The 72,089-nt window shown below is 41.0% G+C and overlaps 3 protein-coding genes across 3 annotated transcripts; 1 reads left to right on the forward strand and 2 right to left on the reverse strand.

The window, feature by feature from the left end:
- Positions 1-5,998: 5,998 nt before the first annotated feature.
- Positions 5,999-37,843, reverse strand: LOC130291630 (serine/threonine-protein kinase SBK1-like). Its single transcript, XM_056540645.1, has 5 exons — positions 37,777-37,843; positions 7,893-8,016; positions 7,400-7,568; positions 6,886-7,088; positions 5,999-6,781 (listed from the first exon to the last, which is right to left on the reverse strand). Exons 3-5 carry the CDS (start codon positions 7,560-7,562, stop codon positions 5,999-6,001), a joined length of 1,149 nt encoding a protein of 382 aa, XP_056396620.1. The 5' UTR covers positions 7,563-7,568; positions 7,893-8,016; positions 37,777-37,843.
- A 9,692-nt stretch (positions 37,844-47,535) lies between these two features.
- LOC130291669 (serine/threonine-protein kinase SBK1-like) lies at positions 47,536-57,425 on the reverse strand. Its single transcript, XM_056540790.1, has 4 exons — positions 57,354-57,425; positions 48,938-49,106; positions 48,425-48,627; positions 47,536-48,318 (listed from the first exon to the last, which is right to left on the reverse strand). The coding sequence occupies exons 1-4, from the start codon at positions 57,423-57,425 to the stop codon at positions 47,536-47,538; spliced, it is 1,227 nt and encodes a 408-aa protein (XP_056396765.1).
- A 507-nt stretch (positions 57,426-57,932) lies between these two features.
- Positions 57,933-65,405, forward strand: LOC130291721 (serine/threonine-protein kinase SBK1-like). The gene is made up of 4 exons (XM_056540913.1): positions 57,933-58,055; positions 63,811-63,979; positions 64,332-64,534; positions 64,623-65,405. The coding sequence occupies exons 1-4, from the start codon at positions 57,933-57,935 to the stop codon at positions 65,403-65,405; spliced, it is 1,278 nt and encodes a 425-aa protein (XP_056396888.1).
- The last annotated feature ends 6,684 nt before the right edge of the window (positions 65,406-72,089 follow it).

Consider the following 72,089-nt stretch of genomic DNA (forward strand, 5'->3'; position numbering starts at 1 on the left):
GCATTAAACATGTATTTAGCTACTGCTAAACTTAAAAAAATTATAGGCCCAAGGCCTGAGGCACCAGGGAGGCAAGTAGTTTGTGAAAGACACAGAATGAGTCTGGAGCAGTCATTCGCAGTACCCAAGAGGGTTTCATAACCCCTTACATTTAAAGACCAATGTTGACATTTGCATTAAGCATGTATTTAGCTACTGCTAAACTTCAAAAAATTATAGGTCCAAGGCCAGACGCTTCAGTTTTCCCCAAATTAGGACCATAGTTGTCCCCCAGATTAGGCAGCATAGATGTTCCCCAGAGGAGGCAGCATAGATGTCCCCCAGATTAGGAGCATACTTGTCCCCCAGATTAGGCAGCATAGATGTCACCCAGATTAAGAGCATAGTTGTCCCCCAGATTAGGAGCATAGTTGTCCCCCAGAGTAGGCAGCATAGATGTCAACCAGATTAGGCAGCATAGATGTCCCCCAGATTAGGAGCATACTTGTCCCCCAGATTAGGCAGCATAGTTGTCCCCCAATCAGCGCGGGCCGGTCAGAGCCAATCAAAAGGCCGTATGTGTCAAACGGGCCATACAATCCCCAGGTCTGCCCCAGAGGGTTTCATAACCAACCACAATAGAGAAAATTTTGTTGTAGGAGCATGGTCAATCTACTCAGACCCATCTGTCATTGATGGCTGGAAATCCTGGCTGATCCATACCTGATTCATCTTGACAAACGTCAGTCTCTCCACATTTTTAGTGGACAGACGAGTTCACCTTGGGGTGACTATGGCCCCGGCCGCACTAAACACCCGCTCTGATGGCACACTACTGGCCGGGCAGGACAGCTTTTCCAGGGCAAACTCCGCTAGTTGCGGCCATAAACAGAGTTTGGCTGCCCAGAAGTTCAGCGGATCTTCAACGGTTGTTGGCAGGGTCATGTCGAGGTAAGCGATCCCCTGCTGGTTCAGGTCCTGCTCCATGTCCACCTGCTGCTGATGAGTAGCTTCACTATGCGGCTGAAGGAAGCTACTCATCAGCGACTGTAGACTCAGGCTGCTGCTGATTGAGCCGGTACTGCTCCTGCCACTCCTCCCCTCCCCAGCAGCCATGGCAGTGGAAGGTGAGCGCAGAGGGCCCCCCGAGTCAGACCTGCGAGTGGATGGACCATGTGGCCGATAGGCATCGGCCAACCGACTACGTAGAAGCTCCCTGAAGTAGGTCAGTTTGTCCTCCCTTTCAGTGGTTGTAAAAAAGGCCCCCATTCTGGGCCGGTAGCGAGGGTCTAATAAGGTGGAGATCCAGAAGTCATCGTGCTGACGAATTTTGACAATTCGGGGGTCACTACGCAAGCAACTCAGCATGCATCGTGCCATTTGTGACAGTGACTCGCTGGGACTACCTGCCTCCATCTCCACTGCATACTGCCACGGTGTGTCTGGGTCCTCTGTCTCGCCTCCCTCGTAATAACCTTCCAGCTCCTCTGGCTGCTCCTGCTCCTCCTGTCCTGTCCAATGACCAGAAACACCGGCCATCTCATCCACCGTAAACTGTGCTCCGCTCTGCCCCTCATCATCCTCCTCCAGTTCATCCCCCACAGGACTCGTGTAGCCTTCTGATGTAGGCGCAACATCTCCATTGCTGTGACCAGCCATGTTTTTAATCATTTTTTGGAGTAAATGTAGGAGTGGAATTACTTCATTCATGGCGTAATTCGAGCGACTAACAAAAAAATGTGGCTTCCTCAAAGGGCCTCAGCAAACGGCAGGTGTCACGTATGAGCTGCCCCTCGTTCACATTGAAGTTACACAGGGGAGTACTCCTATCTGCTTGTATCATCAAAAAATCCGTGATGGCTTTTCTTTGTTCGTATAGTCTGTCCAACATATGGAGGGTGGAATTCCAATGTGTGGCAACGTCACAAATGAGACTATGTTGTGGGATACCGTTCTGACGCTGCAGCTCAAGCAAAGTGTGCTTGGCGGTGTACGAGTGGCTGAAGTGCATGCACAGTTTCCTTGCCATTGTCGGGACGTCTTGCAAATGGGGTGAAGACTTGTTGAACTTCTTGACAACCAGATTCAACACGTGTGCCATGCAGGGCAAATGGTTCACACTTCCTTGTCGCAGCGCGGCCACAATGTTCTTCCCATTGTCGGTCACCATGGTTCCCATTTCCAGATTTCATGGAGTAAGCCATACTCTGATTTCTTCCCTAATGAACTTCAGCAGTTCCTCCCCTGTGTCACTCCGTTCGCCAAAGCAAACCACGTGAAGGACGGCTTGACACCACTGTGCCCTACACACGTGGTACGATGAAGGGCCACCGAGATTTGGATGTGCAGTGGAGGCCGAGGACACGGGGGAGGAGGAGGAGGCGCACACTGTAAAAGGACCAACTGCCTGGGAGCGAGAGCGTGGAGGAGGAAGCAATGTGACCTGTCCAAGTTGATGTTGTGGCTGTGCAGGAACAACATTTACCCAGTGGGCCGTAAAAGACGTATTGTCCCTGCCCGTAGTTACAGCTCCACATGTCGGCGCTGCCGTGCACTTTTGAACACACCGACAGGCTCAAGGACTGGCCCACCTTCTCTTGTACAAACTTATGCAGGGCTGGTACTGCCTTCTTCGCAAAGAAATGACTGCTTGGGACTCTCCATCTTGGCTCGACACAAGCCATTAATTCCCTGAAAGCTGCAGAGTCCACCAGTTGGAAAGGGAGGGACTGCAACACCAGCAACTTGGACAGGAGCATATTCAACTTCTGCGCCGTTGGATGAGTGGGCGCATACTGTTGTCTCTTGGACATGGCTTCGCCGATCGATTGTTGGCGGAGTGGCTGACTACGAGCGGAGGAAGCAGGAGCGCAATGCTCCCTTCGGCTGAGGTGGTGGAGCCTTGGCTGGATGACGGAGGGAGTGGATGGCCACTGGGTGATGCGGCAGGCTGGACCACTACCTCGGAGCCACGGTTATCCCAGGCCGCTTTATGGTGGCTAATCATGTGTTGACGCAGGGCCGTGGTGCCGAGATTGGGACCCTGGCCACGCTTCACTTTCTGCCCACAGATTTTGCATGTGACTACGCTAAGGTCCTCCGGATTCTTTATGAAGAACAACCACACCGCAGAGTAGCTGATTTTCCCACCCGCAGTTTGCACTATTTCACTGCTATTGGCACCGTCTCCAGGAACCCCTGTTCCACTACCTTCCAGAATGGTAGCTTGCCGCGAAGCAGGTGGTCACCCCCTGGCACGTTTGGCTCCTGAATTTCCACTACTGCCACCACCACTCTGATTGCCAACCGTGCTACCGCCTTGCTGCCTCATAGACAAAGAGCAAATCTCTTCACCTGATGATGATGAAGCCCCGGCTTCTGCACCCGGCTCCCAATTGCGATCGGCTTCATCATAATCAAAAGATGTGTGCACGTCACTGATGTCCTCCTCCTGTTCCACAACAGTGTCTGCCTCAGGACCCTGAACAATTGAAACACCTTGTCCCACGTCACTCTCCGCATCACTACTTGGCCGCCTTGCGGAGCAAGCGACGCATGTCTCCTCACATTCTTGGCTGCCCATTAGATGCTGACTGTCCTCTATTACATCGTCCTTGCTAAATAGTGGAGCTGAACCCAAAGCATGAGATACTTCTTTGGGAGAGGGAACAGCATAGGACAAAGGCAATGGGATTACAGGGACTGCTCCCGGGCCATGCCAACTGAGGGTTGTGTCTGAGGAACCCACCGACTCTTGACTGGGGTTGTCAGATGTCGCTTGTGATGATGGGTCAAACCAATTGACGAGGAGAGATGGGTCGACGACACGACCGCTGGGTGTTAACGGGAGCTCAGGCCTATTGCTGCGACTCCTGCTGCCACCCGCCCCAAGTCTGCTGCCAACTATGGCTGACGTATGTAGGCCTCTGCCCCTTCTCTGTGCACGTCCTGGCACTTCCCTGCCTGACATACTTAGTGCGTTTATGAGGGTATAGAACAGCAGCAGGCGATAACTTACGGCTGTCCTTTCAAAGTATATAGGCCCTAGACAGAATAACAGTTACTAAATAGTACACTTCTTTGTTGTATGTATGCCCTTTGCAATGATGAGCGCACTGTTAAGCGTATTTATACGCAGAAAAAAAACACTTTTTTTGTTGTGTACACCAGCCAGTGTATACTAATGTGTGGAATAGCACTGAATTTAGCACCGAGACAGAAATACAGGTACTAAATAGTACACTACTTGGTTGTATGCATGCCCTTTGCAATGATGAGCGCACTGTTAAGCGTATTTTTACGCAGGAAAACCTTTTTTTTTCTTTAATACACCGGCAGGTGTATAACGTGTGGTATAACACTGAATTAAGCACAGAGACAGGAAAAAAGGTGGTATTTGGTACACTATTTGCTTCAATTTTGGCCTTTTGCAATGATAAGGGCACTGTTAAGCGTATTTTTACGCAGGAAAACCTTTTTTTTCTTTAATACACAGGCAGGTGTATAACGTGTGGTATAACACTTAAGCACAGAGACAGAAAAAAAGGTAGTATATGGTACGCTATTTGCTTGTATGTAGGCCCTTTGCAATGATAATGCCACTGAAAAGGCGTATTTGTACTCAAAGACATTTTTTTTTTCCTAATACACCGGCAGGTGTATAACGTGTGGTAGAACACTGAATTTAGCACAGAGACAGAGTAACAGGTGAAAAATGGTAAAAAGGCACTAAAGTCCACACTAATATGACTGAACAGCAGCAGGACCCAACAGTGCAGCACAACCCAAAAAAATTATCCAGGGATTAAACCCTAAATTGCACTCTGTCACACAATTCTGAGCAGCAAAAAAAAAACTCAATAGAGCTGAAAAATGAGGAGATAAGATGCTTCAGAAAGTTCAGGCAGCTTGGAGATCTGTATGAGGCAGCTGACAGCTATCTGCCCCTCTCTGCTGCAATGCTCAATAACGTGAATAGGAGGTTTAGCAATCAATGATCCTTCTCAGTGTAACAGCAAAGCACTCTGCACTCCTGCCTTTCTCTAATGCTGATGTGACTAGCAGTTGCAGTGTAACGCTGTGGTATGAGCTATTCACACACACACAGTCCCGTCCTCTCCATCTGAGTGCATAGATGAAATGAAGAGAGGCAAGATGGCCACCGATTATATAGGGGCTGTGACATCACAGGGGTCAGTGAACACTGATAGGCTGCATCTCACATGTGGTTCAGGGTCAGCCCGCCTACCTTCATTCCCGCCCTCCCATAATCCCCTGCCCCATGTACTCACATGTGGATCCGCCATCTTAGCTCTACAATAGCCTGGAACGCTGTAAAATGGAGTTTAATGAAGCGATTCGTGCGATAGAATCGCGGTGATATTCGTATTCGTTGCGAATCGAATTTTTCATGAAATTCGTAACGAATTTGGGTTCGTCAAGTTCGATTCGCTCATCTCTAATTACAACAACCAATTCAAACTCTAAGACTCCTTTTTACACCAATACATGACTTCCTGATACGAGTGCTATCATTATCCACTATGTACAAGTTGACCGGCGCTCATTATTGGGAGTGTTGGGACATATGAACAATGGCTTTGGGTGACCCTTTACTCCAATTATTACTAGAAACACATTGCCTGTTTACACCTGGAGATTTGATGCTGACAAATGATAACTTACATGGCTGCATGTTCTATGGGATCAGCCAGAACACAACTGTTCACTTATTTGTCAACTGATTTTTTTCTTTTTTACATGAGGCAATAATGGTTCCAATTGTCCGACAAGCACACCGTGTAAGCCTTAAATCTCCATTACACTCCATTGCTTAATGATCTTCTCCCCAAACTGATCCACAGCCTGCTCTTATCTTGGACAGTCTGTACATCAAAGAGGAAGAGGATTAACCCCTTTTTTCTTTAACTCTTATGCCAATGAAATAACCTTCTTACCCGATTCATGGAATTGGAGCCAGTTCCTGCTTCCATGAAGAACATGGCTAAATGGTTTCTTTTCATCCAATTTCCACCTCTGCTCCGACATAGACTGAGATCTCATCATCCATAAACACTGCTGGATACTGGATGTTGTCTTTCCAATGATCTGGATGCTCCTCGCCATGAGACCTGTCAGAGATCAAATAGTAAGACCTACTACTTAATATTGATGTAGTGGAAACACTACTGTGGGACACATTTGTTGTTCCAGACTCCTCAGATGAATTTACTTCCGTAGCATCTACTGGATCAGATGTCCCAGAAAATTCTTCTTTCCAGCATTCATACAGGAACATAAATACTTCAGTACATTTACTCCGTCTATTACAGTCTATGGCTAAAAGACCGCTGAACAATGTCAGTGCCTCAGGTGAAAGTCTACCCCATGGAGACGGAGGCTCCATATTCCCAAAATTATTCTGCCACTCAACAAAATTACAAAATTCTTGGTCTGATGGATCTGCTGATTGCCATGGAGATTCCCCTGTCAGCATGCAGTAAAGTACAACACCAAAGGACCAAACATCCAGAGAGGAGTCTATAACCAAAGTGTCCTGGTCGATAAGTTGCCTCATCTCCGGCGCCATAAATAATCTAGTGCCAGACTTTGAGTTGGTTATTGTTCCCTTCATCTGTGAAAGACCAAAGTCTGTAATTTTGATGAGGTGGCAGTCCTTATGGAACACCAGGATGTTCTCAGGCTTGATGTCCATATGAACCAGCCCCTTACTCTCTATGAATTCCAGGGCACTGGAGATCTGCGCCGCACATCTCTTCACCATGTATTCTGGGAGTCCATCCTGAAATAGAGAAATAAATTAAGTCAACACAATGGAAATATTAAACCAGGAAGGGAGGATATTGGGAATGTAGGGCTCAAGGTAATTTAGGGATTTCTACTTACATGAGGTGGAATCAGGGAGAAGAGATCTCCATATGTCGCCAGCTCCTGGGTGTAGGCAAAATAGTCATTGGTCTTAAAGGCGGTTCCATATATACCAATAATATTGGGATGGGATGACAAGAAGAATGATGTACTGAACTCCATAAGGAAAGAATATTTAGTTGTCTTCTTCCTATGAAGGAGCTTTACTGCCATTGTTTGATCTGTTAATGAAAAATAACAATGAATTTTACATATATCACATATAGGGCTTTACAATATTGTCTCAGTGGACATAAGGGAATTGTAAAACTATTCTCTAGCTCCTTCTGTCTTCAATAATTCTATTATACCATAAGAAAAGTAACTTATGTCATATGAACTATTCTTAAAAATGTGACCTAATTTCTACCACTTTAACAGGATTTAGGATTCTGAACATTTCATTCACTATTTCTGAATCTTTCTATTGTATCTAAATCATGGAGACTGTGTTCTGACATATCTATAATGATGGATCATTGACCACACTGACCTGTTTTCTTCTCCTTCACCATGAGCACAGAACCGTATCCACCATGTCCAAGCTCCTGGATGACTTGGTAGTTCTCCTCTAGATCTATGTTCTGTAGACCAAGGGAAGCGATGGAGACAAGTCCCTCCAGGATGAGCTGCACGTCCTGTTTGTTGGAGGCCATTGTGCACTGTACAAAGTAGGGACAAAATAAAAAAAAATGTATATATATATATATATATATATATATATATATATATATATATATATATATATATATATGTGTGTGTGTATAAAAATAGTAAAAATTACATCTGTATATAAATATGAGAATGTACAAGTTTAAAAAACAATTATTTTATATAATTAGAACACATTAAGCATAATATATATATATATATATATATATATATATATATATATATATATATATATATACATATAATGTATATGGCAGCTGTAGGGAAGGAAGAAAAGAATAAAAATTAAGACAAAACAGCATTTTAGAAATTACCTTGTAGAAATGAATCTTGAGTTAGAAACGGCTGAAAAATCCTTCACCAAAACCAACGTTTCAGGGAGGTAGAAGTCGTCTCCGGAAGCAGAGGAAGTGACTGACCAGAGGAGGTGGGGGACGGCTTTATATGGGAGAGGGAAAGAAAGAACAAGGGTCAATGAGCTCCCTGATTGGCTTAGAGTTGATGGACAAGTTTTATGTGTATTGAGTGAATTTACATTTCAATGGCATTCTACAGACTAAAGACCAAGGGGGTGTAAAGTGTGGGGACTGAGTCCTAGACATATCCTACTCTCTGTATACTTAAAAAATAGGGGGCTTTATATGGGCCCTATCCCCCCATAAAAGCTAATCCTGTTTTTATAAAGGGGCCCTCAGTTGTCTGTGTCCTTCTCTGTACAGGATGTTATGATCTCCAGTAAAGGGCCAAGAGACCCTGAGGGCCCCTGATAATACACTGGACACCAAGGTCTTATAAAATTCCATCTCTGCATTTCTTGGATAACTGCCACTGCAGTTTCTGTTCCAAAGCCAGAAGTGTATTCAAAAGCAATAAGGTATATAAAGGAAGGACTTCTCCTTCCCCATGGATCCACTTCTGGCTTTGGTTCTAAAACTGCAGTTTCAGTTTTGCAAAAAGCGCTAGCAAAAAACCTGTTGTGGAAACCTAGCCTAATGGAAACACCAGCAAGACTTACACTCTATATTCCCTTCTCCTTTCTCTCCATACAAAAAGCCTATCCTATGGCTGCCCCCTTGTTCTGTATATAATTGATGTAGTGACCTGATCTATATGTGGATATATTGATTGTATTTTGCCATCAGTCAGTATATGGGGAGGGAAGGATACAGCACAGTGAATGGATGTATAAGGAATATATTATTAGGTTAGGTTCATGTTCAGCTGCACAGATTGAGTCACTGTCTCTTCTTAATACAGGGAAATGTTCTCAAAATTGTAGAAATATTTTCTATTTTATTTGTCACGTAAAAAAAATTGAACCCTTTTTGTGACTGGATAGTGAGACATTGATAGAATTATTTATAATAGAAACTTCTTAATTGTGTCTTTAGGTGAGATTCAGACCCTTGTGAGGAATGATCCTTTCCTGGTCTGGTCTTTCTCCAGTATCGGTCTATAGTCAGTGGAACCTCTTGTCATGTTATTAGATGATGGGTGCAGACAACAGGGGGATTTACATTGGGTGTTATGCTGGGGATACAAGATATGAAGATGGTAGCATGCAGTTATTGGCTATGTGGGTATCTCTAGAATAATATGGCCGATTAATTTCTATTTTACTACAGATTTCACATTTTTCTTATTAGACTTATTGGGATACAAAAAAAAAATATGTTTTGTGTCCTAGAAATATCACTTATTTCAGTACAAGAACTAATATTTTGCTCAATCTCCTGGGATGGCCATGGGGGTGACATTTACCCCAAGTTATTACCCAGCCTAATGTTTTTTGGTATTTTTATGTATATCCATCAATGTTGTTGAATATACAGAAAATATACTGTGTTTTTCATATGTTATAGTATTATTATAAAGAATTATTTGTGGTAGAAGGAAATTTAAAGTGAATAGCAATGGGAATACATGGAAAAGTGTTTAAATGTTAAAGGGGTTATCCAGGAAAAAAAAAATTTTTATCAACTGGCTCCAGAAAGTTAAACAGATTTGTAAATTACTTCTATTAAAAATCTGTTCTACTCTGTGCAGTTCCCGAGACAAGCAGAGATGTCAGCAGAGAGCATTGTTGCCAGACAGAAAAGAACAACTCAACTTCAGCAGCTGATAATTATTGGAAGGATTAAGATTTTTTTTAATAGAAGTAATTTACAAATCTCTTTAACTTTCTGGAGCCAGGTGATATAAAAAAAAGTTTTTTCCTGGAATACCCCTTTAAATGTCTCATAAAGCTACTATAATTCCAACCTTGTGTGTACTAAGAGATACTTTTATATAGACTTTTATTGCGCAAATGTTATGGATATGAATATGACATACATTTTATTTGCTATATTTGTGTTTTCATGCCCATAAGCTTCACAGAGTTAAATGCCACCTTTTAAACACAGGAAGAGTTCATTTCAATGTAACATCCTGTCTTTTGTTATAGACCTGCCTGACTGCTTCTAGGAGGTGTTTTTTGGATAGGGAATAACCTGGAGGGTGTAGAATCTGGGAGGGGCTTCTTTTAGATAAAAGACTTTTCTGATCATTGTTAGGGGTCTTTTTCCTTTTCAACCTATGGCAGTGGCTGGAACATTTTCCAAGATGTAGGCCTCAAGCTTACAGGGCCTCATGGGTCAACAAAGGCCAATCCATCAGCCAGAACAGCTGAAACTTCCATCTACATTTTTCATCTAAGATCCTGGGATGCTAAGTATAAAACTGTATAATTTCTGTGAATATTATATTTGTCTAGATGAAATCACTTGGATAGCCTTGATCTGCCTTTATGGCCATCATGTGATATGTACTTAGTACTGCATCGATAATTGTCTAGTTAGTAGTACTGCATAGATAATTGTCTAGTTAGTATTACAGGTGTTTATCTAGAATATGTTTATTATATTATTAAACATTAACATCTTTTGCTGCATTCTGAGTGATTGTCAATATTGTTTGTTAACTGTTAGGATATGACTGACAGAATTCCTCATATTAATAGGTCGGCTTTGGGTTCTTATGAATACATTCTGCTTAAAGTGTCTAATTTACCTGGGCTTTGTAAGATTGTATTCACTGACCACATGGTTTGGTGGGACATTTTGGGTCTACACTCACCAGGCGGTTGGCAGACATTTTGTTAATCCCTGAGGCACATGGCTTACCCCAAGCCACGAACCACAACAACATATTATTAGAAAAATTTATGGAAGTGATTCCTATTTTTTGTATATATTTTGCTATTTATCTTACACTATATGAACAAATTTGGAGTTAGTTTTATGATGCCACAAGGTGAAAAAACTAATTTATCCTGTAGTAAGAAAGGAAAACATTTCAGCATTTCCTTCTACTGACATCCTCCCATTAGTGGCACAATGGTGGATCCTCTGGGGTTGGACAGGATGGGGATCACAGGAGATAAGGGCAGAAATTTCTCTCCTTAGTTTCATCTCATTAACATGATAACTCCCCGTTTGATTTGGGCCCAAATCACCATGATCCTTAGTTGTGTCGATAGGCCAAAAAAAGTAAAGAAAGTGGAAAAGTGAGTGATGGGATGACACATATTCTAGAAAGCTTAAGATACACTGAAGAAGGTGACTGTAATTTCAATTTATATATAAAATAGAATTCTTCTTTTTTTCCTTACATCGGGTTCACACTTTTGTTTTAGAAGTTGTTGAGAAATTCAGAAATTCAGAATTTCCTGTACTGTTTGTGGGCGTGCCAAAAATTACCACCTGAATAAATGACATAGTTTTCATTGTGAGGCTAATGTCAGGGTGTGATCTGTGTTGTTTTGTAGACAATCACATTGATTTGTAAATTAGATAAAATATAAACCCGGTGCAGTCACATTTACAAACCCTAGCTTTTAAATCCTTATATGTTTAAAACTGTTTTTTATTTATTAAAAAAAATGATTTCATAGAGAAATTAGAAATGAGAAAATAGAATTTTATTAAGGAAAAAATACATCTCATGTACACTCACAAAATAATTGGAATATACTTTGCCATGTTTATTTATTGGAATTGTAGCATTTTTTTTAAGTTTCTAATTCTTAATTATTAGCCATTTATATGTTGTTTAATGTCTATATTAATACATACAATTATACACAGTTGTCTGGTTGTCTATAATGGTCACTATAATGTCTTATCCTTTAAGTCAATACATGGTTATGAAACTTTATACTCTTATTTATGGTCTGTGCACAGTTTGTTTTCTAAGATGGTTCTGTGGAGCAGCTTCTGACTTAGCTTGTAGGAGCCGGTCATTCAGGTTTTGCACAGTGACTGTCAAAAGCAAATTATTATTTTAAGTTATTTTAATTTGAAAAGGTAGTAAAACATAGTTTTGGAAATTCGTCATATTATTCAATTATCAAATAAGAAACTGTTTATTTACTTTTAGGTTCTTCTACTATAAATAGGACAAAAATATTATTGTAACAAATGTAAAGAAAAAATACTATGTTTTTGCCTATATTATAAGTATTGTTGTTTTTATAACAACATTTATAAACATACAAAAAAAAAAACTAGTAATATAAGGTTGTGTCCTAACATAGGGTAAATGTCAGCCCCATAGCCATCCCATAAGATTTTACAAAATATAGATTCTTATACTAATAAGTGATTTTTATGATATGAAATACAAAGCAAAATAAAATTATATTTTAACTTAATTTACTAAAACGTCTTAACTTTGCTAAATTTAAGACTTCTACTTTTTATAGACTTTGGAGGTTCATAAAATATTATAGATACATCTTACTTTCTTAGAAATAATCTTCTTCATCTAAAGTTCTCCATAACTACAAATGCCATAGAAAACGTTTTATGTTTCCTCACCTTATGTTTCTGATAAGTATCTGCCTATCTACGCATGTCTGAAAACAACATTCATTCAGTGTAGCAGTTTTTTCATACTTGTCAATATTTGTGCAAATGTTTTCAGAAAATGAAAGTTTTACCTACAAAAAAAAACACATAGATCTAAACAAGAGAGTGAAATGTGTAGTAAATTAGAAATGAATCGGAGTGTTTATTCTGGAGAAATCTGCAGAGCAAAGAGGCCATCTTGTCAGTATTATCAACGAGAGATCATAACCCAATTATCAATCATAACTAGGGTGAGCGAATCGAATCTGCCGAATCTGAATTCGTTACAAATTTCAGGAAAAATTTGATTTGCAACGAATGCAAATATCACCGCGAATCGCTTCATTAAACTCAATTTAGTGCGGTCCAGGCTCCAGGGCATCTAAAATGGCGGATCCACATGTGAGGACATGGGGCAAGGGATCCTGTGAAGGCTGGAAAAAGGGTAGGTGGGTTGACCCTGAATCACATGCAGCATGCAGCCTATCAGCAGCCAGTCACCCTTGTGATGTCACAGCCCTATATAATCGGCAGCCATCTTGCAGCCAGTTACTTCAGCATTTAGTTGCTGAGAGATAGAGAGGGATAGACCGTGCTGTGTGTTGCACAGAAAAGCATTTTTATAGCAGCAATTCACCTCCCAGTCACTACAGCGTTCTATAACAAAGAGGGACAGAGAGCAGTGTGTTGCACAGAACAGCAGCGATTCACCTCAAGCCCAAATCCTGCCTAGAAGCACTGATAGGAAAGGGAGTGAGATTGAGTGCAATTTTGGGTGTAGTACACAGCGACTGCGTGCGGCAGCACTGGTGTGTACTGCTGGTGTTGTACACAAATACTGTTTTAAGCGTACTGGAGCGCATTGTCCTCCTCTCATAAGTGCATACCACATACGTACATCTAAGTGGTGTACTATTTTGTTCCTGTTAAAGTCTTAAGGGCCTATATACTGTGAAAGGCCAGCCAAAAGTACACACCTGCTTGTGTTGCAGACAAATACTGTTTTAAGCATACTGGGGCGCATTGTCCTCAGAGTTCCCCTCACTTAGGTTTATGGAATGCACTGTTGCAGACATTTCTACAACTCTTCCCTTGATGACCTTGTCACATATAATACTACCTCTTTTTTTTATAGCACTTATATCACAGATTTTAGTGTTTTATGAAGTTTGTGTTTTTTGCACTTGTATTTTCTGTAATCAGGGCTGCAGCACACATTACACTGAGGCATTGATACCCAACCAGGGTGCCAGGACACTCTGGTGGAAAATATGGTGCTAACATTTTTTGATTTTTCTGCCCAGGCCTGCACACCTGTGAGTCACAGGCATGCAGGCCAGGCAGGAGGGAAGTCCGTGTGCAGTGTCGGGATGGGCGATGCTGCAGCTCCCATCCTCGTGTATCCTCCCTCTCCTGTGTGGCAGCTCTGGACTCTGGATTCTCCCTGGTCCCTCAGCAGAATGATGTGGATGGAGCGAAGGAGCAGGGGCTGCACTGACAGAGGCCCACTCAGCTTCAGGTAATGCACCCCCACCCTTCTTCACTCCTCTACACCTCTGTCACACCTCAAACCTCTCTGTTATCCCTGGACACCCCTCTGTTATCCCGTGCACCCTTCTGTCACCCCTCTACACCGATCTATCCCCCTGTATGGCCCTCTGTTACCAATGTACACCCCTGTCTCCCATGTACACCACTCTGCCACTGTGTGGGGTAATGCAGGAGGCATTGTGTGTGCTTGTGTGGGAGGGGGGGGGTGCTGGAGGCATTCGAGTGAGGCTGGAAACATTGGGGGAGATTTATCAAAACCTGTGCAAAGGAAAAGTTGCCCAGTTGCCCATAGCAACCAATCAGATTTCTTATTTCATTTTGCAAAGGCCTTGTTAAAAATGAAAGAAGCAAGCAGATTGGTTGCTCTGGGCAACTTTTCCTCTGCACAGGTTTTGATGAATCTCCCCCCTTGTGCTTAGTGGGAAGGCTGGTGGCATTGTGTTTGGAGGAGGCTGGAGTCATTTGTAGGGAAAAGGGGAGGATAATGCTGGAAAAGTGCAGAGCCTAATATTAATATGTTTGTGTTGCAGGTTCCATGATGTCCTGTGCCAGATGGGGAAGAAAAAAAGAGAATGACTGATTATTCGGTAAGGGTGTCCTGCTAATGTTTTTTTTCCCAGCAGAGAGCACTGTGCTTGTGATTCAGCAGAAAGCTCTGTGTTCCAAAAAGAAAATAATTTCCTCTGTACTATTCAGCAGCTAATAAATACTGGAAGGATAAAGATTTTTTTAATAGAAGTAATTTACAAATCTGTTAAACTTTCTGGCACCAGTTGATAAAACCGGTTTTCAACCGGAGTACCCCTTTAATTAATATTTAACAACAAAACTGTGTAACACACATATCCTGGTAGGGCTTAGAATTTAAGGACAAAATTCAGCTTTTAACATTTAGTATTTTTTTCCTGCCTTACAGATGCAAGATCGGTCTAACACATTTAACACAAGACAATGATACAACGCACAGCATAACTATACTCAGTGTGTGATATCAAATAATATAAATCTGGGATGTTACTAACAATATTTAATTATGTACATGGCAATAACAGACTTATTTCAGAAAATCATAAGTAATAAGGACATGATTATTTCAGAATAACAAATAACTTTTAGTATCTTCTTCCCCTGTCTTATGCTTAGACATCTTGTAGTAAGTACAATTCATTTTCATGGAGACATAAATATTACTAATTTGTATATAAAGAGATATACTTAAAGGGGTATTCCAGGAAAAGCTTTTTTTATATATATCAACTGGCTCCAGAAAGTTAAACAGATTTGTAAATTACTTCTATTAAAAAAATCTTAATCCTTTCAATAATTATCAGCTGCTGAAGTTGAGTTGTTCTTTTCTGTCTGACAACAGTGCTCTCTGCTGACATCTCTGCTTGTCTCGGGAACTGCACAGAGTAGAAGAGGTTTTCTTTGGGGATTTGCTTCTAAACTGGGTGGTTCCCGAGACACGTGTCATCAGAGAGCACTTATACAGAAAAGAACAACTCAACTTCAGCAGCTCATAAGTACTGAAAGGATTAAAAAAAAATAATAGAAGTAATTTACAAATCTGTTTAACTTTCTGGAGCCAGTTGATATATATATATATATATATAAAAAAAAAAAGTTTTTTCCTGGATAACCCCTTTAAATGGGCACGGTCAATTCCAGAAAAATTTTATGTTGTTACTGATGAAAATTAACCCCTTAACGATGTAGGGCATAAATGTACGTCCTGGTGTGGTGGTACTTATCGCACCAGGACGTACATTTACGTCCTGTACATGACTGCGAGCAATAGAGAGATGCTCGGGTCATGCTGATAGCAGCCAGGGACCCCCAGGTAATGTCCGACATCTGCATTCGCACAGATGTCTGCCATTAACCCCTCAGATGCCATGATCAATACAGATCATGGCATCTACGGGAGTGCGGTCAGAAAAATGCATGATCAGATCGCCCACGGCGATCTGATCGTCTGTAAAGACGGACGGAGGTCACCTCACCTGCCTCCGTTGATCTCCGGGCGTCTTCTTCTCTGGTCTGAGATCGAGCAGATAGCCGATAACACTGATCAGTGCTATGCCCTATGCAGTATTAGCAATCAAATGATTGCTATAATTAGTCGCCTATGAGGATTATTAAAGTGTAAAAATAAAAGTAAGAAAAGTAAAAAAAAATTCTAAAATCCCCTTCCCCAATAAAATGTAAATTGTCCCTTTTTACCCATTTTACCCCCAAAAATAAAATAAAAATGTTTTAATAAACATATTTGGTAACACCACGTGGGTAAATATCCAAACTATCAAAATATAATGTTAATATGTTAATTATCCAGTACGATGAATGGCGTGAATGTAAAAAAAAAAAAAAAATTGCTGCTTTTATATAACATTTTATTTAAATTTTTTTTATAAAAAATGTATTAAAAGTTTTATAAATACAAATGTGGTATAAAAAAGTGCAGATCACGGTGCAAATAATTAGACCTCATACCTTCGCTTATACGAAACAATGAAAAAGTTATAGGTCATCAAAACAGAGGAATTTTAAACGCACTAATTTGTTTAAAAAGTTTGCGATTTTTTTTTAAAGCGGTACAATAATAGAAAAGTATGTAAAAATGGGTATCATTTTAATTGTATTGACCCACAGAATAAATAAAATGTTTATTTTACCGTCAATTGTACAGTGTTAAAACAAAACCTTCAAAAATTTGCAAAATTGCGTTTTTCTTATCAATTTCCCCACACAACCCTTTAGACGCGGCGTTCAAAGTTGAACGTTGCGTCTAAAACGAAAGTGAACGCTGCCCGGCTGCTCAGTGGGGCTGATACGGTGTCCTGATCAGCTGGGACACGAGCGGAGGTCCTCTTACCTTCCTCTGGCGTGTCCCTTCGGGGATTGATTGCTCCAAGCCTGAGATGCAGGCTTGAGCAATCGACCGCCGATAACACTGATCAATGCAAAGCTATGGCTTTGCAGTGAACAGGGTATAAGATCAGTGTGTAATGTTATAGCCCCCTATGGGAGCTATAACATTGCAAAAAATAAAGGTTAAAAAAAAGTTAATAAATGTCATTTAACCCTTTCCCTAATAAAAGTTTGAATCACCCCCCTTTTCCCGTAAAAATAACATGTAAATAAAAATAAATATAAACATGTTTTATCGCCGCGTGCATAAATGTCTGAACTATGAAAAAAGAAAATTAATTAAACCACACGGTCAATGGTGTACGCGCAAAAAAATTCCAAAGTCCAAAGAACGCATTTTTGGTCACATTTTATATCATGAAAAAAATGAATAAAAAGCGATCAAAAAGGCCGATCAATACAAAAATGGTATCGCTAAAAACTTCAGATCATGGCACAAAAAATGAGCCCTGATACCGTCCCATAAGCTGTAAAAAAAAAAAAAAAAAAGTTATAGGGGTGAGGAGATGACAATTTTAAACGTATACATTTTCCTGCATGTAGTTATGATTTTTTCCAGAAGTACGACAAAATCAAACCTATATAAGTAGAGAATCATTTTAATCATACGGACCTACAGAATAAAGATAAGGTGTCATTTTTAATGAAAAATTTACTGCGTAGAAACGGAAGCCCCCAAAAGTTACAAAATGGCGTTTTTTCTTCAATTTCGTCGGACAATGATTTTTTTTTCCATTTTGCCGTAGATTTTTGGGTAAAATGACTGATGTCACTGCAAAGTAGAATTGGTTGCGCAAAAAATAAGCCATCATATGGATTTTTAGGTGCAAAATTGTAATGGTTATGATTTTTAAAAGGTGAGCAGGAAACAATGAAAGTGCAAAAATGGAAAAACCCATGGTCATTAAGGGGTTAACAACAAAAAAAATATAGAAGTTCCAATTCAACCTCTTAAGGACCCAAGGTGTACCTGTACGTCCTGAGTCTGCTCCCGTTCTATAACACGAGGCCATGGCACTTTTAGTTGTGCCGCGCACTATTAACCCTTTAGATGCAGCGTTCAAAGTTGATCGCCACATCTAAAGTGAAACAAAACGAATGACGGTAGCTCAGGGGGCTGTTCGGGATCGCCTCGGTGAAATTGCGGTGTCCCAAACAGCTGTAGGACACGAAGAGGGTCCCCTTACCTGCCTCCTGGTGTCCGAACGCCAAATGACTGCTGAGTGCCTGAGATCCAGGCATGAGCAGTCAAGCGGCAGAATCATCAATCAATGGTTTCCTATGAGAAACCATTGATTAATGTAAAAGATCAGTGTGTTCAGTGTTATAGCCCCTATGGGAGCTATAGCACTTAAAAAAAAAAAAGTTAATAAAGATCATTTAACCCCTTCTCTAATAAAAGTTTGAATCACCCTTTTCCCATAAAAAAAAAACTATGTAAATAAAAATAAACATATGTGGTATCGCTGCATGCGGAAATGTCCGAATTATTAAAATATATTGTTAATTGACCCCTTAAGGACACATGGCGTTCTCATAGTCTCCATTTCCGAGTTCTTAAGGACACATGACGTATGAGAACGTCATGTGTTTTACCGGCCCCCCGCAACCATCTGGAGCGGAGCCGGTGCCCGATGCCTGCTGAAATCGTTCAGCAGGCATCGGGGCATATCGCCCAGGGGGGTCATGATGACCCCCCATGTCGGCGATGGCCGCAAATCGCTGGACATTTCAGTCCAGCGATCTGCGGCGGATTCCGGGTCAATCGGGTCTCCAGTGACCCGGTGACCCGGAATTATTGGCTGATCGGGGCCGTCAGAGACGGCCCCGAACAGCCAGAGCCAACGGCCGACCAATCAGGGCGCCTGCTGCGGGTGTCACTCCCGCAACCCGCTCCGCCCCTCTACCGGAGGACGTGAGCGGGTGCGGGACGTGCACCCCGGGTGCTGGGGACCCCGATCCCCGGGGTCCCTGTTGGGATCGGGGCCCCAGGAGCAGCGGCGACGGCGGCGGCGACGACGAGGGACTGACCTGTGCGGTGAGGATCGTTGGAGGTGAGTGACAGCCTTCTGTTGCTTAGCAACAGCTCCCAGCATGCAAAAAGGGCATGCTGGGAGCTGTAGTTATGCAACAGCAGGAGGCAGACCACCACAACTCCCAGCATTCCCTTATGGGCATGCTGGGACTTGTAGTTTTGCAACAGCTGGAGGCACATTCTTTCTATGGAAAAGTGTACCTTCAGCTGTTGTATAACTACAACTCCCAGCTTGCACAATCAGCTAAAGTGCATGCTGGGAGTTGTAGTGGCGCATCTGGTGGTTGCATAACTACAACTCCCAGCATGCCCGTTGGCTGTCGGTGACTGCTGAGAGTTGTAGTTTTGCAACAGCTGAAGGCACACTGAGTTAAGTAGCAAACCAGTGTGTCTCCAGCTGTTGCATAACTACAATCCCCAGCATCCCCAGCCAAAGTAGTATGCCTCCAGCTGTTGCATAACTACAAGACCCAGCATGCCCTTCCGCTGTCCGTACATGCTGGGGGGTTGTAGCTTTTGCAACAGCTGAAGGCACACTGGTTGCAAAACACTGAGTTTGTTACCAAACTCGGTGTTTCACAACCAGTGTGCCTCCAGCTGTTGCAAAACTACAACTCCTAGCATGCACTGATAGACTGTACATGCTGGGAGTTGTAGTTTTGCAACAGCTGGATGTCCCCCCCCCCAATGTGAATGTACAGGGTACACTCACATGGGCGGAGGATTACAGTAAGTATCCGGCTGCAAGTTTGAGGTGCGGCAAAATTTCTGCCGCAGCTCAAACTGCCAGCGAGAAACTACTGTGAACCCCCGCCCGTGTGACTGTACCCTAAAAACACTACACTACACTAACACAAAATAAAATAAAAAGTAAAAAACACTACATATACACATACCTCTATACAACCCCCCTCCCCTCCCCAATAAAAATGAAAAACGTCTGGTACGCCACTGTTTCCAAAACGGAGCCTCCAGCTGTTGCAAAACAACTACTCCCAGTATTGCCAGATAGCCGTTGACTGTCTAGGCATGCTGGGAGTTTTACAACAGCTGGAGGCACCCTGTTTGGGAATAACTGGCGTAGAATACCCCTATGTCCACCCCTATGCAAGTCCCTAATTTAGGCCTCAAATGCGCATGGCGCTCTCACTTTGGAGCCCTGTCGTATTTCAAGGCAACAGTTTAGGGCCACATGTGGGGTATCGCCGTACTCGGGAGAAATTGCCTAACAAATTTTGGGGGGTATTTTCTGCTATTACCCTTTTTAAAAATGTTAAATTTTTGGGAAAACAAGCATTTTAGGTAAAAAAAAATATATATTTTTTTTACATATGCAAAAGTCGTGAAACACCTGTAGGGTATTAAGGTTCAAATTACCCCTTGTTACGTTCCCCGAGGGGTCTAGTTTCCAAAATGGTATGCCATGTGTTTTTTTTTCTGTCCTGGCACCATAGGGGCTTCCTAAATGCGGCATGACCCCAGAGCAAAATTCGCTTTCAAAAAGCCAAATGTGACTCCTTCTCTTCTGAGACCTGTAGTGCGCCAGCAGAGCACTTTTCAACCCCATATGGGGTGTTTTCTGAATCGGGAGAAATTGGGCTTCATATTTTGGGGGGGGTATTTTCTGCTATTACCATTTTTAAAATTGTAAAAATTTTGGGAAACCAAGCATTTTAGGTAAAAAAAATATATATATTTTTACATATGCAAAAGTCGTGAGACACCTGTAGGGTATTAAGGTTCACATTACCCCTTGTTACATTCCCCGAGGGGTCTAGTTTCCAAAATGGTATGCCATGTGTTTTTTTTTTTTTTTTGCTGTTCTGGCACCATAGGGGCTTCCTAAATGCTGCATGCCCCCAGAACAAAATTTGCTTTCAAAAAGCCAAATGTGACTCCTTCTCTTCTGAGACCTGTAGTGCGCCAGCAGAGCACTTTTCAACCCCATATGGGGTGTTTTCTGAATCGGGGGAAATTGGGCTTCAAATTTTGGGGGGTATATTCTGCTATTACCCTTTTTAAAAATGTAAAATTTTTGGGAAACCAAGCATTTTAGGTAAAAAATATATATATATTTTTTACATATGCAAAAGTCGTGAATCACCTGTAGGGTATTAAGGTTCACTTTACCCCTTGTTACGTTCCCTGAGGGGTCTAGTTTCCAAAATGGTATGCCATGTGTTTTTTTTTTGCTGTCCTGGCACCATAGGGGCTTCCTAAATGCGGCATGCCCCCCAAAAACCATTTGTCGCTCCTTCCCTTCTGAGCCCTCTACTGCACCCGCTGAAAAATTAACATAGACATATGAGGTATGTGCTTACTCGAGAGAAATTGGGTTTGAAATACAAGTAAAAATTTTCTCCTTTTTACCCCTTGCAAAAATTAAAAAATTGGGTCTACAAGAACATGCGAGTGTAAAAAATGAAGATTTTGAATTTTCTCCTTCACTTTGCTGCTATTCCTGTGAAACACCTAAAGGGTTAATACACTTACTGAATGTAATTTTAAATACTTTGGGGGGTGTAGTTTTTATAATGGGGTCTTTTATGGGGTATTTCTAATATGAAGACCCTTCAAATCCACTTCAAAACTGAACTGGTACCTGAAAAATAGTGAGTTTGAAAATTTTGTGAAAAATTTCAAAATTGCTGCTGAACTTTGAAGCCCTCTGGTGTCTTCCAAAAGTAAAAACTCATAAATTTTATGATGCAAACATAAAGTAGACATATAGTATATGTGAACCCAAAAAATATATATTTTGAATAGCCATTTTCCTTACAAGCAAAGAGCTTCAAAGTTAGAGTAGAATATGTCACGAAAAAACAATCTCGGAATCAGAATGATCACTAAAAGCATTCCAGAGTTATTAATGTTTAAAGTGACAGTGGTCAGAATTGCAAAAAACGCTCCGGTCCTTAAGGTGTAAAATGGCCTGGTCCTTAAGGGGTTAAACCACACGGTCAATGGCGTATGCGCTAAAAAATTCTGATCAATAAGTCCGATCAATAAAAGAATGGAACCGCTAAAAAAGTCAGATCATGGAGCAAAAAAATAGCCCTCATGCCGCCCCATACACGGAAAAATAAAAAAGTTATAGGGGTCAGAAAATGACAATTTTTACCGTATACATTTTCCTGCATGAAGTTATTATTTTTTTCAGAAGTAGGACAAAATCAAACCTATATAAGTAGGGTATCATTTTAATTGTATGGACCTACAGAATAAAGAGAAGGTGTAATTTTTACCTAAAAATGTACTGTGTAGAAACAGAAGCCCCCAAAAGTGACAAAATGGTGTTTTTTCAGAATTTTGACGCACAATGATTTTTTTCCGTTTTGCCGTCGATTTTTGGGTAAAATGACTGATGTCATTACAAAGAAGAATTGGTGGCGCAAAAAATAAGCCATTATATGGATTTTTAAGGGCAAAATTTAAAGCATTATGATTTTTTTAAAGGTAAGGAGGAAGAAACGACAGTGCAAAAAACGGAAAAACCTCGGGTCCTTAAGCGGTTAACAAAAAAAGAACAATGGGAATAAAATATATAAGATGGCACCTATCATAGAAAACCGAAGATACACTGAAGGAGATACTGTTATATCTTATCTCTGTAAATTGGAATTTCTATAATTTATTTTTATTAAAAAAATTTTATGAGTTTAGTTATATACATATGCTTTAAAAGTAAACAATAAAACATAGAAATTCCAATTTATAGTCTGTTTACTTTTAAGGCATATTTATATAACTAAGCTCATAAGCTCAAAAAGAATTAACAGTCATCACCTTCAGTGTATCTTGGGTTTTCTATGGTATGTGTCATCTTATCCACTTTATTTCCATTGTTCTTTTCTTTTTTAAAGATGACACATACCATTGAAAACCCAAGATATTTCGAAGGAGATGACTGTTAATTCTTATTTCTGTAAATTGGAATTTCTATTTTTTTGTTGATATGTTTATTTATGGTTACCTCAGGTTACATAGTTAGTACGGTCGAAAAAAGACATATGTCCATCAAGTTCAACCAGGGAATTAAGGGGTAGGGGTGTGGCGCGATATTGGGAAGGGATGAGATTTTATATTTCTTCATAAGCATTAATGTTATTTTGTTCCAGGAATGTATCTAATCCTGTTTTAAAGCTGTAAATTGTTCCAGCTGTGACCAGTTCCTGAGGTAGACCGTTCCATAAATTCACAGTCCTCACGGTAAAGAAGGCGTGTCGCCCCTTGAGACTAAACTTTTTCTTCTCCAGACGGAGGGAGTGCCCCCTCGTCCTTTGGGGGGGTTTAACCTGGAACAGTTTTTCTCCATATTTTTTGTATGGGCCATTTATATACTTATATACGTTTATCATATCCCCCCTTAAACGTCTCTTCTCAAGACTAAACAATTGTAACTCCTTTAATCGCTCCTCATAGCTAAGATGTTCCATGCCCCATATTAGTTTAGTCGCGCGTCTCTGCACCCTTTCCAACTCCGCAGTGTCCCTTTTATGGACAGGTGCCCAAAACTGAACAGCATATTCCAGGTGAGGCCGTACCAATGATTTATAAAGGGGGAGTATTATGTCCCTGTCCCTTGAGTCCATGCCTCTTTTGATACATGACAATATCCTGCTGGCTTTGGAAGCAGCAGCCTGACATTGCATGCTATTCTGTAGTCTGTGATCTACAAGTACACCCAGATCCTTCTCTACCAGTGACTCTGACAGTTTAATCCCCCCTAAGACATACGATGCATGCAGGTTATTAGTACCCAGATGCATAACTTTACATTTATCCACATTGAACCTCATTTGCCAAGTGGATGCCCAAACACTTAGTCTATCCAAGTCATCTTGTAACTTATGCACATCCTCTATAGACTGTGCCGTGCTACAAAGCTTGGTGTCATCTGCAAAGATAGAAACAGAGCTGTTAATACCATCCTCTATATCATTGATAAATAAATTAAACAACAGCGGTCCCAGTACTGAACCTTGGGGTACACCACTAATAACCGGGGACCAATCAGAGTACGAATCATTGACCTCCACTCTCTGGGTACGATCCATGAGCCAGTGTTCAATCCAGTTACAAACTAAAATTTCCAAACCCAAAGACCTTAACTTACCTGTCGGACGTCTATGAGGGACAGTATCAAACGCTTTAGCAAAATCCAGAAACACTATATCCACAGCCATTCCTCTGTCAAGGCTTCTACTCACCTCTTCATAAAAGCAAATTAGATTGGTTTGACAACTTCTATCCTTCGTAAACCCATGCTGGCTATCACTTATAATACAATTATCCCCTATATATTCCTGTATGTAATCCCTTATAAGTCCTTCAAACAATTTACCCACAATGCACGTTAAACTTACCGGTCTATAGTTTCCTGGGGAAGACCTAGAGCCCTTTTTGAAGATTGGCACCACATTCGCCTTGCGCCAGTCCCTTACCACTTTTTGTCATTTAAAAAAGACCCTACACTCCTCCCCTCATACACATTTTCCCTGGACGGACCTTATTCCCCCACTTGCCAACTCCCCTCCCTCCACACATTTGGGCGCTGATACATTTGCTTCACGCAATTCGCTGATTGAGTCACCGACACCTTATGGCAAAGGTGACGTTCTGCTCATACAATGTCAAAGGGTTTAACTCCCCATCCAAACGTCATGGAGTCCTTTCCATCCTGAAAAAGGACAAGATTTCAGTTTTGTTCTTACAAGAGACTAATTTCAAGCATGACAGAGTACCAAAGCTCCCTACTCAATATTTATCTTCTCGGTTTCACTGTTGTAGCTCCAACTCATCATCCAGAGGTGTGGCTATTGCGTTCCATAGGGATGTGCCCTTCGTTCTGCAAGAAAGCTGCGATGGAGGGGATGGCCGGTCACTGTTTATTAAAGGTAAAGTGGGGTCGATGACGTACACCTTTGCCACCTTGTATGCGCCCAACACACATCAGGTTTGATGGCTGCTGGGGACCCTAGAGAGGCTACGGGTTTTCACAGAGGGGCCGATAATACTCGGAGCAGATCTTAACTTGGCTTTCGATCCGTTGATAGACTCCTCCACTAAATGCTCCTCGGTGTCCCCGGTAGCCCTACAAGCCCTAAGGAACAAACTGACAGATCTAGGTCTTATTGATGTGTGGAGATCTCTACACCCCTCAGACCACACTTACTCCTTTTACTCAGCTCCTCACACGTCTTCTCATAGATTAGATTACATATTATGCCATGATAGTGTTCTGAAATAAAAAAGCAAAAACGGATGCGCTCCGTAGTGTAACACCAAAGGTGAGTTGGTAACGCTAAGTGTGAATTGCGCTTGCCACATGAAGTTGTACTCCAACCAAGTACAACAATGGAACAGGGTGTATCATCAAAGGGTCTCTGCAGCTTCGTCCCGCTGAAATAGAATCACAATAAAAACAAGCAATCTCCAGGTAGCAGAGCGGGATCAATGGAAGCGCTGAGACCAGATAAGAAGTTAAAAGGATTTATTTCCCATAATGCAACGCGTTTCACGGTCACCCGCTTCCTCAGGCATCCTCACGGTCACCTGATGCCTGAGGAAGCGGGTGACCGTGAAACACGTTGCATTATGGGAAAGAAATCCTTTTAACTTCTTATCTGGTCTCAGTGCTTCCATTGATCCCGCTCTGCTACCTGGAGATTGCTTGTTTTTATCATGATAGTGTTCTATCCACTCTGATTCAGACTGACATATCCACACGCACCCTATCAGACCACTCCCCTGTACAAGTGACTTTCTCCCTGCCTCACATTCCCATGAGAGACTGGACCTGGAGACTTAATGAGTCACTGCTGACGGACGAGGTCGAGGTTGGAAAGCTGACTGAACAATTGAGCTCCTTCTTCGCGTTAAATCTAACGCCTGATGTGCCCCTCCCAACAGTTTGGGAAGCACACAAAGCTTTTATGAGAGGCTTATTGATAGCCCTTGGTTCTAAGGTGAAGAGGGAGCGCAACAAAGCGATCTTATCCTTACTGTCCGACATTGCAAAACTTGAAAGGGCCCCACATAGGGCACCACAGAACGAAAATGACGGAGGCTACGAGAACGCCTCAAAGACATTCTAAACAAGCAACATGCTGCCAATGTAGTAAGATTCCAACAAAAACTCTTCCTTCATGGAGACAAAGGGGGACGACTTATGTCGGCTATGATCAAAAAGAGACGCGATAAGGCGTTGATACCCAGGATTGTAGATAGTGTGGGGGGGGGGGGTCCCACACTGATACTAAACAAATAGCCAAAGCCTTTCAAAAATACTATAACTCTCTCTACAACATTGAACCGGAGGGTGGGTCAGGAGAAGAGCGACAACATGCTATTCGCTCCTTTTTAGATGAGCTTAACCTGCCCCGACTCACTACTGAGGATGGCGTGGCCCTGCTGACCCCTTGTTCGCCAGAGGAGGTTCTTGCTGTACTGAACTCATTCCCCATTGGAAAAAGTCCCGGGCCAGATGGGTTTAGCCTTCTATACTATAAAAAGTTCCAACCGGTCCTCACACAACACCTTACTAACTGGTGCAATGACCTGCTAGGCGGCTCTAAACTCCCGAGACAATCTCTGGAAGCCCACATAACAATCTTGCCTAAGGAGGGTAAAGATCTGTCCCTCTGCTCAAGCTATAGGCCAATTTCTTTACTAAACTTAGATGTAAAAATCTGGGCCAAACTCCTCTCTAACCGCCTGGGCAAACATTTACCAGAGATCATACATCCAGACCAATCAGGGTTTGTTAGAGGAAGGGAGGGGAGACACAATGCTCTGAGAGTCCTCCATGCCATACATTTCGCTAATACTTCCAACACACCATTAGTCCTTCTCGGCACAGATGCCAAAAAGGCATTTGATAGAGTTGCATGGGATTACATGATGGCTGTTTTAATTAAGTTTGGCATACCCGTTGGATTTGTGAGGGCTGTTATGTCTCTCTATGGTGCACCCAGCGCTAGAATAAGGGTTAACGGTACTCTTTCCCCTTCCTTTGACATACACAATGGGACACGGCAGGGGTGCCCCCTTTCTCCGTTCCTTTACATATTGGTTATGGAAACACTACTCCAAAGACTGAGGCAGGAGGGAGGTGTCCGGGGACTCACAATTGGGACACACACACATTTAGCGGCTGCTTTTGCAGATGATCTGCTGCTGCTGATCAACAATCCAGTAGAAGCGCTACCTAGAATCCAAAGTATATTATATAGTTATGGTGCACTTTCAAACTTTAAAGTAAACTATACCAAATCGGAAATTTTAAACGTATCAGCCCCCCCAGAAATGCTTGCGACACTAAAAAGACATTCTCCATATAAATGGCCGACAGAAAGCATTAAATATCTGGGCATTGCAATTCCCCCTAACCTAAGTAGACTATACCGACTGAATTATCCCCCGTTACTCAATAAAATGAAAATACAACTCGATGCGTATAAACTTCTGTTCCTCTCCTGGATGGGAAGGAGGAACCTGCTCCAAACGTATGTGGTCCCATCTGTACTCTATTTACTCCGCATGGCTCCCCTGAAACTCCCACCTAGCCATCTTCGCCAATGGAAACAGGTGTTTTCTTCTTTTCTCTGGTCGTCCAAATGACCTCGCCTACCTCACTTGCTACTAACCAAACCCAAACATTTAGGGGGCCTGGGCATCCCAGACTTATCACAATTGTACACAATGACACACTTACAGAGATGGATAGAGATTTCCTCTGGTACCAGCCTCCTACAAGGTATCATGTTAGAGACGTCACAACTGACTTCACCTGGTGTGTCCGACCTGCAAGCTACATGGCTGCCCACACGGAACCTCATATCAAAGATTTCAAACCCTCTGCTAGTAGGTACATTGACGGTGAAACAGGCCTATGACAAACAGAGACAGTGGGACGCCTTCACCTCGCACACAATCTCACCCTTACTACCCGGCTCTTTGATTCCAAGCATCTTACCCCACTCAACACATGCACTATCTGACATTTGGTCCAAATTAAATTCTATCCCAACCAAAGACATATGCCTGGAAAACTCACCCCCAACTCAAGAGTTACTACATTCCCTTCTACCGAATAGAACTCTACACTTTCTACACATTCAGGCTATACAGGGCATGTGCCGGGCATTGCTCAAGGTGTACGTCGTCAGGAAAGACCCCACTTGGTTGGAGACAGCATTGCAGTCAGCAGCGGAATCTAAAATTAGACTCCCATTTATTCGTTCCCATATCAATAGAGAAGGGGGGATGCTTATCCTTTGTACCTATTGTCCTGGGAGAAAGAATTGGGTTTGTCACTGACGACAGAGGAAAAGTCAGTGGTGTTAAAAAACTCCCATGGCTTTTCAAAATGTATGAAACTCCAAGAAAACCACTTTAAGCTCATCTCAAGATGGTATAGGACCCCTGAACGATTATATAATTGGGGCCTCTCCCCTACGGGTGAATGCTGGAGAGGCTGTAAGCTAACTGGCTCTCTATCACACTTGTGGTGGACTTGCCCGTCAATCACTGATTATTGGAAGGCAGTGGGACAACACATAGACTTGATTCTAGGCAGAAAAGTACACTTGACCCCACAGCTAGTGCTCTTGGGTTTACCCCATGGGGGAAATACCCTGCATAAACACTCACTTCTGGCTCATCTGTTGGCAGCGGCAAAATTATTAATACCTCTCCACTGGAGACAGCCTAACCCCCCAACTTTGCAAGAATGGCTAGCAAAGGTAGCCAGTATTTGCAGATTAGAAGAACTATCTAGCTGGAGTATCCGCTCATACGACAAATACTTCAAAACGTGGTACCCTTGGATTCACTTCAAGGAGACAATACAGGCAAATATTGACACAGCAGGAGCTGGTGACACCTCAGTATCCCAGTGCAATCAGTAGACCCATGACATAGTCCATTGACCTACCCTTCACCCCCCCTTCCCCCCCCTTTTTCCCCACTTTTCTCTCATCTCCAACTCGTTCTCCTTCTATACCTTTCACTTTACCTCTCTTCTTTTCTTTCCTACTCGTCAATTGTTTACCTTAGCAATTTAGATACAAATGACTTTCAATAGTTTGTTGATTTAATTCGATAAGTGAAAGATACACAGAACGTCTTTTTACTGCTGCCCTTTGACGCAGTTTGAGGTAACGCTAGACAGATTACTTCTAATTCATATTAAGAAATGTATACCCATATGACAGCACTTTTAGTTGCCTTAGATTGTGAACAGTAGCACATTGTATCTTCGAAGGTATTGACTTTTTCGATTCATGCTCAAGCAATGTTGATTTACAGCTTTGTCAATTTATGCTTCACAACTTTGTCTTATATTGGTTGAAAAAACTAAATAAAGATTTGAAAAAAAAAAGAAAAAAAAAAAAAGACCCTACACTGTTAGTGGGTGTAACCAAAATTGTCATCTTAATGAATAAACTAATTTGCATTGTGAGGCTAATGTTAGGGTGGAACCCTATTGATGTGATTGTTCACAAAACAATAATGTTAATGTAATACAGTATAAACAAGGCGCAGTCTCCTTTACACATTCTTGTTTTCAAATCTATACATTTTTACTTTCAATACATTTTTATTGAAGAGAATTTTTGTATAATAAAATAGAACCATTGTTGCAAATAAGATAGGACATTCGCAGCTGCCAATAGGAAAAGTAAGAGAACAATATAACGTCCAAACAAGAACAAATAAACCAAGTCACATAAGTCGTACATATTGTTATATTCGACCAGAAATCAGAAGAGATGAAAATCAGAGTTATTTTAAGGATGTGTGAAACCTGAGCGGGCTTAAGTAATGATGAAACTGTATTAGAGGAGAGAAAGGTCATGTGCAGCACTATAATGATTTTTTTTTCTGGAGAGGGTTTTTAGATATCTTTACAATATGCAGAAGAATTCCACATTTCCCATCTAGTCAAGAAGGCACCCATTTTTCCTGAACCAATCGCTATGATTTTCTCGTAAGAGTAAGTATTGTTCATTTTATCTATTAATGTGTCGAGGATAGGGACTGTAGGGATTTTCCAACAGCAAGTTAAAGCATTCTTAGCAATAAAGCAAAAAATACAATATAGGTCGCGGAAAGTGACAGGTAAAAAGTTTGTGCAAAAACAACAGTACTGATTCAGGAGACCAGGGCAATGGGATTTTAAAAACATTGAAGAGCAGCGATTTACAGTTATCCCAAAAACTCGTAATTAATGGGCAAGACCATAATACATGTATCAGCATTCCCCTATGTCCACATTTACGCCAACACAATGGAGATGAGCCACAGTATGCTAGAGCTAACTTATCCGGCATAAAATACCATCTTAGAACAGATTTGTAGTATGATTCTATATAAGACGAGCATTGTAAAGCTTTGTTGCCATATCTAAAAGCTCTTTGCCAATCTTCAAGGGAAACTGGTTGAATGAGATCCTTTTCCCATAGACGGAGGGGGTAACTTCTAGTACATATATCAGAATGAGTGATCTCTGTATAAACTAGGTGTAGGCCTTTCGTCGTAGAATTTAAAAATTTTAACATAGGCGCATTCAACCCAATATTAGCAGGTCTCAGAGTGTTCAAGAAGTGCCGAATCCTCAAGTATTTATAGAAGTCAGACTTGTGTATCATGTATGTAGCCTGAAGATGTTCAAAGGGTATGAGAGTGGAATCACTATATAAAAGGCCAGTATTGGTAATTCCTCTATCTATCCAGTTTTGAAGACTTAAATCCTCCAGGGAGGACTGGATAATACTGAGTGGTATATTGGTGACATTCTGGATTTGAGGGTTAGAAAGTTTATAGAGTAAACAAGTCCAGGCTTGTAGTGAGGCTGTGATCACTGGATTTGAAGATTTGGGAGGTGGGAGGTTCCATAATGGATACAGTAGCAGATCATGCAAGGAGCATTGTGTAACTAGGGTCTGTTCTATAAGAGACCAGGGAGAGGTGTGAAGCGGATTCCACCAGTTTCTAAGTTGAGATAATAGGGATGCAACATAATAGCCCTTGATATCAGGGATGCCTAAACCACCCGCGGATTTTGCTTTTTTTTTTTTAAAGTGAAGCCGCTAATCTAGGCTTTTTTCCTGCCCATATAAAGTTAGATATTAAACGTTGGGCTGCTGTGAAAAAGGATGCAGGGAGCGGGACTGAAAGGGTGCGAAAGGCATAAAGGAATTTGGGTAGGAGGAGCATTTTAAATGTAGCGACACGGCCTATCCAAGATATGACAAATTGAGATAGTCTGTTGGCTTCAGCAAGGATATCCGAGAGAAGAGGTTCAAAGTTTGACTGATAAATCCTGTCTGCAGGGTATGTGAGGTGGATACCTAGATAGTCTAGAATAAAGGAACCCAAGTCAAAGGTGAACTGTGAGCATAAAGAAGCAACCGATTCTGGGAAAAGGTTTAAGGGGAGGGCTTGGGTTTAGGATTTATTAAGAAGGTAGTAGGAGAGGGAATCATATTCTATGATGTTGTCCATTACTGCGGGGAGGGATATTAGAGGGTTGCCTAAAGTAAGGATGACGTCATCCACATATAGCGAAATGACATGGGAGGCGGGGCCAATGGAGATTCCAGAAATCCTATCATCTAAACGGATAGCTTGCGCCAGCGGTTCTATCGACAATATTTATATGAGAGGGGACAAGGGGCAACCTTGACGGGTTCCGTTGATTAGAAATTCATCAGATAGAGTCCCATTGGCTAGTACCCGAGCAGATGGATTAGAGCAGGGGTGTCAAGCACAAATTCATCGGGGGCCGCATCAGCAGTTTGGTCACCCTCCCCCCCCCCACATACCGTATATGCCGGCGTCTAAGACGACTGGGTGTATAAGACGACCCCCAACTTTTACAGTTAAAATGTAGAGTTTGGGATATGCTCGCCATATAAGACTACCCCTCGTACCGCGATGTACAGTGCCTTGTAGTTCCCCCCACATTAGGTAGGCAGCATGTTCCCCCACATTAGTAGGCAGCATGTTCCCCCACATTAGGTTGGCAGTATAGATCCCCCCACATTAGGTAGGCAGCATGTTCCCCCACATTAGTAGGCAGCCTGTTCCCCCACATTAGGTTGGCAGTATAGTTCCCCCCACATTAGGTTGGCAGTATAGTTCCCCCCACATTAGGTTGGCAGTATAGTTCCCCCCACATTAGGTTGGCAGTATAGTTCCCCCCACATTAGGTTGGCAGTATAGTTCCCCCCACATTAGGTTGGCAGTATAGTTCCCCCCACATTAGGTAGGCAGCATGTTCCCCCACATTAGGTTGGCAGTATAGTTCCCCCCCCACATTAGGTTGGCAGTATAGTTCCCCCCACATTAGGTAGGCAGCATGTTCCCCCACATTAGGTTGGCAGTATAGTTCCCCCCACATTAGGTTGGCAGTATAGTTCCCCCCACATTAGGTTGGCAGCATGTTCCCCCCACATTAGTTTGCAGTATAGTTCACCCCCACATTAGGTTGGCAGCACCCCCCCCCCTCCCTCCCCACAGACATACAGCCTCCAGCCATATACAGTGTATGGCTGGAGGCTGTGTGCTGCCCCCACAGTGATCCGGTCACCGCTCCTCCGGCCCAGGGTCACAATCTACTGCTATGGCCTATGTACCATAGTAGTAGGTGCCAGGACCGGTCGAGTGGTGACCGTAACGCTAAAGAGAAGAAGATAACGTACCGTCGGTCACTTACCAGGCCCCGGCCGGAGAGCTTCCTCCTGCGATGATCCTGCTGTCCTCCTGGTCCTCCCGCGTCTCTATGGTTGTACGCACGTCCCGTGCGTACAACCATAGAGGTGGAGGACCAGGAGGACCGAAGGAGGATCGCTAGAGGGCAGACATTGGTGAAGGCTGGCGGCCGGTGGCGGCTACGCGGGCCACATGACGAGGTCTGGCGGGCCGGATTCGGCCCGCGGGCCTTGTGTTGGACACCCGTGGATTCCCGTGGAGGGAAACTAAGGTGAGAGGAACAGAGTTAACAGAGCAGTATAGTATTAGAAACCTTCCTTTGGGGTCAATCTCAGCATGTTCTAATTTAAAGGAGACAGTGTATTTTTAATTCCAATAAATATTCCTCTAGACTTGGTTGTAAAGTGGGATTGGAAAGTGTGTTGGAAAGCGTGGTGCTTAAGTCTATGGGCATCTCTGGAAAGCAAGTGTGTCTCTTGAGCACATATTATATCACAATTGAGAGCACGGACTTCTCTCCAAAAATGAGATCTTTTGTGAGGCACACTAAGACCATTAACATTTAACCCCTTAAGGACCAAGGACGTACAGGTCTGTCCTTGGTCCTGCTCCCGTGATACAACGCGGGGTTACATGGTAACCCCGCATCATATCACGGCGGGCCCGGCATCATAGTGAATCCGGGACCCGCCACTAATAGCGCGCAGCGCCGATCGCTGTGCGCTGTGCGCTATTAACCCTTCAGCCGCGCTCTCAGAGCTGAGCCGCGCGGCTAAATGTGAAAGTAAAAGCTGCCGGTTAACTCAGTGGGCTGTTCGGGATAGCCGTGGCGAAATCGCGGCATCTCGAACAGCTTACAGGACAGCGGGAGGGCCCCTACCTGCCTCCTCGCTGTCCGATCGCCGAATGACTGCTCAGTGCCTGAGATCCAGACATGAGCAGTCAAGCGGCAGAATCATCGATCACTCGTTTCCTATGAGAAACCAGTGATCAATGAGAAAGATCAGTGTGTGCAGTGTTATAGGTCCCTATGGGAGCTATAACACTGCAAAAAAAAGTGGAAAAAAAAAGTGAATGAATATCATTTAATCCCTCCCCTATTAAAAGTTTGAATCACCCCCCTTTTCCCATAGAAAAAAAACAGTGTAAATAAAAATAAAAATAAACATATATGGTATCACCACGTGCGTAAATGTCCGAATTATAAAAATATATTGTTAATTAAACCGCTCGGTCAATGGCGTACGCGCAAAAAAATTCCAAAGGGTCACAATCTACTGCTATGGCCTATGTACCATAGTAGTAGGTGCCAGGACCGGTCGAGTGGTGACCGTAACGCTGAAGAGAAGAAGATAACGCACCGCCGGTCACTTACCAGGCCCCGGCCGGAGAGCGTCCTCCTGCGATGATCCTGCTGTCCTCCTGGTCCTCCCGCGTCTCTATGGTTGTACGCATGTCCCGTGCATACAACCATAGAGGTGGAGGACCAGGAGGACCGAAGGAGGATCGCTAGAGGGCAGACGTTGGTGAAGGCTGGCGGCCGGTGGCGGCTACGCGGGCCACATGACGAGGTCTGGCGGGCCGGATTCGGCCCGCGGGCCTTGTGTTTCACACCCGTGGATTAGAGTAAAGAGAAGATATTGCAGATAATATGTTTCCTGTGAAACCCATTTTATTGAGCACCGGAAAAGGCAAAAGACCATTTAAGGCGGTCAAAGGCTTTTTCTGCATCCAATGCTAAAACCACCACAGGTATAGTATGAGACTCTATGGAATGAAAAACGTGAAGGAGTTTTCTGGTGTTGTCCGAGGTCTGACGACCCGCCACAAAACCAGACTGGTCCTGCTGGACAAGACTAGGCAGGGCTAGGGAAATGCGAGATGCTAGTAGTTTTGCGAAGATTTTTAGATCTTGATTCAACAAGGAAATGGGTCTGTAGTTTTGCGGCAAATCTGTAGACTTACCCGGCTTAGGGATAGTAGTTATGACTGCTTGTAAATTTTCTTTGGGGAGGTTTCCGGCGGTCACTGCTGCCAAGCAGAAGGAAGCTAAAAAGGGGGATAAGACCTCAGAGTAAGTTTTGTAATTAGAGCTACTAAATCCATCTGGACCGGGGGCTTTGTTAGAGGGAAGGGAATGTATAATTTTCTGAATTTCAGCGGGGGATATGGGTGCATTGAGGGTATCTAGCTGTTCAGAGGATAAAGAAGGCAGTTCTAGTTTATTCAGGTAGGATTGGATAGCCTCTGCTGCGTTAGGGGATTCCGAAAGGGAGGAGTGTAGATTATACAAACAAGCGTAGAACACCGGAAATCCATCAGCTATTTCCTTTGGAGTATGGAGAGGTTTGCCGTGTTAGGATGGATAAGAAGAGGGATTCGGGATTTTAGATTTCTAGACTTAAAACAGGAAAACTATTGGTTAACCGTCTTATTATTTTGGGAATAGTATACTGATTTGGTTTCCCTAAACAATTTCTCATATGCCCGCAACATCAAACATCGAAGGTCTCGTCTATGTTGTAGCAACTGAGAAGCCGTCAAGGTAGATGGGGACCGTTTATTAAGTTGTTCCACATACTGAATTTGAGTGAGTAGGGAGGTAATTTGCTGATCTCTCTGGCGTTTTAAGATAGAGCTATACTTTATACTCATACCACGGACCACCGCCTTGTGACAATTCCATAAAATAATTGGACAAGAGACAGAAGGGGTATTCAAGTGAAAATATTCTCTAATGTCGGTCTGAAGGTTATTGAAATATTCCCTGTGTGACAGAAGGAACTGGCTAATACGCCACATGTATGAAGTATTAGAGGAGACAGAATCACTCAGGGTAACGGAGATTGGGGCATGATCTGTCCATGAGATCGTACCAACAGTAGATTGTCGTATTGTTTGCAAAAGACTTCTGTCCACTAGGAACATGTCCAATCTAGCGTAGGTATTATAAGCTGTGGACAGGTGTGTAAAATCTTTCTCAGTGGAGTGTTGAAGTCGCCAGATGTCATAAAGTTCGTTTTCCCAGGCCCAAGGGGATAGTGAGTGTGAGGGGAGGCGAGAGTTAGAGGTGGAGTCTAGAGTAGGGTCCATAACTGTGTTGAAGTCCCCGAAAAGTATGAGTGAGCCCCATACTCTCTTGGAGACACGTTTAAGAAGGGAGCTTAGGAATCTATTTTGTCTGGTATTGGGGTGTAGAGGGAAATTAAGGTGAGAGGAACAGAGTTAACAGAGCAGTATAGTATTATAAACCTTCCTTTGGGGTCAATCTCAGCATGTTCTAATTTAAAGGAGACAGTGTATTTTTAATTCCAATAAATATTCCTCTAGACTTGGTTGTAAAGTGGGATTGGAAAGTGTGTTGGAAAGCGTGGTGCTTAAGTCTATGGGCATCTCTGGAAAGCAAGTGTGTCTCTTGAGCACATATTATATCACAATTGAGAGCACGGACTTCTCTCCAAAAATGAGATCTTTTGTGAGGCACATTAAGACCATTAACATTTAACCCCTTAAGGACCAAGGACGTACAGGTCTGTCCTTGGTCCTGCTCCCGTGATACAACGCGGGGTTACATGGTAACCCCGCATCATAGTGAATCCGGGACCCGCCACTAATAGCGCGCAGCGCCGATCGCTGTGCGCTGTGCGCTATTAACCCTTCAGCCGCGCTCTCAGAGCTGAGCCGCGCGGCTAAATGTGAAAGTAAAAGCTGCAGGTTAACTCAGTGGGCTGTTCGGGATAGCCGTGGCGAAATCGCGGCATCCCGAACAGCTTACAGGACAGCGGGAGGGCCCCTACCTGCCTCCTCGCTGTCCGATCGCCGAATGACTGCTCAGTGCCTGAGATCCAGGCATGAGCAGTCAAGCGGCAGAATCATCGATCACTGGTTTCCTATGAGAAACCAGTGATCAATGAGAAAGATCAGTGTGTGCAGTGTTATAGGTCCCTATGGGAGCTATAACACTGCAAACAAAAGTGGAAAAAAAAAGTGAATGAATATAATTTAACCCCTCCCCTATTAAAAGTTTGAATCACCCCCCTTTTCCCATAGAAAAAAAACACAGTGTAAATAAAAATAAACATATATGGTATCACCACGTGCGTAAATGTCCGAATTATAAAAATATATCGTTAATTAAACCGCTCGGTCAATGGCGTACGCGCAAAAAAATTCCAAAGTCCAAAATAGTGCATTTTTGGCCACTTTTTATATCATTTATATCATTTTATATCAATAAGTCCTATCAATGCAGAAATGGTACCGTTAAAAACTTCAGATCACGGTGCAAAAAATGAGCCCTCATACCGCCCCATACACGAAAAAATAAAAAAGTTATAGGGGTCAGAATATGACAATTTTAAACGTATTACTTTTCCTGCATTTAGTTATGATTTTTTCCAGAAGTACGACAAACTCAAACCTATATAAGTAGGGTATCATTTTAATCTTATGGACCTACCAAAAAATGTACTAGGTAGAAATGGAAGCCCCCAAAAGTTACAAAACAGCGTTTTTTTTTTTTTTTCAATTTTGTCGCACAATGATTTTTTTTCCATTTCACCGTAGATTTTTGGGCAAAATGACTGATGTCATTACAAAGTAGAATTGGTGGCGCAAAAAATAAGCAATCATATGGATTTTTAGGTGCAAAACTGAAAGAGTTATGATTTTTTAAAGGCAAGGAGCAAAAAATGAAAATGCAAAAACGGAAAACCCCTCGGTCCTTAAGGGGTTAAACTAACTATATTTCTAACCATATTTCAAGTATTGGAATAGCATGAATATGTTGAAGCGAAACACAAAATTAGGGAGAAGGTGCGCACCCCCTTACTGAGAACAGGCATCACAACTATATGGTCTGCTACTTGATGAAGTAAGAAAAGGTTAGCAATCCCCAAGGATAACATAGAACAGAATAAACAACAGAAGAAAAACATTTTATGACTCTGTTGGATGAAGTCATCAAATATGTGGGGATAAACAGTTTGATCCGAGGCCTAAGGAGAAAGGGAAAACAAAGACCAAACTACCCGCATTCTGTAGGTACATAAGAAAGGTTAGAACAATAGTCACCGCCAAGCGAAACTTCAGGTCTTATGCCATTTCGGTCCAGTCCCATCCTTAAATCGGCTTTCCAAGGAAGGAAGGTCTATGTTCCATGAGGAGAGAAGCGATTTTCCCTCTTGAAGAGATCTCACGACATGCAGATCGTCTCCTCTTTTGATGAGTAGGCGTACTGGAACGCCCCATCTGTAGGCGATCTTTGCAGAGCGAAGTGCTTGAGTAACAGGTTGCAAATCTCTCTGAGCTTGAAGTGTGGCCACTGAAAGATCTGCGTAGACAGAGATCTTGTGGAAGGGTGCAGGGAGGCCACTATTCTTGCGGGAGAATTCCAATATTTTTTCCTTTATCGTAAAGAAGTGGACTCTAGCTAGTATGTCACGTGGGACCGTATCATCCAGATGCCTTGGGCGAGGGACTCGGTGAGCCCTATCCACCTCCAATTCTTGAGGGCTGCATGTTGGTAATGTAGCTTTAATCAAGGATTTTACATAAGTAGGGATGTCAGCTGGGAGCACTGATTCAGGGACACCGCGTATTTTGATGTTATTTCTGCGGCTCCTGTCTTCTAGATCAGCTATCTTGGCTTTCAGCGCAGTAACATCATCAGACAGATCATTGTGAGAGTCTTTGAGAGTATTATGTGAGGCAGAGCATTCACCAAACTTAGATTCAACATGTGAGAGTCTCCCAGTGAGATCTTTGACAGAGGCACTCAGTGGAGACACTAAAGCATGCATATCTGAGAGGAAAGTTTTCCTTAGTGCCAACAACATTCCTTTCATTGCTGTATCTGTAAGTGAAGTATCAGACACCCTTATAGCGTCCAGATCATCTGTCCCTTTAAGATTAGATGCAGTGTGCAAGCCCCAGGCACATACCTCATTATCCAGCTCGTTTGAAGATAAACGGGGCCTCTGCTTGGCTGGGCTTTGTAAGGGAGAAGCTGCGGGAGAGCCCCACGCTGCAGCTCTCTGGGAGGGACAGGGGTCAGCATGTCCGACATCAGTGGGGCTGTGTGCAGAGCTGATTGAGGTGGTGGGGGAGTGAGGACTGGCAGAGCTATGCGGAGATCTGCCATGCAGTGCAGGATCAGATGAGGATCGTCTCGGCGGCAGTCTCATATGATGGCTGGGGCCGCAGCTGTCCTCTTTCTGTGTGGGCGCATCAGAGGTGAGTGGTTCGCGCTCGGCGCCATCTTGCAGCTCGTGCAGCGGCCGAGAAAAGTAGAATTTAGATAATTTCTCCTGCCTCACCGGCTTCCTTCTTCTTGCCGGCATCTCTGGGATGCTTCAGGGACACAGGAGGGTCAGAATTGAGGCGGTAAACGCTGGGGATCGTCGCTAGTGCGGGATTACACAGCGGAGCTATTCAGTCAGGCAGCCATTCTCCTCGGCAGCCAAGCCACGCCCCCCAAATTTATACATTTTTAAAACTTTGTTTCCCCAGACAACTTACCTTTGGCACTAGGGAAAATGACACATGCCCCTGTTTGCATTGTGTGCACTGTAATAGTGTGATCAAAGGTGACAAATCGTACCACCCGTTAACAGGGAAACAATATTCCATCAGAGGATATTACACATGTGATTCCACATATGTTGTATATCTAATTGAATGTCCCTGTGGTCTCGCATATGTTGGTTAGACAACCCAGCATGTACATGTTCATATCTCTCAACACAAGTCTACAATTAGAAGACAGAATGGTCTTTCACCCAACCTCACATTATTTTATGACAGCAGGGCACACGGTTGCACAATTGCGTTTTCAGCTTCCGAGCTAATTTCCAAACAAAGAAGAGGGGGTGACAGCATTTAAATCCTCAAAACAAGGGAGGCCTATTGGATCCATACTTTGCAAACTCTTGAAACCTTTGGTCTAAATAGGGAATATGGGATTACACAACTCATATAATACTGTATTTTCAACCATTATTTCCATTATTTAACATCCATTATGCTTTTTAAATTTTAGGCCAGATGATTCGTTGTGGATAGAGATGAGTGAACTTACAGTAAATTCGATTCGTCACAAACTTCTCGGCTCGGCAGTTGATGACTTTTCCTGCATAAATTAGTTCAGCTTTCCGGTGCTCCGGTGGGCTGGAAAAGGTGGATACAGTCCTAGGAGACTCTTTCCTAGGAATGTATCCACCTTTTCCAGCCCACCGGAGCACCGGAAAGCTGAACTAATTTACGCAGGAAAAGTAATCAACTGCCGAGAAATTCGTGACGAATCGAATTTACTGTAAGTTCGCTCATCTCTAGTTGTGGAGGTCGTTGATCACCCTTTCTCTAGTATCCTTTGGATTATATATTCATTCTCTATTTCATACCATAGGGCCCGATTGCTGTTATATCCTATCCATACCATTATTTTCTATTATATTCACCTATAGTTCAAACATGTGGATATGGATCTTAGTTTTATTCTATCATTTTCTGTACACTTACTTATTCCCCTATGCATCCTTTTCTATATATTACTTTTATGCATAAAGGCAAGTGTATGGGGCAGATGTGTAAGGAATACATTTATTTTTATTTTCCCTCCTCATATCTCCATTAGCTTTTGTCTTATTCATTCTATATCTATCATACTTTCTTTTTCTTTTATCTTGTCCTATATTTTTTTTCCCATTATTCTATAGCACTTAGTAACACTTATAGCATATGCACCTCCTGTCCTTTCCTCTCTCCTAGCGCTGTGTAATGCTCGCTTGCATTCCACATGACGCACTTCCTGCCCATGCTGTGTGGCGCGTGTGTTACTAGGGGTGGCATTTTGCCACATATGGCGCATTGTGCGCTGCACACATCGCTTGCCTGCTCATTCTCTCCCACTCTGAATACAGCTCGCTGTATACCAGAAGTGGGAGCTCGTCACACCCGCCCAGGACACCCAAAACAGGACAGCGCTGCCTCTTCTCACCATTCTGTAGTGGCCATAGGCAGCACTACCCACTGTTCCTACTTCACCGTGCCTTAGGCCCTAGCCACACATTATTCTTGCCTCCACAGCAAATCTGGTGGGTAGCAAGGGGATACGCCCAGTGACATAACATAGGACGGCGTGGCTTATGGATTTTCAGCCCCCCCACCTGTAACCAAGGCTGGCGTGAGGTTTTTAGGTGTCTGGGACTAACTCTCACCCCTGAAGCGTGGTCTCGTGTCCGGTCGCAGGAATGGAGGTTTTACTCTTGCCGCCCCCCCCCCCCCCCCTTAAGGAGCGGGGGAATGGTATGGTCCTGGGGGCGCGCAGTCAGGTGACTGCAGCACTGCTGAAAACATCCGAGTGCCTGGCAAAGCATGTGATAGAAGCAGGTGGCGTTGCGGGACTCCTCCACACACCCAGCTCTCGCTGCAGCAGTCCCGAACAGCCTGAGTGAGCTGCTGGGAATGGTTTTACTTTCACTTTAGATGCATCGATCAAGTTTGATCACTGCGTTTAAGGGGTTAATGCCGGGCATCACCACCATCGGTGATGTCCGGCATTAGACACGGGTCCTGGTGGGCAAAATTTAGTATGTCTGGATGTATGGATATTTGGGTGGGTTACTAGTATCATCTTGATGGTTATATTAGCCTCGATGTTTGTGTATAGGTTGTACATTACTATGTATACTACTAGTTTAACCCCTTAACGACGCAGGACGTATATTTACGTCCTGCGCCGGCTCCCGCGATATGAAGCGGGATCGCGACGCGATCCTGCATCATATCGCTTCGGTCCCGGCGCTCATCAACAGCCAGGACCCGCGGCTAATACCACACATCGCCGATCGCGGCAATGTACGGTATTAACCCTTTAGAAGCGGCGGTCAAAGCTGACCGCCGCTTCTAAAGTGAAACTGAAAGTGACCCGGCTGCTCAGTCGGGCTGTTCGGGACCGCCGCGGTGAAATCGCGGCGTCCCGAACAGCTGACCGGACATCGGGAGGGCTGTTACCTGCCTCCTCGGTGTCCGATCGACGAATGACTGCTCCGTGCCTGAGATCCAGGCAGGAGCAGTCAAGCGCCGATAATGCTGATCACAGGCGTGTTAATACACGCCAGTGATCAGCATAGGAGATCAGTGTGTGCAGTGTTATAGGTCCCTATGGGACCTATAACACTGCAAAAAAAAAGTTAAAAAAAGTGTTAATAAAGGTCATTTAACCCCTTCCCTAATAAAAGTTTGAATTACCCCCCTTCTCCCATAAAAAAAATAACAGTGTAAAAAAATAAAATAAATAAACATATGTGATATCGCCGCGTGTGTAAATGTCCGAACTATAAAAATATATCATTAATTAAACCGCACGGTCAATGGCGTACGCGCAAAAAAATTCAAAAGTCCAAAAAAGCGTATTTTGGTCACTTTTTATACCATTAAAAAAATGAATAAAAAGTGATCAAAAAGTCCGATCAAAACAAAAATCATACCGATAAAAACTTCAGATCACGGCGCAAAAAATGAGTACTCACACCGCCCTGTACGTGGAAAAATAAAAAAGTTATAGGGGTCAGAAGATGACATTTTTAAACGTATAAATTTTCCTGCATGTAGTTATGATTTTTTACAGAAGTGCGACAAAATCAAACCTATACAAGTAGGGTATCATTTTAACCGTATGGACGTACAGAATAATGATAAGGTGTAATTTTTACCAAAATATGCACTGCGTAGAAACGGAAGCCCACAAAATTTACAAAATGGCGTTTTTTTTTCGATTTTGTCACACGATGATTTTTTTTCCGTTTCGCCGTGCATTTTTGGGTAAAATGACTAAAGTCACTGCAAAGTAGAATTGGCGACGCAAAAAATAAGCCATAATATGGATTTTTAAGGGGAAAATGGAAAGGGTTATGATTTAAGGAGGAGAAGGTAAGGAGGAAAAAACATGTGCAAAAACGGAAAAACCCTGAGTCCTTAAGGGGTTAAGGACCAATCTTTTTTCTATTTTTGCACTTTCGTTTTTTCCTCCTAACATTTTAAAAATCATAACCCTTTCAATTTTGCACCTAAAAAATCATATGAGGCCTTTTTTTTTTTTTTTTTTTTTTTGCGCCACCAATTCTACTTTGCAATGACATCAGTCATTTCACCCAAAAATCTACATTGAAATGGGAAAAAAATTATTGTAGGACAAAATTGAAGAAAAAAAACGCCATTTGGTAAATTTTGGGGGGTTCCGTTTCTAAGCAGTAAATTTTTCAGTAAAAATGACACTTTATCTTTATTCCGTAGGTCCATATGTATAAATTAATACCCTACTTATATAGGTTTGATTTTGTCATACTTCTCGAAAAAATCATAACTACATGCACAAAAATTTATACATTTAATATTGTCCTCTTCTGACCCCTATAACTTTGTTATTTTTTTGCGCACAGGGTGGTATGAATGCTCATTTTTTTTCTGCCGTGATCTGAAGTTTTTATCGGTACCATTTTTGTTTTGATAGGACACTTTCATTGCTTTTTAGTCATTTTTTTATGGTATCAAAAATATGCTATTTTGGACTTTGGAATTTTTTTTGCGCATATGCCATTGACCGTGCGGTTTATTAATGATATATTTTTATAGTTCAGACATTTACACACGCGAAGATACCACATATGTATAATTTTATTATGTTTATATATTTTTTATATAGAATTTGGGAAAAGGGGGGTGAGTTAAACTTTTAATAAGGAAGGGGTTAATGTGTGTGTGTGTGTTTTTCAACTTTTTCTTTTTTTACACTTTTAGTCCACTCTACTTCCACTTTTAGTCCATTTGATTCCTCATACAGATCAATGTGGTTCCATAGCGATCGCGCTGCGGGGAGCGATCCACCCCACTGGACCACCAGGGACGGGATAAAGGCACCTTCCACCTTTAGACGCCGCTGTCAACTTTGACAGTGACCATCTAAAGGGTTTAATAGCTGGCCATGGCGATTGCCGCATGTCGGCTATTAACGCTTGCCCTCAGCTACAGGAATCAGCTGGGGGCCGGACGGTATGACGCGGGCTCGAGTCGAGTGCCCGTTTCATACCCTGTTAACAGCACATGGACGAGTATAGACGTCCATGGTCGTTAAAGGCTGTTTGGGCCTTTGTCCCTGGTGGTAATTCCTAGTTACACTATGGTCTTGTACCCTGAAGGTAACTGGGCAGCCCACAAGTCTTACCCTAACGTGATCCAATTTTTTACAGTGACCCCTATTACTCACACAGGATATATAATATATACCTATATGTAATAACTTTTTCATATTTCTATATTAGTAATTCAGCCCATATGACGGTGCAGCCTCTACATTTTGGAAGAGTAGTGTCTCTTTAAATGTCTGTTGTCTAGTCAGTTGCTGTGGCGACACCCTAGCCTATTCCCTATTCTCTGGTGTTTCTTTATCCATTTAGATCCCATCTTTCATCCATACACTATTAGGCCTGGGTATTTAAGTCTGCCTGATTCATTTCTGAGTGCCTGTGAAAGAATATAGTTTCTGAAGCTAGCTTCCCTATTCTGCTTTCTGCATTCCTCTTGATTAGGGTGCATTCACACCACCTTTCTTTCATCAAACACAGCGTTCTGAACATAATGTTTAGAACGCCGAGTAATTGCACGGATCTCTTCGGATAGGGGATACGATGTCTGTGGGTGGAGTACCCCTTTAATTCAATAAGTGAATGTGTGATACACAGTAACACTATGGAAACATCTAAAAGCCAACGCTACAGTATTTTGCTCAATACTTTTACCATGGTGCATCCATAGAATCAATGAAAAAAATGACTTTCAGAAATGCACCTTATATGTTCTATGGGCATCTGCAGTATACTCTATTATGGATAGTCAGACCATTGAGGTGTATGGTTTCAAGGCTATGTAATCGCCCTCCCACAACATATTTTGACAAGTTTTTGGCTTTTTCAGTGGCAATGACATGACAGACTCCATGTTGGGATGTAAACATTCTCTCACCAGGCAATGTGCGTGGTATCCTAAAAGATTAGAGATTCAATTCTAAAAAGAAACTATTTTGATCAGTATTGAAACCACATGACACTGGGCCATGGATTTGGGTTCTGAATCAAGTTCTCCTGATGGTGAGCAAAACTATAAGCAGGAGGTTGGATAACCATGAGGCTTGGGTAAACTGTATATAAGAAGACCAGGAGTAAGAAGACAAAATGCACGAAAAGCCAAATGTGGAAGCATGAAGAGAAAACAAGTATTGTGGCATAAATCGCAAACTCTACACCGGACTGGGCTGATCAGGAGAATAACTTTGGGACTGGTACTCCCTCTACTTATGTCTTGTATCTTAGACAATCATCTGGTAATATAATACATATGTATTTCCTTACTATAGGGGGAGGGATTGTCTTTCACATAAAGTCCTGTCTAATATCTATATTTATATTATTATAATATATTCTATCCCCACTGTAATGTCCTACCACACTGCCCTCTATGTATGTAGTTTCTGTTCACACTTGAAGTCTGCCCCATGCTGTTTTCCAAATACAGCTCAGACGTTCTACACACGTTGTATTTCTGGCTAGTTTTTCTGTTCTCATCCACAGGTTTTCCTTATATCTGCATTACTATATACATTATATTTATAGGGGCCATTACTATACTGGCATGCTAGGGGATTACTTTACACCTCCTATACAATTTATATATTTATACCCTGTTGTTTGAGTCAGCCACCATCTTTGGTTCTATTTCATCCATAACTGTATTTCTGTATATCTTTATTGATGTAGAGATATTTTTTTGACCTTAAATATATGTCCTTGAATGTGTGTGTCTTCAATAAAATTAATTTTTTTTATCATAAAAAAAGCTTTTTTTTCTCTGTGCATGAATTGTATTTCTGGTTAGTAGTCGCACTAACTAGTATTTTACAATAATGACATACAGTAACTTATTTAGTCTTTTTATTAAAACATGTCAGGCTTGGATAAAAAATTGACATTATTCATATCCAGTCCATGATTTTACTCATTAGATTGGACATTCTGAGACAATTTTATCAAAATCAACAACAGGTTTTATTTTTTAATATTTATTAACATATCACAAAATTAGCAAATTCCTCAAAAAGTCGATTAAACACAATCCAGACTGATTATATGACATTTCAACTCAAATGAGGGTCTTCATCAGATATCTTTGATTGCTGCGGAGGCTAGTGCGGTGTAGAACGGCCTTATGCCTGGAAAGGTAAAGAGCTGTGTTGCGGTCTGTGACCGCGATAGGAATTCACATCGCGGTCACAGACAGCAACACAGCTCTTCACCTTTCCTGGCGTAAGGCCGTTCTACACCGCACCAGCCTCCGCAGCAATCAAAGATATCTGATAAAGACACTCATTTGGGTCGAAACGTCAAATAATCTGTTTAGATTGCTATATATTCACATTTTTCAAATCTAAGAGTGCCGAGTCAATTCCTCTTGTCTATTGAGGATTGGGATCCTATTTGGGCACCTTCCATATACCAGAGCGTGCCATATTGATTTTTCACACAATTCAGATCCTACACCTCACCACATGTCTACCCTTCAATAATTTCCAAATCTCTTCTTATCCTACAAATAAACAGTGTGCATCCTATCCAAGATCATCTTTAGAAATTTGTATTTATTTAGAAGACATTTCAGTCAAGGAGTGTTCTATCATCCCATAATATTGCATGAATTGTTGTTGCAAAGAAAGAAGAAAGTCGATCCAGCAATTCCACTAAAACATCGATTTATTGGTTATTCAGCAGCATAAAATACCCCGCATGGATAGAATTCACCACACACCACCTGGTCAGTGATTCACAGCAAAATGGATGCGTTTTGAGCGCATGCGCGCTCTTGATCACCTGGTGATCAAGAGCGCGCATGTGCTCGAAACGCATCCATTTTGCTGTGAATCACTGGCCATGTGGTGTGTGGTGAATTCTATCCATGTGGGGTATTTTATGCTGCTGAATAACCAATAAATCGATGTTTTAGTGGAATTGCTGGATCGACTTTCTTCTTTCTTTGCTACGTGTATCAAGCCAGGCCAGGCTGAGGATCCGTGCAAGACCAGTGCGAGGTGAGCTGAAGATTACTATCTCTTCCTCTGATGAATTATTGTTGACAGACTGAATAACAACAAAAGTACGCCCAACAGTTGCGGAAACTGTCAGGCCACCTTATGTGCTTGTGCTCAAATGCCTATAATCTCTTCTCAATTACAACAATCAATTCAGACTCTAAGACTCCTTTTTACACCAGTACATGACTTCCTGATACAAGTGCTATCATTATCCATTATGTACAAGTTAACCGGCGCTCATTATTGGGAGTGTTGGGACATATGAACAATGGTTTTGGGTGACCCTTTACTCCAATTATTACTAAAAACACATTCCCTGTTTGCAGCCATGTAAGTTATCATTTGTCAGCAGCAAATCTCCAGGTGTATTTTCTATGGGATAAGCCAGAACACAACTGTTCACTTATTTGTCAACTGATTTTTTACATGAAGCAATAATGATTCCAATTGTCCGACAAGCACACTGTGTAAGCCTTAAATCTCCATTACACTCCATTGCTTAATGATCTTCTCCCCAAACTGATCCACAGCCTGCTCAGAGATAATCTTATCTTGGACAGTCTGTACATCAAAGAGGAAGAGGATTAACCCCTTTTTTCTTTATCTCTTATGTCAATGAAATAACCTTCTTACCCGATTCATGAAATTGGAGCCAGTTCCTGCTTCCATGAAGGACATGGCTAAATGGTTTCCTTTCATCCAATTTCCACCTCTGCTCCGACATAGACTGAGATCTCATCATCCATAAACACTGCTGGATACTGGATGTTGTCCTTCCAATGATCTGGATGCTCCTCGCCATGAGACCTGTCAGAGATCAAATAGTAAGACCTACTACTTAATATTGATGTAGTGGAAACACTAATGTGGGACACATTTGTTGTCCCAGACTCCTCAGATGAATTTACTTCCGTAGCATCTACTGGATCAGATGTTCCGGAAAATTCTTCTTTCCAGCATTCATCCAGGAACATAAATACTTCAGTACATTTACTCCGTCTATTACAGTCTATGGCTAAAAGACTGCTGAACAATGTCAGTGCCTCAGGTGAAAGTCTACCCCAAGGTGACGGAGGCTCCATACTCCCAAAATTATTCTGCCACTCAACAAAATTACAAAATTCTTGGTCTGATGGATCTGCTGATTGCCATGGAGATTCCCCTGTCAGCATGCAGTAAAGAACAACACCAAAGGACCAGACATCCAGAGAGGAGTCTATAACCAAAGTGTCCTGGTCGATAAGTTGCCTCATCTCCGGTGCCATAAATAATCTAGTGCCAGACTTTGAGTTGGTTATTGTTCCCTTCATCTGTGAAAGACCAAAGTCTGTAATTTTGATGAGGTGGCAGTCCTTATGGAACACCAGGATGTTCTCAGGCTTGATGTCCATATGAACCAGCCCCTTACTCTCTATGAATTCCAGGGCACTAGAGATCTGCACCGCACATCTCTTCACTATGTATTCTGGGAGTCCGTCCTGAAATAGAAAAATAAATGAAGTCAACACAATGGAAATATAACTAGAGGAAGAAAGGATATTGGGAATGTAGGGGGCTCAAGGTAATTTAGGGATTTCTACTTACATGAGGTGGAATCAGGGAGAAGAGATCTCCATATGTCGCCAGCTCCTGGGTGTAGGCAAAATAGTCATTGGTCTTAAAGGCGGTTCCATATATACCAATAATATTGGGATGGGATGACAAGAAGAATGATGTACTGAACTCCATAAGGAAAGAATATTCAGTTGTCTTCTTCCTATGAAGGAGCTTTACTGCCATTGTTTGATCTGTTAATGAAAAATAACAATGAATTTTACATATTTCACATGTAGGGCTTTACAATTTTGTCTCAGTGGACATAAGGGAATTGTAAAACTATTCTGTTCTTCAATGATTCTGTTAGGTCATAAAACAAAGAACTTATCATGTCATATGAACTATTCTTAAAACATTTGACCTAATTTCTACCACTTTAACAGGATGTATGTGTTTAGGATTCTGAACATTAATCACTATTTATGAATCTTTCTATTGTATCTAAATCATGGAGACTGTGTTCTGACATATCTATAATGATGGATCATTGACCACACTGACCTGTTTTCTTCTCCTTCACCATGAGCACAGAACCGTATCCACCATGTCCAAGCTCCTGGATGACTTGGTAGTTATCCTCCAGATCTATGTTCTGTAGACCAAGGGAAGCGATGGAGACAAGTCCCTCCAGGATGAGCTGCACGTCCTGTTTGTTGGAGGCCATTGTGTCCTGTACAAAGTTGAGACAAAATAAAAAATTATATGTATAAAAAAAGTAAAAATGACATCTATATATAAATATGAGAATGTACAATTTATACAAGTTTTAAAAAATAATAATTTTATAGCATTATGTAGAACACATTAAGCATAATATATATATATATATATATATATATATATATATATATATATATATATGTGTATATATATATATATATATATACATACATACACAGAATTGTAGTGGAGCAGCACTCCTGAGATACTGAAAATATCAGGGGGGTGCAAGCAGATGAAAGCACGATCCCAGGCACTATAGACAAAGTAGAAAATTATTCTGCAGCACTCCGTAGCATGCGGTAAAAATTGGTGGTTTATTCCATCAGACAAGTGCAATATATATATATATATATATATATATATATATATATCAATCATATAATGTATGTTGGGAAGGAAGAAAAAAAGAATAAAAAAAATAGACAAAACAGCATTTTAGAAATTACCTAGTTGAAATGAATCTTGAGTTAGGAACGGCTGAAAAATCCTTCACCAAAACCAAAGTTTCAGGATGGTAGGAGTCGTCTCCGGAAGCAGAGGAAGTGACTGACAAGAGGAGTTGGGGGATGGCTTTATATGGAAGAGGGAAAGAAAGAACAAGGGTCAATGAGCTCCCTGATTGGCTTAGAGTTGATGGACAAGTTTTACGTGGATTGAGGGAATTTACATTTCAATGGCATTCTACAGACTAAAGACCAAGAGGGTGCAAAGTGTGGGGACTGAGTCCTAGACATACCCTACTCTCTGCATACTTAAAAAATGGGGGCTTTGTATGGGCCCTATCCCCCCATAAAAGCTAATCATGTTTTTATAAAAGTTGTCTATGTCCTTCCCTGTACAGGATGTTATGATCTCCAGTAAAGGGCCTAGAGATCCTGAGGGCCCCCCGATAATACACTGGATATATAAAGGAAGGCCTTCTCTTTTCCCATGGATCCACTTCTGGCTTTGGTTCAAAAACTGCAGGCTCAGTTTTCCAAAAAAACACTAGCAAAAAACCTGTTGTGGAAACCTAGCCTAATGGAATCACCAGCAAGTCTTACACTCTATATTCCCTTCTCCTTTCTCTCCATACAAAAAGCCTATCATATGGCTGCCCCACTTGTTCTGTATATAAGTGATATAGTGACCGGGTCTATATGTGGAGATATGGATTGTATTTTGCCATCAGTCAGTATATGGGGAGGGAAGGATACAGCACAGTGAATGGATGTATAAGGAATATATTATTAGGTTAGGTTCATGTTCAGCTGCACAGATTGAGTCACTGTCTCTTCTTAATACAGGGAAATGTTCTCAAAATTGTAGAAATATTTTCTATTTTATTTGTCACGTAAATTTTTTTAACCCTTTTTGTGACTGGATAGTGAGACATTGATAGAATTATTTATAATAGAAACTTCTTAATTGTGTCTTTAAGTGAGATTCAGACCCTTGTGAGGAATCATCCTTCCCTGGTCTGGTCTTTCTCCCCCCCGGTATCGGACTATAGTTAGTGGACCCTCTTGTCCTTACATGTTATTAGACGATGGGTGCAGACAATAAGGGGCTTTACATTGGGTGCTATGCTGGGGATACGAGCTATGAAGATGGTAACATGCGGTTATTGGTTCCATGCAGTGTCTCTTCATTGTCTCTGATTTCTTTATAACACAGATTGCAGTTTGGTGATGGGCAGCCTCATTGCTATGTGGGTGTCTCCGGAATAACATGGCCAATTAATTTCTATTTTACTGCAGAATTCACATTTTTTTTTTATTAGACTTATTGGAATACAAAGAAAAATAAAATATGTTTTGTGTAAAAGAAATATCACTTTTTTTCAGTACAAGAACTAATATGTTGTACAATCTCCTGGGATGGCCATGGGGGTAACATTCACCCCAAGTTATTACCCAGCCTAATATTTTTAAGTATTTTTATGTACATCCATCAATGTTTAATATACAGACGTTATACTGTGTTCTTCATATGTTATAATATAAATATACATAATATTATTATAACGTTTTCTTGTGTATTTTTTGTGGTAGAAGGAAATTTTAAGTGAATAGCAATGGGAATACATGGAAAAGTGTTTAAATGTTAAATGTCTCAGAAAGCTACTATAATTCCAACATTGTGTCTACTAAGAGATACTTTTTTGTAGACTTCTATTGTGCAGATTATTAGAAAAAAAATAGGGAAGTAATTTATTCCTACTACTATTTTTTGCATATATTTTGCTATGTATCTTACACTATGTGAACAAATTTGGAGTTAGTTTTATGATGCCACAAGGTGAATAAACAAATTTATCATGTCAGCAGAAGGAAAGGCTGAAATGTTTTCCTTTCTTACTACATCATCCCATTAGTGGCACAATGGTGGATCCTCTGGGGTTGGACAGGATGGGGATCACAGGAGATGAGGGCAGAAAGTTTCCCTCCTTAGTTTCATCTCATTTACATGATAACACCCCGATCAGAGCTGATTTGGGCCAAAATCACCATGGTCATTAATTGTGTAGATGTGCAAAAAAAAAATCCATCAGGTTAAGGCTTTTTAGAAATTGTTTGAGAAATTCAGAATTTCCTGTACTGCTTGTGGGTGTGACAAAAATTACCACCTTAATGAATTACATAGTTTTCATTGTGAGGCTAATGTCTCGGTGTGATCTATATTGTTTTGTAGACAATCACATTGATTTGTAAATTAGATAAACTATAAACCAGGTGCAGTCACATTTACAACACTAGCTTTCAAATCCTTATATTTTTTAAACTTTTTTCATTTATTAAAAAAATTATTTCAAAGAGAAATAATGTTTTATTAAGGAAAAAATAAATAAATGTGTGTGTGTTCAAAAAACATGTGAGGCGTAAGTACTCACTATAACCCTTGTTACATTCCTTGAGGGGTGTAATTTCTAAAATAGTGTCACATGTGTGGGGTTACTGCTGTTCTTGCACAATGGGGGCTTTTGTAAAGGAACATGGTCCCCGACATCAATTCCAACAAACTTCACTCCAAACTTCACTCCAAAAGCCCAATGGCGCTCCTTCTATTCTGAGCCTTTCGGTGTTCCCGCAGAGCACTTTACATCCACATATGGGGTATTTTCTTTCCCAGGCAAATTTGCTAAAATTTTGGGGGCCTTTTGCCCTGTTACCCCATGTGAAAATTAAACATTTGGAGTAACACCATAATTTGTGTGTTAAAAATCTAATTTTTCCCTTTTATGGCCCACTGTTCAAAAAACCTGTGAGGTGTAAGTACTCACTGTATCCCCCTCACTGTTCCTGGAGGGGGTGTAGTTTCCAAAATGCTGTCACATGTGGGGGGGATTTCTGCCGTTCTGGCATTGTGGGAGGTTTGTAAATGCACATGGCCCCCCACTTCAATTTCAACAAAATTCTCTCTTCAAAAGTCCAATGGCGCTCCTTCTGTTCTGAGACCTGTAGTGAGCCAGCAGAGCACTTAACGTCCACATATGGGGTGTTTTCTTAATTGGAAGAAATTGGGCTTCAAATTTGGGGGCCCATTTTCTATTACGTCTTGTGAAAAGTAAATATTTGGGGTAAAACCATCATTTTAGTGCTAAAAATAAAATTTTCCATTTTTATGTCCAACTTCAACGCAAAGTCGTCAAACACCTGTGAGGTGTTAAGGGGTATAGTTTCCTTGAGGGCTATAGTTTTCAAAATAGTATGCCATATGGGCTTCCTAAATGCAACATGGCCCCCAAAAACCATGACAGCAAAACTTGTTTTCAAAAATCCCATAGTTGCCCTTTCCCTCTTGAGCCAGGTTGTGAGCTCGCAGAGCACTTTATGTCAACATATGAGTATTTCCATACTCGAGAGAAATTGGGCTACAAATTTTGGCGCTTTTTTTCTCCTTATACCACTTTTAAAAATGAAAAAATGGGGCTACAAGAATAGGTTAGTGAAAAATGCAGATTTGGATTTTTCTCCTCCACTTTGCTGCTATTTTTGTGAAACACCTAAAGGGTTAACAAACCTTCTGAATGTCATTTTGAATACTTTGAGGGGTTTAGTTTCTATAATGGGGTTATTTATGGGGTATTTCTCACAGAAAGGCCCCTCAAATCCACTTCAAACTTAACTGGTCCCTGAAAAATTCAGATTATGAGATTTTTGTGAAAATTTGGAAAATTGCTGCTATACTTTGAAGCCCTCTAATGTCTTCAAAAACTAAAAAAAAACATATCAAAATTATGATGCCAACATAAAGTAGACATATTGGGGGACATTTACTAATCTAGTCTATTGTGGGTATGCTTATAGACCAGCGTATGTGGTAGTCTCCTGTCTATTGTGCTCCTAATTTATCAAAGGTCTCACAGCCCTTGATCAATTCTGTGCTCAGACTTCAGGGTCTACAGCTTAGACTGCATTTAGACCTGCTCCAACATGGTCTGACATTTCAGCGTATTTTGGGCAGATGCGACTTGTCGCACAAAAGTCGCACTTGATAAATTCAGTACCAATGCATTTTCCAATGCATTTCTGTCTAAAAATAGACTTGCATGCATCATGTTCTAAAAATCCTCTACAGCAAAAGTCGCAGAAAAGTCGCACATATTTAGACTGCAACTTTCTGTGTGACAAATTTAGACAGGAAAAACCAGTCAAAATCCTTTGATAAATCTCCCCCATTGTATTTGTGAATCAATATATAATTTATTTGGAATATCTATTTTCCTTAGAAGCAAGAGAGTTTCAAAGTTAGCAAAAATGCAAAGTTTTCAAAATTTTCATGAAATGTTGGGATATTTCTCCAAGAAAGGATGCAAGTAACAAAGAAAATGTACCACTATGTTAAAGTAGAATATGTCACAAAAAAACAATCTCTGAATCAGAATAAATAGTAAAAGCATCTCAGAGTTATTAATGCATAAAGTGACAGTGGTCAGAATTGCAAAAAAGGGCCTAGTCCTTAAAGTGAAAATGAGTCCCTAAGGGGTTAAATAAAACTTCTCCTAAAAATCCCACCACTAGGGGTCCACATACCTAGCAGCAGAACCCCCACGATCAGACATCTTATCCCCTATACTTTGGATAGGGGATAAGATGTCTAAGAGTGGAATACTTTTAACTTTTGTGTTTTGGGTTATGTTATTTAAAAAACATTTGCCACTGAGAAACTATATTTATTAAGGAGAAAATTATTTAAAATCATGAGAATGAATTGCAAAAACAATGTCAACATGTTATAGTTATGAAAACATTTTTGCAAATATAAAAATAAAGAAACTTAAATTAAGACATTCAGTAAAACATATAGATGGCAAAAAAGATTTTAATAAATGCATTTATACACAGCTCTTGGTTCAATTATAGACCGATTGATCACTACAATGATTTTTGTGTAATTTTCTTAGTTGTCTAAGATGGTTTGGTTTTTGCACATACATTTCCATTCTCTAGCATAACTAGCAGCAGGACCCCCGCGATCAGACATCTTATTCCCTATACTTTGGATAGGGGATAAGATGTCTAAGAGTGGAATACTTTTAACTTTTGTTAGTTTCTCAATGGCAAATGTTTTTTTAAAATAAAATATGTTTATTGAGGGGAAAATAATTTACAATCATGAGAATTGCAAAAACTATGTCAACATGTTATACTGTATTTATGGAAAAAAGTTAGCAAATATAAAAAAAGAAACTTAAATTAAGACAATCTAAGATGGTTTGTTTTTTGCACATAAAACTTCCATTCTCTAGCAAAATCTGTTAACAACAGTATGAAATATGTAGTAAATTAAAAATTATTTGGACAGTTTATTCTGTAGACGGCTGCTTAACAATGAGGTGCCAGTCACAGACTGAAAATTGAAATCTCTATTTTTTATTGTTTACTTTTAAGGCACATTCATACAATTTAGCTCATTAACAAAAAAAACACAAAAAAAATAGAAATTCCAATTTAGAGAAATAAGAATTAACAGTAATTTCCTTTGGTGTATCTTGGGTTTTCTATGGTATGTGTCATCTTTAACAAAAAATTAACAATGGAAATAAAATAGATAAGATGACACATACCAACAAGAAGACTGTTAATTCTTATCTCTGTACATTGGAATTTCTATTAATTCGGGGTTTTTTTTGTTAATAAGCTTAGTTATATAAATATGCCTTAAAATTAAACAATAAAAAATAGAAATTCCAAATTAGTCTGTTTACTTTTAAGGCATATTTATAGAGCTAAGCTCAAAAAGAATTAACAGTCATCTCCTTTAATGTATCTTGGGTTTTCTATGGTATGTGTCATCTTATCCATTTTATTTCCATTGTTAAAGATGACACATAACATAGAAAACCCATGATATACTGAAGGAGATGACTGTTAGAAATTACAATTTACAGAAATAAAAACTATTTTTTAATAGTCATCTCCTTTTGGTATATCTTGGGTTTTCTATGGTATGTGTCATCTTTAACAAAAAACGAACAATAGAGATACAATGGATAAGATAGCACATACCATAGAAAACCCAAGATACGCTGAAGAAGATGACTGTTAATTCTTTTTTCTGTAAATTGGAATTTCAATTTTTTTGTTTGTTGTTTTTTTTTTTTTTGTTAATGAGCTAAGTTGTATGAATATACCTTAAAAGTAAATAATGGAAATAAGATGGATAACATTAAACCTACCATAAAAAAAAAAAACTAAGATGCACTGAAGGAGATGACTGTTAGTTCTTATTTTTGTACATTGTAATTTCTAATTTTCTGTTTATATGTTTATTTATGGTTACCTCAGGTTACCACTTTTTGTTATTTGGAAATGACCCTACACTGTTAGTGGGTGTAACCAAAATTGTTCTCTTAATGAATAAACTAATTTCCATTGTGAGGCTAATGTTAGGGTGGAACCCTATTGATGTGGTTGTCCACAAAACAATAATGTTAAGGTAATACAATATAAACAAGGCACAGTCTTTACACATTCTCGTTTTCCCATCTTTACATTTTTTAAACTTTGTTTCTCCGGACAACTTACATTGAGCACTAGGAAAAATGACACATACCCCGTTTACATTATGTGCAATGTAATAGTGTGGTCAAAGGTGACAAATCGTACCACCCGTTAACAGGGAAACAATATTCCATCGGAGGATATTACACATGTGATTCCACATATGTTGTATAACTAATTGAATGTCCCTATAGTCTCGCATATGTTGGTGAGACAACCCAGCATGTACATGATCATATCTCTCAACACAAGTCTACCGTACAATTAGAAGACAGAATGGTCTTTTACCCAACCTCACATCATTTTATGACAGCAGGTCACACGGTTGCACAATTGCGTTTTCAGGTACTCGAGCAAATTTCCAAACAAAGAAGAGGGGGTGACAGCATTTAAATCCTCAAAACAAGGGAGGCCTATTGGATCCATACTTTGCAAACTCTTGAACCCTTTGGTCTGAATAGGGAATATGTGATTACGCAACTAATATAATACTGTCTTTTCAAGCATTATTTACATTATCTAACATCCATTATGCTTTTTATATTTTAGGCCACATGATTCGTTGTGGAGGTCATTGATCACCCTTTCTCTAGTATCCTTTGGATTATATACTCATTCTCTATTTTTTTCATCTTCACTCTCTCCTATATGCCGACACCTTCTATTTTCCTTTTTTCTGCTCTTCACCCTCTTTTCCTTCTCCTTCCTTTTCTATTCATATTTCATACCATAGGGCCCAATTTCTGTTACATCCTTTCCATACCATAATTTTCTATTATATTCACCTATAGTTCAAAAATGTGGATATGGATCTTGGTTTTGTTCCATCATTTTCAATACATTTACTTATTCCCATATACATCCTTTCCTATATATTAATTTGTCTATTCCTTACACATCTGCCCAATATACTTGACTTTATGCATACATTTATTTTTATTTTCCTTCCTCATATCTCTTACTTTCATCTTATTCTATATCTATCATACTTTATTTCTCTTTTATCTTGTCCTATATTTTTCCCATTATTCTATGGCACATAGTAACACATAGCATACGCACTTCCTGTCCTTTCCCCTCTCCTACCGCTGTGCGATGCTCGCTTGCATTCCACATGACGCACTTCCTGCCCACGCTGTATACCGGTAGTGGGAGCTCATCACACCTGCCTAGGACACCCAAAATAGGACAGTGCTGCCTCTTCTCACCATTCTGCAGCGGTCATAGGCCGCACTACCCACTGTTCCTACTTCTCCCGGCTTCAGGCTGTAGCCACACATTATTCTTGCCTCCACAGCAATCCTGGTGGGTAGCAGGGGGATACACCTAACTGCATGATGTAGGACACTGCGGCTCTCTGCCTCTCCTGGCTGCTCTGGGCTCTGCCCCCTCCCTCCTCCCCTCTGCCTCAACCCTGGAATGGACTGCCCCCGCTGGCAGGATGAAAATTGCATTCAGCATTATAGATTTCAGCCACCCTACCTGTAACCAAGGCTGGTGTGAGGTTTTTAGGTGTCCGGGACTGACTCTCACCCCTCATGCGTGGTCTTGTGTCCGTTCGTAGGGCGTTCAGTAACAGAAGTTTCACTCTTTCCACCCCCCCCCCCCAAATTAAGTAGCAGGGGAATGGTATGGTCCTGGGGGCGCAGTCAGGTGACTGCAGCGCTGGTGGAAACATCCGCGTGCTTGGCGCAGCATGTGATGGGGGCAGATGGCATTGTGGGATGCCTCCACACACACCCAGCTCTCTAAGGTGACCACGGCGATGGGAACAAGAGGAAACCCAGATGGAGACAGGAACCTCTACAGCAGTGGTGAGGTGTTTTTCTCTTAATGTGGATGTGGATATGGACAGTAACGAGCCTCCCTCCCCGGTTGTTACTAGAGTTTATGGTGCTGGTGGGAATGGCGTTTGGGGGAGCGCATTGAGGGGTCAATGGTGGCCAACTGAGGCAAGATTTCAAGATTGATGGATGAAACTGTTTATCTCATGTTGCATATAATGATGTAGTTTGCCTATGCATGGACATTGTTAGACTGCCCACCAATGGATTATTTATCTCTTTTGATTACCGTTAGGCCAGACACATCCTGGTCTTGGCATAGGACTCTGATATAAGGGTTGGTACAGTCTACAGGTATTGATGCTCTATAGCAGTGCACATATCAACAGCTAACCGTCAGGTAACTCCTCTCAGAAACACTTGCACTAGTTTATATGTGGCCCTCCTCAACAAATTGGTTGAACCCGGTCTGTTGCATTTCAGAGGAAGGTCAATTACTCCAGGGTCAACCTGGGATAGTGGACAATGGAGGAGAGTCTAAGTTGAGACTGACTGAACTTTATTATAAATCCTGAAATGGCACCGAAAGTTCAGAGGAAGTCAGGTGGAATAGGGAATTTGGGTGGCTCACCTAACACGAGCCGACTGGATAAGTTCTACAAATCCCCCACCACTTCGGCTAAGACACTTTTGAACAGGGCCCAAGGGACCCTAAGTGGTGAAGTTGCTAACACCGGTTCAAGATTTGCTGCTTTAGAGGTGGAGGAGCTGCAGGAGCAGGGGGAGAGACCACCCAGCACCATCAGTGCTAAATGAAATACTGGCAGAATGAATGCAACACGGGAGTTCAGAATCTGCAGGTCCAAATAGGATCAATAACGTATGACCTTTCCCTACTGCGAGATGATGTGACGAAAATGAGAGAGAGTTACTAGCCTCGAGGCTCACATACCAGAGATGGCTAAACAGGTTAAAGCCACTGAAGCTGTATATACTCAAATAAATCAAATAAATCTTCTGGCAAATATGGTCAAACATACAGATGCTTGGGGTGCTGGAAGGATCCGACCAAAATGACCCACTTGAGTTCTGTCATAAAAAGCTAATAGACAACATAGGAGTAAAAACCCTCTCACAAGTGTTCTGCATTGAGAGGGCCCACTGAAACCCCTACCGCGGGGCACCCCACCTCCCACCATTCTAATGAAGACCTTAAAGGGGTACTCTGGCCCTAATGCATTTTATTCCCTATCCAAAGGATAGGGGATGTCTGATCACGGGAGTCCTGCCGCTGGGGACCCCCGCAATCTGTCATTCAGCACCCACCTTTGCAAGCTCTTCGCAACGCTGGAGGCTCCGAGTAAGCCCACTAATTTACTAGCTCATATAGTCAAAAATAATAAACAAAAGAAAAAAATTGAAAAATGAAATGCCTGGATTGGCAAACTACAAATGAACCACTGTAGATCAGGCAGAAATTCATAATTTGTTTTAAAATGTTATTTACATCTGAGATCTCAGAGTCTAAGTCTGATATGGATAACTTCCTTGCCACTATTGGTCTTCCTAAAATATCTAGTAATGGAAGGGAAGGATTGGGAAGGAAAATAGAATTGGAAGAGGTGCCAGAGTTGATAAATAATTTACCCCTGGGCTCTACACCCAGGGGTACATGTCTTTATAAAAGACATACTCGGGCATTATCCCCAATTCTATTACAAGTTATTTTTAAATCAAGTAAGACTAATTTATAGGGTGTTATTTTTTTTTTTTTTTTACTGAGCCGTGGGTTTGTGTCGTTTGAATATACATAACATAGTATAGTATAGTATTATAGTATGTCAAAAAGAGAGGAGGAAAACTAAAGAAAATTATTATAATAGTATAATGCATTGGCCTCTCCTGTATATCTAGATACATTATCTGGTATAGATAATTGGACATGTATACAATAGAGAACTTTTTTGGTGGTCACTCTTGGAGTCTCATAAGTGAAATTTCTTGGCACTTGGCATTCTCCGCCCCTGTCCCTCCTCATGGCCTCTGTGAAGGGTCAGCCACATTAAATTTTATTTTCTTTATGTTAAGTATAGTTTGCACCATTAAACAAAGATTAGGCATTGTCCAAAGACATCTGACATGACTTCTAAAGTAGACACTATGACCAAAGAACACAAAACTTTGTATGTATGGATATTTGGGTGGGCTACTAGTATCAACTTGATGGTTATATTAGCCTTGATGTTTATGTGTATAGGTTGTACATTACTATGTATACTACTACTTTAAAGGCTGTTTGGGCTTTTGTCCCTCATGGTGAATCCCAGTTACGCTATGGTCTTGTACCCTGAAGGTAACGTGGCAGCACACAAGTCTTAACCTAAAGTGATCCAATTTTTTACAGTGAACTCTATTACTCACACAGGATATATAATATATACCTATATGCAATAACTTTTCCATAATTCTATATTAGTAATTAAGCCCTTGTGACTGTGCTGCCTCTACATTTTGTAAGAGCAGTGTCTCTTTTATTGTCTGTTGTCTAGTCAGTTGCTGTGGCGACGTCCTAGCCTATTTCCTATTCCCTAATGATTTTTTATCCATTTAGATCTCATCTTTCATCCACACTCTGTAAGCCTGGGTAATTAAGTCTTCCTGATCCATTTGAGTGCCTGTGAAAGAAGTTGTGTCAAATACACAACCTTAAGTATGAACGTTAAAGATGGGTGGTTGGTTTTACCCAATTTTAGGTTATATTTCATGGCCAGTATTTAATATTGTAGTTAACAGATTTTTCAGGAAAAGATGACACATACCATAGAAAACTAAAGATACACTGAAGGCGATGACTGTTAATTCTTATTAATGTAAATTGGAATTTCTATTTATATGTTTATTTCGGGTTACCTCAGGTTTCTACTTTTTGTTATTTAAAAAAAAAAAAAAACCTATACTGTTAGTCTGTGTAACCAAAATGATCATCTAAATGAATAAACTCATTTCCATTGTGAGGCTAATGTTAGGGAGGGAACTTATTGATGTCATTGTCCAAAAAACAAAAATGTTAATGTAATGCAATTACATAAATAAGAAAAGATTTAATTTACAGTCACATGAGAATTAAACATAATGACCTAGGTTTTTAAATGACATTATATTACATGGTGACTGTCAAGAAAATAAAAACAATTACAGATATGAAATGGGATGCATATACGGATATGGATGCTCATAAAATAGCACAAGTTGTATGTACTTGAAATTGGTATCAAAGATAGAAAAATAGTGTAAGCTCTGCTGGTGATTTCATTACAGTAATGGAGAGTGTTCATCCTTCGATGGAATTTCATCTTATAAGACCTTGAAGTCCAGTGTATTGACAGAAGCCCCTCAGGGCCTTGAGCTCATAAAATCTTGTTTAGGGGAGCACACAGACAGTTGATAGCCCCTGTATAAGAACACTTTATGGGCCCAATCACCCTATAAGAGCACAACATAAAGTCCCCTTTTTCTTAAGTATATAGAGAGTGGGGTATGTCTAGGACTTAGTCCCTGCACTTTACACTTTGTTCTTCAGTCTGAAAAATGCTATTGAAATGTAAATTAACTCAATTCGCATAAAAGCTTGTGCATCGACTCTCATCCAATCAGGGAGCTCATTGACCCTTGTTCTTCATTTCCCTCCCCCATATAAACCATCCCCATGTCCTCTGGTCAGTCACTTCCTCTGCTTCCAGAGACGACTTCTACCTCCCCAAGACTTTCGATTTTTAAGCTGTTGCTAACTGAGGATTCATTTCTACAAGGTAATTTCAAAAATTTAGTTTTGTCTCATTTTAAAGTTTTTTTTTAAAGTTTTGTCTTATTTATGTTATTTTTAATTTCAATCAATTACTGTATATATATAATTTTTTCTTTGTGATATTTTTAATATTCATTGCAATATAGAGTTTTTTGCAATCTATATTGTGTGCTATTGAAGAAATGTATTCATGATATGATATTCATGATCTGTCACTTTCTACCACATTGTACCAGACAGGTAGATACCAAGATGAGATTTTATTTCCTTATGTTAACTCATTTATAGGGTGGTGTGTTTTTTTTGTTTTTGTTTTTTACTGAGCCGTGGCTTTGTGTCTTTTGAATATACATAACATTAGAATTTTCTTTAGTTTCCTTCCTTTCTTTTTGACATACTATAATACTATACTATAATAGTATAATGCATTGTATCTAGATATACAGGGGAGGCCATTATCTGGTATAGATGACTGGATATGTGTACAATAGAGAACTATTTTGTGGTCACTCTAGGAGTCTCATAAGTGAAATTTCTTGGGACTTAGCATTCTCTGCCCCTGTCCCCTCTCATGGCCTCTGTAAAGGGTCAGCCACGTTACATTTTATTTACTTTATGTTAAGTATAGTTTGCACCATCAAACAAAGAATAAACATTGTCCAAAGACATCTGACATGACTTATAAAGTAGACACTACGACCAAAGAGGGCAAAAATTTGTATGCATGGATATTTGGGTGGGCTACTAGTATCAACTTGATCATTATATTAGCCTCGATTTTTAGTGTATAGGTTTGCACATTACTATGTATACTACTACTTTAAAGGCTGTTTGGGCCGTTGTCCCTCGTGGTAAATCCCAGTTACACTATGGTCTTGTGTGCTGCCAAGTTACCTTCAGGGTACAAGTCTTAACCTAAAGTAATCCAATTTTTTTACAGTGACCCCTGTAATTCAGCCCTTGTGACTGTACGGCCTCTACATTTTGTAAGAGCAGTGTCTCTTTTATTGTCTGTTGTCTAGTCAGTTGCTGTGGCGACGTCCTAGCCTATTTCCTATTCCCTAATGTTTTTTTATCCATTTAGATCTCATCTTTCATCCACACTCTGTTAGGCCTGGGTATTTAAGTCTTCCTGATCCATTTCTGAGTGCCTGTGAAAGAATATAGTTTCTGAAGCTAGCTTCCTTATCCTGCTTTCTGCATTCCTCTTGATTAGGGTGCATTCACACCATGTTTCTTTCATACAACAGTGACCAGATCCGTCTGGGAAATGTCAAAACCGGGCACTCCTGTATCCCAGCTGGACCCTGTCTGCATCTCATTCTATTAAAGTGAGCAGACAGGAGTCAGATAGTGACTCCAGTTTGCTCATTTTTGCCCTGTACCCGGTTTTGTGGCCGGACTGAAGACATTTATCTGACTCCAGTTGGCTCATTCAAATGAATGAGATGCAGGCTGAGTCCGGCTGGGATACGGGAGTGCCCAGTTTTGATATTACCCAGACGTATCCAGTCATCATATGAAAGAAATATGGTGTGAATGCAGTCTTACTTGGTATTTTGTGACCCCCACTTTTGTCTTTAGATATTCTCTCTGGTTTTGTGTATTGGTTTTAATTTTGTCCTCTTCGTTCTGACTTGGCACGTTGACAATCCTGTGTGTTCGTTTGTCTCCCCTGAGTATTGTATTGTGTGTTTAACCTTTTTGTATTCCTGACATTCCTTGACCTTTTGACTGAGTTTACTGTAGTTTGTGTGCTGGGACTTAATCTGTTATTTTGACTCTAGACAGATTCACAACCATAAAGAAGGTCCCTGCCTGTTAGGGCTGATATGCAATAGGAAGGGACAGGGGTTGTGGATGAGTGCAGGAACTCCCCTTTTTCCTGCCTATACATGGCACACTTATTCACTGATGTTCACCTATTGTAACAAGTGTGTCGGCATTACATACTAAACTAAATAAAGACATGACTATTTTATAGAGATTTTGTGGAATTTTTTCTTAAGGATCTGGAATATATGGGGAGAAGACAATATAATAATGATCTTAATTTATTGTCTCTACCTTGTATAGGATTCAATGGCCTCCAGTAAACAAGACGTGCAGCTCATCCTGGAGGGACTTGTCTCCATTGCTTCCCAGGGTCTACAGGAAATAGATCTACAGGAGAACTACCAAGTCATCCAGGAGCTTGGAGATGGTGGCTATGGTTCTGTACTCATGGTAAAAGACAAGAAAACAGGTCAGTGGGGGGTCAATGATCCATCATAAAAGATATGTAACAGTCTGAAGATCATAGCAGGACACAATCTCTATGGTTTAGATACAAAAGGGGATATTTAGGAAAAGTGAATGTATTTACCAGGATGTATGCATTTAGGATTGTACTAAAGTGGTAGAAAGGGTGCAAAATGTATCCAAATTCACATGACACTACATTTTTATGATACATTTGAATCAATGAAGCAGTTCAGATAAGAAAGAGGCCAAAGCTCAAAACCTTAGTTTTATAATACCCAAATGTCCAATGAGACAATACTATAAAGCCCTATATGGGATGTATTTACAATTCATTGTGTTTTTTTTATTAACAGATGATACAATGGCATTAAAGCTCCTGTATAGACAGAAGACAACTGAATTTTCCTTCCTCATGGAGTTCTGCACATCATTCTTCTTGTCATCCCATCCCAATATTATTGGTATATATGGTACTGCCTTCATGACGGATGACTGCTTTGCCTATACCCAGGAGCTGGCGACAAATGGAGATCTCTTCTCCCTGATTCCTTCTAATGTAAGTAGAAATCCCTGAATTCCAACATTTCCTATGTCCTTCCTGTAGTATTATTTCAATTTGTCTTAACTTTATTTCTCTATTTCAGGATGGACTCCCAGAAGACATGGTAAAGAGATGTGCGGTGCAGATCTCCAGTGCCCTGGAATTCATAGAGAGTAAGGGGCTGGTTCATATGGACATCAAACCTGAAAACATCCTGGTGTTCCATAAGGACTGCCACCTCATCAAAATTACAGACTTTGGTCTTTCACGGGTCAAGGGAACAATAACCAAAACCGTGTCGGGCAGTAGAATATTTATGGCACCGGAGATAAGGCAACTTACCGACCAGGACACTTTGGTTATAGACTCATCTCTGGATGTCTGGTCCTTTGGTGTTGTTCTTTGCTGCTTGCTGACAGGGAAATCTCCATGGCAGTCAGCAGATCCATCAGACCAAGAATATTGTAACTTTGTTGAGTGGCAGAATAATTTCGGGAGTATGGAGCTACTCTCACTATGGAGAACACTTTCACCTCAGGCACTGAAAATGTTCAGCGGTCTTTTAGCAATAGACTGTAATAGAAGGAGTAAATGTACTAAAGTATTAATGTTCTTGGATGAATGCTGGAAAGAAGAAATCCCAGAGACAACTGATGTAGTAGTTGCTACGGAAGTAAAATTATCTGAGGATTCTGGGCCAGAAAATGTCCACCACAGTAGTGTTTCCACCACATCAACCTGTAGTACAGAGTCTTACTATTTGACCTCTGACAGTTCTCATGGCCAGGAACATCCAGAACATTGCAATGACGACATCCAATATCCTTCAATATTCGAGGAGGTCAAGATTTTAGTCAATGTAAGTGAAGAGGTGGAAATTGGATGAATGGAAATCATTTAGCCATGTCCTACATGGTAACAGTAGGTGTCTCCAATTCCAGGTAAGATTATTGTTGGTCGACAGATGGAATGGGTGGGCTTGATTTTTTCCAACTGACCAATTTTTTTTTCCTGAGATTTTGACATCCAATAGACAAAGGGAGATTGTGTGGCAGAGATTGCGGGGTGTGTTGCTGTTAAGTAAGGTTCAATTAAATAGTGGGAGGTATAGTAGAGGTTGTGTTTTAGAAGGTTTTGGAAAGAGCGAGCACATGGTTCATTTATATTGGGATTGTGGGATAGCATAGGAAGTAGGGAGAGGGCTGGGTCCTTCATAGAGTTTTCTGGAGACTAAAATGGTTAATGTACTAATACCAAAGATAAAGGGTTACTTCCCCTAGACCTTATGTTCATAAGCGGTTGGAAGACTACAACCCCCAGCATGTCCTCACTTTAAGGGCATATGGGCGTTGCAACAGGTAGCGGGTGAATGGACGACATGCGCCGCAGGAGGGTGAGAGATGCGCGGGCGTGTGGGAGAGAGGCTGTGGAGTGCTCCACAGTCTAAGTGGCAGTGACATGTGCGGAGAAACTTCTATTTAAAAATCTTAATCCTTCCAGTACTTATCAGCTGCTGTATGCTCCACAGAAAATAGTTTTCATTTTGAGTTTCCTTTCTGTCTGACAGCGCTCTCTGCTGACCTCTCTTGAAAGTTCCTGACATGGACAGAGTAGGAGTAAATCACCAAAGCAAACCTCTCCTGCTATGGACAGTTCCTGACATTGACCACATTGTTCTCTGCTGACACCTCTGTCTGACTGGAAAGAATACACAACTTCCTAAGATTTTTAAATAGAAGTCGTTTACAAATCAGTTTAACTTTCTAGCATCGTGACATCACGGCACGCCCCCTCAATGCAAGTCTATGGATGGGGCATCACGCCCCCCTCCCATAGACTTGTATTGAGGGGGCAGGACATGACTTCACGATGCCCCGTCCATCATCAGCCTCGGAGAAAACTTAGCTCCAGGCTGCTGAGGTGCCGGGTTGCTGCAGAGGGGATCGTGGGGGTCGATCAGACAACTTATCCCCTATCCTTTGGATAGGGGGATAACATTTCTAGGGGTGGAGTACCCCTTTAACTTAACATTCGATGATATCGGTGCAAAATAACCCGACATAATAGCTATTATATGATATGAAAGGTATATAAAAGATAAAACAAGGCAAAATGTCCACCATGTTGTATGAATTCTCAGAAAGCCCCAAGTAATAGGCCGACGTGAATTCATTGAAAGACCAAAGTACCTCTCTAGAAATGTGTATTCCTGTCAATGTTTGAAAAGATGTCATCTCTTTTAAGAGACATGTAAATAGGAACTAGGGGTCTGAAACAAGTCAGTCAGACAATGGTTTATTGACAGTGCTTTACAGAAACAATGACAAAATTCTTGAGAGAAACAAATACTTGAGATCTTTTAATCTTAACCGTGTTAGCTGGGATTGAACACAATAGCTTTCATATTTACTAAGTTAGTGATACCGGGGGGACTGTAAACAAAAGACGTGTCCCTGAGAGGAGTCAGTCAACATAAGCAGATTCAGCCAGCCAAAGGTGACATACAGGTTAATGTCTTCTTATAAAACATTACTATATATGATCTTATAATATGATCTCTGTAGCATGAATATGCTATCTAGCCCTATTATAACAATATTTGTATATTAGATAGCTGTATACATCATAATAATAATCGTTATAATTCCACTATGTAGCTAAATGCTGTGTTCAATTGTCTAAATAATGTGAGGGATGTCTAATCATGTAATTTGTGTTGCCTGATAAGTCATTAAGGAATAGTATATTATATAATAATAAATATAGTAGCCATGATACATGATATAGATTATATCTATCCCTTATGGTGAATTTAATGACACATAGAATATACGGTTATAACTGATGATTAGCTGTGATGTCAGGTGACTAGCCCTGATCTCCATACACAGACCAACCAGTCATCATTGGATGATATGATATTTGTTTGGGTGGATCAGAAAACAATCTAAAAGCCGGTGTAAGGAGAACTAAAGGGGACTGAAAAAGGGAACTGAAAAACACAGAAAGAGGGACCCCATCCTAATCATAGAAGTTCCTAGAGGCTACCTGAAGGGGCGGGGCCATGAAGAGCCAGGGAGAAAATTTGATCCAATAAGTAAATTTCTTCTATGACTACAGGTCTTTCCCTGAACCCCGTCAGCCATCTTTCATTCAGAAGTACTCTAGGTAAGATGCATAGGTTATTTATTTGATTAAGTTACCTCATTTTAATGTGAACAGAATTATGTTATGTATAGGAGCAGACCTGGCTTATATACAACCTTAATTATGATATGGTAGTATATGGATACACCTTAACTAAATGGGAATGGTTGGTGATATTAACTTAATGTTTGTGGCACATTAGTATATGTGAGGGGGGAAACATTTCAAGATGGGTGGTGACCATGGCGGCCATTTTGAAGTCGGACATTTTGAATCCAACTTTTGTTTTTTCATGTGACACATCAAACTTATTGGGAACTTCACAAGAAAAACAATCATGTACTTGGTTTTAACGTAACTTTATTCTTTCATGAGTTATTTACAAGTTTCTGACCACTTATAAAATGTGTTCATTGTTCTGTCCATTGTGTTGGATTGTCAATGCAACCCTCTTCTCACACTGATAGCAACACCGCAGGAGAAATGCTAGAACAGGCTTCCAGTATCCGTAGTTTCAGGTGCAGCAGAATGGGAAAAAACAAAAATTGGAACGGGACCCTCAATTTACGCAGAAGATTTTGTTCAGTGATGAGGAAACTTTTATGTGAATGGTGAAGTGAACAAACAAAACCACCGCTATTGGTCTGACACTAACCCACATTGGATAGATCCCTCCAAGACTGTTGGAACACAAAAATTTATGGTATGGTGTGGTATATGGGGTACAAAGATAGTGGGGCCATTCTTCATCAATGGAAACCTCAAGGCCACTGGATATGTAAAATTGCTACATGATGAGGTGTTTCCCTCTTTATGCACGGACGCTGCACATTCCCTGAGTTTTTCCAGCAAGATGGTGACCACCACATTATGGGTGTCTGTTCATCTAGGAATGCTCGGACCTGTTTCCTGGAAAGTGGATTGGTCGTCGTGGGCCAGTTGAATGGCCCCCCAGGTCTCCCTATCTGACCCCCTTAGACTTTTATCTTTGGGGTCATCTGAAGGCAATTGTCTATGCTGTGAAGATACGAGATGTGCAGCACCTGAACCTACGGATACTGGAAGCCTGTGCTAGCATTTCTCCTGCGGTGTTGCTATCAGTGTGTGAAGAGTGGGAGAAGAGGGTGCATTGACAATCCAACACAATGGGCAGCACATTGAACACATTTTATAAGTGGTCAGAAACTTGTAAATAACTCATGAAAGAATAAAGTTACGTTAAAACCAAGCACATCATTGTTTTTTTCTTTTGAAATTCCCAATAAGTTTGATGTGTGACATGACCCTCTTCCTATTGAAAAAACTTAAGTTGGATTCAAAATGGCCAACTTCAAAATGGCCGCCATGGTCACCACTAGATAATTTACGCAGGATAAGTCAAACTGCCAAGCCGAGAAGTTCGTGACGAATCGAATTTACTGTAAGTTCGCTCATCTCTAGTCAGCACCCATCTTGAAAAGTTTCCCCCCCTCACATATACTAATGTGCCACAAACAGGAAGTTGATATCATTTTATTAAGGCGCATCCATATAAATGGCCCACCCTGTAGTTCATAAGCCACGCCCCCTTCTACTGCATATGAATGGGGCACGCCTTCTGGGGATCAATGCAAGGATCATATTGAATATTAGCATAGTCTGTTGATATCTTCCTCTGCCCCAACACATAGATAAAGTCTCCTTGTGGAAATTATGCCGACAGTTTTCCTTAAAATTTTTCTTCCGCACTATCCACAGGTACTGATGGATGTGCGGGAGACGCTGATTCCAACGAGCCCTACCTTGCCCGGATCCGACCGGCCGTTCGCCCGCAATTGTAGATTTATTATATGTGGAAGTCTGTCTGTAACGGGCACCGACGTCAGCGCCGCTTATGAATATTCATCCCCCCTCCCTCCAGTTCTCCCTCTCTTTGCCGCTCCTAACTGGAGGGGGGATGAATATTCATAAGCGGCGCAGACGTCAGTGCCTGTTAAGCTGCAGAAGCCCCGCCCATGCCAGTTACAGACAGATTTGCACATATAATAAAACTACAATTGCGGGCAAACGGACGGGCGGATGTGGGCAAGGTAGGGCTCGTTGAAATCAGCATCTCCCGCACTATCCACCAGTGTGGATAGTGCAGGAGAAAATATCTGACAGTTTTCCTTTAAGTCTTCCTAATTTTTAGTGTGTTATAAGTTATATATTTAATACTGTGGCTTAACCAGAGATTAGGGCTTGGTGGGGTTTATTCCCATTTTATACATGTAAAATGGCCATTAGATATCATGTAATGTAATGATCTTTATGCAAAGTAATACGGATATCTGAACTAACCTTCTTCTGTGACTAAGCTTATTATTAAATAACATACTAATGTATCATTGATTTATATCTGACATCAAGTCATTGATATTCTTTATGGTCTGTTTATTACTCTTCAATTGTAACCAATAATTGTACATATTTTTTACATTAATTATAATAATTGCGTTATATTATTATATTGCAAGTTACTTCTACCACTACTTCAAATAACTTATATTTGGAAAAATAGTCGGGCCCAGATATGGTGAATTGCATTGTTTGTATATTTTGGGAAATTCATAACGGTCATAATATTTTGCATATTTTGTTGACCATAATTCATAAATGAGTTATTACCCTGACAAATAGCTAGGCTGACTGAATATGTGTATGATGGACATGGACACAGCCTTCAAAATCCCTTTCATCTGCTGAGTAAGGCACATAATAACATCATTGGCAAATAAACCAATTTTGGGATCCATATCACCCACCTTACCACAAAATTTCTGTGTAAGCTCCTATATGTTTGGCAAAAGGTTCAATAACTATCGTAAAGATAAGAGGGGACAGGGGGCACCCCTGCTATTTGCTGTTACTTATGGTAAAGGGTGAGGAGAGGGCACAGGCAGTAAAAATTCTAGCAGCAGCAAGTGTACACAGTGCCATGATGGCAAGCTTGTGGGGCACACCAAATTTGTGTAGAACTAACCTTAGACACCCCAATGTACTCAATTGAATGCCTTCTCTGCATCCAAGGAGAAGAGCAGAGAAGGCGTTCAATCGACATTCACTTTAGTGATAAGCTGCAGAAACCACCGGGTCCCATCAAGTGTGTTTTTTTTTTGTTTGTTTTTACACCTTAGGAATCAGGGATTTTCCGTTTTTGCACTTTCATTTTTCCTCCTAACCTTTTAAAAATCATAACGTTTCCAGTTTTACACCTGCAGACCCATATGAAGGCTTGTTATATGCGCTACCAATTTTACTTTGTAATGACATCAGTCGTTTCACCACAAAATCTACGGTGAAACTAAAAAAAAAAAGATTTGTGGCACAAAATTGAAAAACAAACCAAAATAAGCCCGCCATATTGTAATTTTAGCGGCCTCTGTTTCTACGCAGTGCAGTTTTTGGTAAAAATGACACCTTATATTTATTCTGTATGTCCCTATGGTTACAAGGACACCTTATTTATGTAGTTTTATTTTATGACTTAAAAATATATAACTACATGCACTAAAATTGTCCTCTTCTGACCCATATAACATTTTTATTTTTCCATATACAGGGATGTATGAAGAATCTTTTTTTGCAGTTTTTATCGGTACCCTTTTTGTTTTGATGGGACTTTTTGATAGCCTTTTATACAATTTTTAGGGTATATAAAAATACGCAATTTTGGACTATTTTTATGGTTTGGACATTTATGCATGCGGCAATACCACATATGTTTATTTTTATTATGTTTACACTTTTTTATAAGGAATTTGGGAAAAGGGGGTGATTTAAACTTTTAGAATGGAAGGGGTTAATTCACATTTATTAACTAATTTTTTTTTTACACCATTTTTAAGTAAAAAAAAAAAAAAAGACCCCATAGGGGACTAGTGATGAGCGACAGGGGCCAAATTCGAATTTGCGATATTTCGTGAATATATGGACGAATAGTCGTCCTATGTTCGCGATATTTGCTATTTTCATTTTTTTATTTTCATGCAAAAATTTGCTATAAAATTTGCATAGTGCGCATGCACAATTATATCTTTCACCTAACAGAAGGGAGGGATCAGTGTCCAGTCTGGAAGTGCCGATATTCCCATAAATTTGCATAAAAAAATAGAGATGAGCGAACTTACAGTAAATTCGATTTGTCACGAACTTCTCGGCTCAGCAGTTGATGACTTATCCTGCATAAATGAGTTCCGCTGTCAGGTGCTCCCGTGGGCTGGAAAAGGTGGATACAGTCCTAGGAGACTCTTTCCTAGGACTGTATCCACCTTTTCCAGCCCACCGGAGCACCTGAAAGCTGAACTAATTTATGCAGGATAAGTCATCAACTGCCGAGCCGAGAAGTTCGTGACAAATCAAATTTACTGTAAGTTCACTCATCTCTAATAAAAAAACTTGCATT

The sequence above is a fragment of the Hyla sarda genome, chromosome 1 (assembly GCF_029499605.1).
Source record: "Hyla sarda isolate aHylSar1 chromosome 1, aHylSar1.hap1, whole genome shotgun sequence".
Lineage (NCBI taxonomy): Eukaryota > Metazoa > Chordata > Amphibia > Anura > Hylidae > Hyla > Hyla sarda.

Bases quoted from the DNA above. Each gene is read 5' to 3' on its own strand.
- LOC130291669 (XM_056540790.1), bottom strand. From the start codon at position 57,425: ATGTGTGGCTACAGCCTGAAGCCGGGAGAAGTAGGAACAGTGGGTAGT. The intron at 49,107-57,353 runs GTGAGAAGAGGC...AACTTTGTACAG, and splicing joins CCTATGACCGCTGCAGAATG to GACACAATGGCCTCCAACAA. The intron at 48,319-48,424 runs GTAAGTAGAAAT...TTTCTATTTCAG, and splicing joins TCTCCCTGATTCCACCTCAT to GACGGACTCCCAGAATACAT.
- LOC130291721 (XM_056540913.1), top strand. From the start codon at position 57,933: ATGGAGACAGGAACCTCTACAGCAGTGGTGAGGTGTTTTTCTCTTAAT. The intron at 58,056-63,810 runs GTTTGGGGGAGC...TACCTTGTATAG, and splicing joins ATGGTGCTGGTGGGAATGGC to GATTCAATGGCCTCCAGTAA. The intron at 63,980-64,331 runs GTCAGTGGGGGG...TTTTATTAACAG, and splicing joins GGTAAAAGACAAGAAAACAG to ATGATACAATGGCATTAAAG.
- LOC130291630 (XM_056540645.1), bottom strand. From the start codon at position 7,562: ATGGCCTCCAACAAACAGGACGTGCAGCTCATCCTGGAGGGACTTGTC. The intron at 7,089-7,399 runs GTCAGTGTGGTC...TTTCATTAACAG, and splicing joins GGTGAAGGAGAAGAAAACAG to ATCAAACAATGGCAGTAAAG. The intron at 6,782-6,885 runs GTAAGTAGAAAT...TCTCTATTTCAG, and splicing joins TCTCCCTGATTCCACCTCAT to GATGGACTCCCAGAATACAT.